This window comes from Chaetodon trifascialis, chromosome 17, assembly GCF_039877785.1.
Source record: "Chaetodon trifascialis isolate fChaTrf1 chromosome 17, fChaTrf1.hap1, whole genome shotgun sequence".
Classification (NCBI taxonomy): domain Eukaryota; kingdom Metazoa; phylum Chordata; class Actinopteri; order Chaetodontiformes; family Chaetodontidae; genus Chaetodon; species Chaetodon trifascialis.
Window position 1 is genome coordinate 17,820,512 of NC_092072.1, and position 71,580 is coordinate 17,892,091.

The following is a 71,580-nucleotide window of genomic DNA, read 5'->3' on the forward strand; positions in this document are numbered from 1 at the left end:
AAGACGTGCAACGCCAGCGTGGGGGAGATAACTTCATTTCCAAGCTTTGAGCACAGATGAGGGAGAGACAGTTAGTCCGTGTTCAGTATATGAGCACCTTTCACGGGACAAATGGAATGCCAATCAAGCGCCGGTACACAGATGCCGCCTCCCCGCTGGGGCCAGAGATGCGTTCTGGTGATGCAGCTCTGTTGTTCCAGCCCTACTCTGGGTGCACTGGGAATATTTTGTCCTTTTACCTCTCCACATCCCCTCGCTCCATTTCAGATCCCCTGACTATTAAGGATTTCTTCTGCTCCCCAAGTTTACCTCTTCAGGCTTTCCCCCTTTTCCACATCCATGCGAGATTTCTTCAAGTTTCTGACCTGACTTTTCCTTCTGTTGCTTGTTGGGGGGGGCGGGGGGGGGGGAGGGATTCTTATATTTAATTTTATAAAAAACAAAAGGCCTTTCCTTACATTGTCCTCCCTTGACCTAGAAAAGAAACAAATTACCCCCCCCCAAAAAAAACAAAGACACAAACAAACAAACAAAAGAGGTGCTAATCAAACTTAGTGAACAAGGAAAAGCGTCTGCGTATATCATATAGAACTGCAATATTTTCCACATAATCTGCAACCATGTCTCATAGGAACTGCATTTATTTTACAAACTAGAAACTTAATAATGACTGGATTGTTATCTCTTAACATAATGAGGAAATGTTCTAAATTATCTAATTAACCATTTCTGATGGTGAAGGTATCAGTAAAAAGCTCACTGACAACATATTTAATTTGTTTTCTGCCAAAATAGCCAGTCTTGCAATATTGACATTTACGACCTTTTACGTTATTTCCATTAGGGAAATGGTGTTAACTTAAGTGTTTTTACAGTCTAAACCAAGCCACATATCATAGTTTGCAGTTTTGATTGTCATCACAATGCAACTGGGAAAACAATTTTGTGCTGTATAAATGTAATTGTTGCAACAAGCGGATCACTGTGCACATGCTCTGCAGGTTGGAGGTTGGAGGCTCTTCCGGACAGTTTAAAAAAGTGCACAGTCAAATATCTATGAAAGCCAGGTGGATTAAAAGTTAGTTACACTACATTCAGACTACATTATGTGCACCAAAAATAAAAACCTCTCCCTTCCTCGACCCCTCTCCCTGCTGATAATTTTCACACAGTCCCTTTCTCCTTTCTCTGCCTCTTTTCATTCTACCCCAAAAATTCTTTACTGCTGCCATTTTTGCACAAATGTATCCGATTTTTTACCACCACAAACTCTTCTAACATTTCCCCCGTCCTCCCCTGTCCTCCCCTTGCCCCTCCCTGTAAAAATCAATGACCTAAGAGTGCATTGAGAAGAAATTAGAGAAATGTTTCCACTTCACCAGGACGGCTTAAGACTTGGTTATTAAAAACACGACAAGCCATTCAGTTGGTAAAGGTGCTTACTCAAGGGAATGCGGGGAGTGTTTATTCGTTGATTAATTTGCTTGGAGGAGACCTGAAATTTCCCCACTCATGAATATGTGGATGACAGGGAGATTTCTCCGTGGTGACAAGTTATCTAAACTACAGGGCAAAACGATTATGCTAATATCAGGTTGTAGTCATCAATCATCCCGTGTCAATGTGGTGTCAAGGCATCACGTTCCTGATCCTCCCTCTGGCCATAGCACAGTGTGTGTGTGTGTGTGTGTGTGTGTGTGTGTGTGTGTGTGTGTGTGTGTGTGTGTGTGTGTGTGTGTGTGTGTGTGTGTGTGTGTGTGTGTGTGTGCATGTATGCAGCTGCATGTTTGTGTATCTGGAAAGGAGAATTGATCACACTCTCTTTCTGCCTCGGGACTGTTGGTGGTGGTGGGAGCGAGCTGTTCTCCTGGATAGGAGCTGATAGAAAACTGGGAGGGAATTAATTAGGGGAGTTTCTCCATCTTGATATGAACACCGGGTTACACACGCACACACAGTCCGTGTTGACGTCAGAGAGACGCGCCTTAAAATCAAAGAGCGCATCACGGGGAGATGCATGGTTTCATCACGCGCACTGGCTCGCTTTGGACTGTAAGGTAGCAGGAATCCTGTAGAGGCTGTAGCAGCTGGGTGAATGTGGCGGGACTGCGAGGGAAGCCAAGAAGTTACTTTGTGACTGTTTTCGAGGTGCGTAAAATGAAAGTGCTGCGTAAACGTCTCCGTGCCCCTGCTTGGATACGGTGGTAGACGGTATCAACATTTTTAAACCTGAAAAGTTGACTGGCAAACTAGCTCTGAACTAGTGTCCGAGGCAAAAGTCTCCCCTTGGCACGGATGCTGTTGGATGTCGCCCCGGGTCTGCGCTCCAGCTTCTGTCTCTCTGATCTTCTTTGAGCCATGGCTTACTCTCCGCTGGGATACTCCTACTCAACCACACCGCAGGTACAGTCAGATGTGTTTTGTTTTTTGTTTTCTTTTTTTCTTTATTGTTTTTGTGCTTCAGGTTAATGAAAATAATAAAATGTAGGCTTCTACACATTCAAAATATCCACGAATATGTTACTTGTTTTCTTCGCAAAATGCCACAAAATCAGAAAAGCGCAGGAATAAAAGAAGCATTGCAGGACTTTAAGATGACTTGTGCTGTAGACTGTGGACTTTTTGCGGTGCATTTAAAACCTAATTTTATTTATTGGTTTTCGGGTGTGTGAAAAAACACCTTTCAATATATTTCTTATATCATTGTTATGGGACAAATGAGATTCATTTTGCATTTTTTCGTGCCAAAGTTTCTGATGACCTCCAGCTCTCTGGCCGGTTGTCTGGAACCGGGAACGCCTCCGTCGCACCCGGTGCTGCGCTCCCCGAGCCACCAGCTCACCTCAGGCACCGGCATTGGAGTCTACAGCGGCCCTTATCCAAAAAGCCAAGGTTATTATAGCAGCTGCACCAGCGACACCACCGCTCTCTATTCCAGAGTAAGTTTCACATTTCACTTATTTGTTATTGCCGTTATTTAAAAACGCGTAATTCTACTCATTTTGTAAGAAAACGGAGGGAAGAAAGATTGAAAAATAAGTGACCCTGTAGTTTTTGAAGACTGCACAGGAATGATATGTGAATATTATACCCATATGACAAGAAAGTCAACAAAAGTAATTTCAGGTTGAAGCCACTCTTTGATGCTTTCCTGTGAAAATGTGATGGAATATTTAAGAATTCTGATTCAATATTTCATATCAGCTATTTGCCAATATTTTCAGGGGCCGCTAGATCCCAAAGACGGAGCTGCATCTTTGCATGTGGGGACATCTCAGACTCCTGCCTACTATCCCTATGAATATACATTTGGACAGTATCCCTACGATAGATATGGGTAAGTCAAAGTCCGCAGACTGAGTGAACGCTTTTATTCCCTTCAAATTAAACTTTTTCAATTCAAAACTGTAATATCGTCTTTGGCATCCTTTGTTTGTAGTGACCTCATATTCTTTTATGTCTTGGCTTCATTACAGAAGTATTACACTAAGTATAATATCCTTACTGGGATTTAGAGTCTGGAACTGGCACAGGGTTATATGTGTGGGGTTTTGTACTTTATGCTGTAGTCTGTCTCCTAAGGCATCATTAATGTGTGATTTAAAGTCAATAGTGAAGGAGGCCTTTCTTTATAGCAGATGTCATGCATTTGTTTTTGGTAGGACATAGCATAATGTTGTTTCATTTATCACGATTTGGCTCAGGTATTCCTGCTCTGACGGTGCCTCCCGTCGTAAAAATGCCACCCGGGAGACCACCAGCACCTTGAAGGCTTGGCTGCAGGAACATCAGAAGAACCCCTACCCCACAAAGGGAGAGAAGATAATGCTTGCTATCATTACCAGGATGACCCTGACACAGGTAGGATTTAGCAAAACAAGTTTTAAGGGCACTCTAGATGGCTGCGTCTTGAAGTTTAGTTTTCCCTCAGTACATTTCTGGTGGCATCGATTTGTCGTTCTTTGTGTTTGCTTTACTTCTTTCACATTTTCTATTACACCTATATACTTTTTTCCTTCTTTCCTTCTTTCTATTCTTGGCTTTGCCTTTTCCGTCCCTCCCGTCACGAACATATAATGCCATTGTTTGATTTTCTGTTCCTTTCTAACCTCCATTCCTCCCCTCCCTCAGGTGTCTACTTGGTTTGCAAATGCACGCCGGAGGCTGAAGAAGGAGAACAAGGTGACGTGGTCGCCACGGGCTTGTAAAAGCTCTGATGACCGAGGCTGTGATGATGACAGTGACGAAGCTGAGAAGCCACTTAAAGATGACAAAGACCTTCCTGGTAAGCAGGAACTAAATCAATCTGTCAGCACATTTTGCATGTTTCAAGGTTTGCTCAAAGGCTGATTAGCATGCACAGACTTTGTTATCTGTATCATTCATTATTTCAGATCAACACTGTGCAGACCTGCAGAGTGACCTTGAGGACTTTGACCTGCTTGAGTCAGATGGTTCTGACTGTGAACCGAAGCCACAGTTTCTTTCTGAGGACAATGGCACAAACAAAAACACAGACCTCCCACATGGGCATCTCACACACAACCCAGACCCACTGCACAGAAAAGAGAGGTTGTCTCCAGAATGCCCCAAACTCACACCTGCCCAGCAGCAAAACAGCAGCTTCTATCCAAACCCAGACCTTCGAAGTACAGATACCAAGCCGAAAATCTGGTCCATCGCTCACACTGCTGTATCTTTGGATGCCAGCTTGCAGCCAGAATACCCTGCCTGTATGCTGTCATCAACCGGGTCCTCCTCTCCTGGGTATCCATCAAATATGGCGTTAACCAAGCAAGACAGACAACAGGAATCACCGGTGGCCACTCTCAGAGAATGGGTGGATGGAGTTTTCCATGGTCCTCCTTTCCAACAGCCCAAACCAGCTGAGGTGTGGAAAGGCTTAAATGATGGCGTAATAGATAACAGAACACCGGGACAATCCTTTGAACATGTTAGGTCTACGTCATCTTTGTAGTCCAACCAACACATTGTCAACGGAATATTTCAAAGACTGCTGGACTGCAAAAAGTCGATATTTTGTTGTTGTGACATGACCAATTGACCGCTCGCTAATCACCAACCCCCTTAGTTACTGTTGCTTCACCTGTCAAACTTTCCATTTTCGCTCAGCACATGTGCAGTTTATAATGATAGCGGTGGCAGATTTACCATCAAAATTCATATAAACCTTTGAGACGGGAGGTCCTTGATTCCAGGCATAGGCAGCCAAAAGCAGGCTTCTTATTTCTAGTCAACAACTGTGGATTTTGCTGACTGAAATGACAACTGTTGGTGGCAGATTTTATTAGCTCTAGCCATTTTGCTAATTAAGCTAATAATATCTCAACTTTATTAGAAAACCTGGCTGGCTGACTTTTTAGTGTTTCCTGCTGAATATTGTAAAAGGGTCTTAAACAGGCATTTGCTGGCTAGGCTACATACGTGATATTGTGCAGACGGAGGCTAAAGCATCATGTCCCAGGCAAAAAGTCAGCATATCCTCACCAGCTGATGATCCATGTATCAAACGTGCTGGTTTTTATGACTAATGGGTGCATCTGGCAAATGTATTGTAATCTAAGGTAACGCTGGCTTGGGTTGCTGAAGCGTAAACTTTCTCAAATTCAGTAAAGAGCATGACAGAGCTGCTAACGTCAGCCAATAGAACTAAGCACCCAAGACTGGCCATCACACAATGAGAAAACATGATGCTCCAGTGGATATGCTTGTCATGTAATGTAACACAGGAACCCCACAAATTATGTAGTCAAGTAAACACTAGTTCATGATGTGCTCCTTGGCTTTGGAGGTCATTTCTTGGTAACTGTAGGTACGCTTGGTAGCCAGATATGCCAATGATTGCAGCTTATGATGGGAAAAAGGCACCACCTTCTAAATGCTGTCAATGCAGAGTATTGCTCCTACTGTAGTCCTGTGTACCTCTGGAGAAATCCAAAGTTTGACAGACCTGGTGTGCCCTGTTACGGCGGTGTATGGGTTTAGTGAACGGTCAATTAACAACATTTGGAAAGGCCATAGCCCTCTCATGGGCGCCATTAATGGTCAAATGTCTTAGAGCAAACAAATGTCACCACACACGTTTCTGCAGCTAGGTTGTACGGTTCACACACATGAAGAATATACAATATTGTACACTTGCACTAAAGCCTGCACATGCACTGAGTCACAAAAATAAAAGGTGTATTCCGGAGCATGGCAAAGTTCTCTGAGTGTGCCCTTACGTTAGCTGTCCACTGTGCTGCAACCACTGGTATCAGTTTAGATGATGTAAATTCTGTACAGGGATAGTGGAAAATACCTCCGCAGCTTCGGCTATGTGTGTGTGCGTGAGTGTTTGTGTGTGTCTGTGTGTGTGTTTTGAGGGAGTGAAAGGGGGGAAGTGGATGGTATTCAGCCGTGACTAATGGAAACACACAGAGGAGGGTGCTGCTAAATTGTTAAATCGATGCCACTTCCACCCCGGCTCCAGATATAGCTGCAATCAGCGATGCGTCCCTTTTCATTAGGTGGCTTTTGACTTTGTCATCCTGGGACTGCAAGAAAACCCACCGCACACAAAATGCTTCATAAAACCTCTTAAGTAATTTTAAGTAAGTGTCACATCTTTATCCACTTCGGTGACTTTTTCATACAACCAAAACAAGAAACATCACCAAAATAATCAGAGAAATAAGGCTGGCTTCATTAGGCCTAAACGTTTCATGAAAAATACATTTCAATCAACTTCAATTACTGACGGAAACATCACAAATTTAGCACCGAAAACAGTGAAACCAACGTTTTCTGAAACAAAGCACAACAAGAAACAGTAAGAAGTTATTTTTTTTTACCCCCCACCTTTCTCCTCCTCCTGTTTTCGATTTAGGAAGAGTGATAAAGTATTTATCAGAACAGAGGAGGGATCTGCCTGGGCTTTGTATGGAATTAACCATTTCAGATTAAATAATTCAGGATGAATTCAACCGAGAATTTCATTCTGTTTCTGCCTCATAAATAAGTTAGGTTTAAGATGATAAATAATGACATCTGACTTCTTATTTCTGTAAAGTTTTCTTTCTTCCACTTGCTGTCCGACAGGATCTCATTGTGGTTGGCTGCAAATATATTTTTTATATTACTGCTCAAAACTTCTTTTTCTATCTAACTTTGATGTACTAGAAATGATACAATTTTGTTTCCCTTTGAAAAATCTTGAGGTGGATTTGACTTCAAAAGAAGAGGCGGTAGTGTCGTGAAGAATATAGGACGGCAGTGAGATAAGAGGTTGACCCTGCGCTGAGTGGGGATAAGAGATATGAGGTTATACTTGTTCTCACTCTGAGCTGTTTGAGACATGACTCGTCTCAGAGCACGGGGAAAACTGTAAAAGTACATATATACTGCAAACTGGCGTTGAGCATTAAATCTGCTCCAACTTTGATACAAACACTAAAAAAAAAGGTCTCACTTTGTTCAGAGTATTAAAAATTTTCTGGAATCCAGTGTTCTACTCTTTTCTGTTTTTTCAAAATAATTTGTTCTGAGAGAATCCCTCAAATCAATAAGGGTGTTCCGTACAATCATTATGTCACTCAGTTTAACTAGTTATTTAAAATTACCCTCCAGGCATAGACTGAATGCAAAAAAAACCCATCTCTGTTCATCAAAAAGACATGTTTGGGAGTTTTTTCATGACTTAAATGTAACTCTACACCTTTGCCTTCATGTAGTATCCACTGATCTAAGCAGTCCCCAACTCAGCTCAGCTATCTGACAAACTGTTATGAGGAACGTTTGCTGTAACTGTCTCAGTCAACACCTCCTGTCCTGTCAGGATTTGACACGAATGGAACCTGGTGGGTTAATGTTGGCTAACATTATCTCACACACATTTGTTTGGACACAGTCAACGGATAAAACCTGGGAAAAAATAAATTTACCAACACGGATTAATGGATGGAACAGCGTTAGGCCTCAATAAAAGTTAAAGGCTACAGCAGGCTACAGTTAGCTCTCAGATTTTCAGATACTTTGGTAACACATGGAACCTCACCATTTCCCCTTTTGCAACCGAAAACAGAACACGTCTCTGCCAGCATTATCAAAATAGTGAAGCTTAGCTTGCAAAATACCGATATGTAACTACACCTGGCTTCACCTCTGATACCCCTCGTTTCACTGTAGGCCCACCCCACAACATGATGGGATTGATTCATTAGGTGTGTTATGCATGTTACCCTGACTGTGAGTGGATGTAGCCTCTTGGTTGAATTGAAGGCAATGCAAAGTGCTTTAAACCTGCATTCTACTAACGGCCAACAGGGGGCGACTCCACTGATTGCTAAAAGAAGTCCAACTGTATGTATGCCTCTGAGGAAATGACCCTACTTCTCACTTGATTTATTACCTAAATTAAATTAACATTTGAGGTAAAAACTTGTAGAGTACAATAGATGATAAAGCAGGTTATGCTTTAGGGTGTGACCACCTTGTGATTGACAAATCACTACCACAGCATGTCCTTGGATTCTCAGTCAGATCCAGTCAGGATAAAGAAGCAGCAGCGCGTATCCTCCCAAGCTCCACCCTCTCGTCCAAATATGGTCAACCAAGATGGTGACGGCGTAATGCCAAACTCAAGGCTTCAAAATGGTAGTCTACAAACCAAGAGGTGACATCAAGGTGGGTTTACACTTGAATCTGAGTTTTTGGCCCACTGCAGTTCCAAGGAGAAAAGGCTCAGCCAAGGCACTGACTGCAAGTCAGTCACTCATACTGTTTAGTTTTACATTGTAAAGTGACACCAGGACTTCAAAACTTAAATAACTGGTCTTTTGGCCACTTGGGGGCGGCAGAAATAAGGTGTGACCACAACACAAACGTCACCTTTTAAGATGTTGTGGAGTCACCTTCTCTCCTGCTAAATGTGCATCTGTGTTCCTCAATTTTTCTGTCTACTGTTTAGTAAAATACCATTTTTGGAGCTTTTTTCTCTAAAAACGGCTACCTATCTACCCACAGCCAAAACAACAAGCTGAAAGACACTAGAAATCTTTGTTTACATAGCTGATGGGAAGGGCAGATGATAATTGTCTAATTTGATCCGTTGCAATTATAAAAAATATTGAAAATAGGCCCTTGAGTATTCCTGAACTTTGTCAAAGTGTTCTTCATACAGTGATTTTTCACTCTGTCTTAGAAGTTTTCATTTCTTTATCAGTAACTGACTAAACACTACATTTTTAAAGTGGGTGTTTTAAAATTCGAGCACAGTTAATATAAAACTTCAGAAAACTTGTTTTGACTAGTTTGACAAAGTTTTCCAAATGATTCCACTTAGAGAAGGTGGTGTGCACCTTAAAATTAGCTGTTTACCAAGTAAAATTATGATGCAAAATACCATCAAAACTGGGAATATGACAGATTTTTTGCCGTTAATTTACATTTCCTCTTGTGAGAGTGCCCCTCCATCGTCTCTCTCACCTCCCGTTTTCACACTCTCCATCTTACTCCACTGACCTCTCACATTTCCCCCCCTTACTCCTCCAGCCACCACCCATCTTATCTTCTTCCTCATTTCCTTCCCTAACTCCACATCTCATTCTCATTCCCCGTCCTCCACACTCTCCCTCTGTCTCTCCTCCTCCTCCTCCTTCCCTCCACTCGTCTCACCTCACCTCTGTCTGCTCTCGACACACAAGCGAGCCACTCAACAGCCAGTCTGACACGAAGGCCTGCTCCCTGGGCCATATAATGTGATTAAGCCTCAGTGTGTTGCTGCAGGCCGGGGAATGTTAGAGCCACTGTTTACTTGTCTGGCTCACATCACCAGGAGTTATTTGGCCTTTTATGTCTTATGGGAAAACTGACACAAGCTTGATAGGCAAAGGAGGACTTTTATCCGCTCAGAAAAGTAACCTAGGAATGCTTTCTTAAATGAATCGGTCATATTATTCATTCTGCAACCTGAGACCCTTTTTCTAAATCGCTTCTACTTTTAAAATTTCCAGTGGAATGTCTGCACGGGAAGTATTGACAACTTCAAATTACTCCTCTCTGCACCCTCCGTCTGACACCTATTTCCTTTCAACACTGTCTGTGTCTCTGTCACATACTCAAACACACACACACACACACACACACACACACACACACACACACACACACACACACACACACACACACACACACACACACACACACAGGCATACATATACACAGTTCTAAGTCTCTTGTGTCTTGTCACACACACTTTGGTTTCCGGGGCTATCAAAGTGCTGAGTGCAAACTCTCTCCTCCAAAAACTGTCACATGTCGCCAGAGGTGTCTCGCTCCCTGCGGTAACCCTCTGAGCTCCTGGCACAAGAACAAGTCATTATTTCCATGGTAAAGGTCAGAAGCTCTGTCACCTGACTCTAAAGTGGAGCTGAGTGGAGTCGCCCCGAGACATTGACCAAAGGTCAGTTTTCTGTTTTGCCTCTCATACAGTAAGTATAGATGTGAAGAGGATGGGCTGCTCCCAGATCTGCCTATGAGCTCCTTTTGGTCACAGTGGCTTCCAGACATGGAGGTTCAGATAATTGGCTGCAGGGAGCTCCATAATGAGCCTGAGGGTCTGTAATATGACACATCTTCAAGGAGAAATATTTTAATAGGGCAATTACAGGGAAGAGGAGGATGTTTTGTGTAGAGTGAGTGATTGTTGTCGTGGGGCGCTGTGTTAAGGAATTCAATGGCATTTAACTCCATTATCTATTGTGTGGCTCAGCAGCGAGGAGATGTTCAATATGATTACAGTCTCATTTGAGCTTATTTTTGTCTGAACGCTCTGACCCAGCAGTGCATGCTTTGGAACTGCATTTGAAATTATTATCTAACATTATGCAGAAAGAAAGTGGATAACTGGATGTAGCCAAAGACGCCTCTGGTGATATGACAGTTTAAGACTGAACCCATGAATGAGTACGTCTGCAAATTGGTTGAACCCAACTTTATAATCTGCAGTTACTTGACATATGTGATGTTAAAGAATTCCATTATGCTGGCTGATGCATTTAAGAGCAGTGAATAATTAAACAGTGCGGTTAAACCCGGCACAAAAACACTGCACTGTTTAATTCAGGACAATTCATATGCTCAGTTTCATCTGAAGATTTTGCCCCCGGCAATGCCTCCAACTCAACCAACCACCACCTCTGAACCACTCAGACTTACCAACCGCAAGACCCACCAGTCAGCTCTCTGACACTGACCCGGCTCGCCTGCCTCATTTTAACAATACACCTCTCTCCCCTTCAATCATCCAAAGTGGTCTGACTATAGATGAGGTTAACTACAGCATAAGCCTCACTTCCAGGAGTCACCGGGGCCAATTATATCAGCCTGACTACTCTTCCCAACCTGAGCTCTATGGTGTGGAAAATGCAGTTCCACTGGCTGCATCACTGGGGACAGAACAGGCTAGTGCTGTCTGGAGCCTGAGCCAAGCACGGGCCAATTTGGCATGCAGAGGTCTTTGGAGAATAAGCCTGATGAAATATATATATGATCTTCTTCAAACATGTATTGTTCCGCGCTAGTGTGTCTTATCAGGCTGGCTCCCTCCTGATGTCTTCCAGGCTTGGCAGAGCGAGACTCTACAGCGCAGATTGTGTGGGACCAATGCACAAGGAATGCTAAGATTCCCCTTACAATAAACAGTAGAGACGAGCCATATCTCACCTGCTTATTGATGAAAGCAGGTTCAAAGCCCTGCAATCGCAAGGAATCAGTTATTCATGTATTCCAAGATGCAGGATAGAAAAAAGTCCCACCCATGCAGATAACAATGGAGCAGATGACATTTTTAAGGTGCAGCGCGCCTTCCATCAGCCTTCTTCTTGTAGTTCAGACCAATTAAAGCTTTATCATATACAAAACCTTTTAGTGTCTGTTCTAAAAATGAATAGTTGTGGCTGGTGCGATAGAAAATCATGTCTAAAAACTTGCTTTTTATTGCTGTTCGTAGCAGTCTGTCACTGCCTTTGTAGTGCCAGACTGAACACATCTGCTGGACACTGCTGACCTCTGGCTGTCATAGGAGGGAACTGCATCCACAAATTCAAAGTACTGGTACCACGGCACTGGTACTCCAATAAAACAGGGACATGAAATGTGTCATGAAAAGAACCCTTGACGGAGCTGTGCACAGACAGCACTACGTGGTCATAGACAGACAGTCAGACAGACAGACAGGCTGACATGATATAATTTATTAACCAATATGGCAGTTTATACAGAGAAGCAAAGACAGAGGAAATGTTTTAGTGATGATGCTTCTGCTTGAACTGTAATCCACAGTAGCCACATGTGCCCACTTTTGTGTCTTTATCCTGGAGGGAGAGGCAGAGAAAGATCAGAGGTCAGAGATATCTTTAAAAACAGAACAGGATCTCAACAGATAATCCATAATTCATATTCACATGTTCAATGTTGCGTATTTATAGAAGAAACAGTAATGGGTAGGTGACTGTGCAGCTATGTAAAGTCTGATATCACTGAGAATAATACTGCTTTGCATCAACACTGATGAACACTTTTAATCTGATTCACAGTAATCAAAGCGTTGGCTGCTCTTTAACAAACAGTAAACAACCACCACGACACAGAGTGACTGATGAGGCTTTGCCAAAATGGGCATACGGACCACTTCAAATCACTTTATTATCATAATGTGTGCAGGTTCTTACCAGGTTGATGTACACTTTGGGGTGGCCCAGGGCTCCTCCACCTCCGTCACAGGACACCACTCTGGCCTCAATGTCAGTCACTGGCTCCTCTGCCACCAATTTGATGGCAAAGTTCTTATTCACCTTCAGACAAACAATGATTTCTGTCACCATCGGCTCAGTAAAATGAGTTTTACATGAGTAAGAGGTACAAATCTCTCTGGAAAAAACTGGACAAGCTGTCTTTTAAAGGCTTCAGACCGATCTGTTCTCTTAGGCCTATGGCTCGCTCTCTGTTTAGCCCTCTACATGTGTGGAAGGTATGTTTAAATATGTATTAGACACACTGTAGACACAGTGAGACTGTGTTGGTGTGAAAAATGGCTGCTTCAATGATGAAGGCTATCCTGTATGTGTACCATCTATTTACCCTGCCAGCATACATCCAGTTCTTAAATAGGTTTAGTTATTATCTTAGTTTCTATTTAGTTTAGACACGTTTGTTTATTGTTTTTGTGTAATATGTGTGGCAATGTGTACTGGTTTGAATGTATGCTGAAATGTAGAACAGAAATGGATCTGAGAACAAGATGCTGATGTTTGGCCAAGCATAAATCTTTGTATGACACCATCCATCACCTCTGATGCTGCACACTGACGGCCTCATAAAGTTATTATACCCCCAACAACATCGGTTATCTGGTAACGTTTTAAGTGGCTTCTGTGGCAGGTACGTCTTACCTCTTTCTGTCTGCCAACGAATCTGACTCTCCTGTGATCGTTTTCATCAAAGACCTGTGAGGGGAAATAAAGTTATGTTCCAACTCATTATGCTGTTTTGCTGCTGATTTGGTGGTCACTTTTGAGGCACAATTTTTAGCCAGGTAAAGCAAGTACATCAGACTTTATCTGTACTTCAAAACGAAAAAGCTGTTGACACTCTCTGTGTGTGTTACAATAAACTACCAAAATTCAAATGTTAAAGGAAAACGATAACAGCCACGTCTGTCCGATGATGGATCTAAGTTAATTGACCCAATAGCTAAACTGACACAAGGCTAAGCTAATGTTGAGCTACGCAGTAATACCAACACGAGAAAATTAAAAAATGATCACTTACTTGGCCCGTGTGAGTAATGGGCTCGCCGGTACTGGAAACTTCTATGCTGTAGCGATGAACAGGTACGGCAGCCAGTCGCAAAGGTGTAACAAGCGCCTTAGCATTTTTACTGAAGGACAGAACTCTACCCACTGCGGCCGCCATGTTTACAACAGCCTAATGTCCCAAGGTGCCGTGCGGATAACACAGAACGTAGGAATATTATCACCCTGACGTTCATCTTCCAGGTTCAAAGTAGTTATATACGGTGTACCAACCGCAGCGAACTTTCCAGTTAAGTCTTTGCACTTAGGTATATGTTATGAAAGACAACAAACACGGTCATTTTGGAGTTAGACTCTACCAATGGCGGGGGAGGCAATATTTGTCCAAAGTCAGAGAGGGAAACTGCCTTACAGGCTGAACTGAGGGCTGCAAAAACAAATATCTTCTCGCAAACCGGAAGCAGTTATATCCTCTCGAATAAGAGCACCATAGCGTCCGTGTTGTGGTGATTAAAACGCAGCATTCAGGGACATATCACCTGTTGTAGTTACCCAAGGAATTTCTAAAAGGTTCGTTTTCGTTCTTTGACTTTGTGGTACGACTGTGTTGTGTTGGAGACGAAAAGGTCGGCCGTTTTTATATCTGTCTGTGGCGCTAGCAGGTCAACTCATGACATGCTCGTCTCCTTGGCACGTAGCCCCGCTATGCTACAGTGGCACCGTACTGTGGAATTTACATGTGTAACATGTCACTTACGAAAACACCCATGCAAGGCTCCATATGACTTTGCATTACGCTGCTTAGTTTTGCTCAGTTTTTTAGGAAGCTGGCTGTACAGGGGTACAATAGTTGATACATGTTAATGGTTCATAGAGTAAGTATTAACTCTACAGCATATTGCCACCGAGGATATGTATGTTGATAATGTAGCTACGTGCAGGGTGTTATTGCTAGTCTTTGATGCAATAGTTAATCTTGGGATGGGTTATGTAACGTGATTGAGATTATATAAATAATACTTTGAATGTGATGGGCAAACAAGTAAGGGCATTTCTTGTTAATTTCTCAAATAATTTGGGAAATCATTTCTTTACATTAACATGACAATAACCCAATCTCACACTAGAAATATAGTCTTATGTTATAGAATTGTGATATCCATTTTTCAACTGCAGTTACATATGATCTCTCGCTGACCCCCCTCTGCAGCCTTTGCCACCATGGCGGCCCTCCTTTTGAAGCACCTGGCTTCCTCCCTGACGCGTCAAGTGGCCCAGACGAGCCGGTTACATCTGACCTCGCCAGCAGCTTGTGCTTACAGATGTCTCTGCACCCTCACCACGGCTCCCCGCACACTGCTCCTGTCATCACCCAGAGTCAGCTCCGTCCAGCCCCCCTCATCCGGTTCCTCTGCCCAGTGTGGGCAGTCTCTGCTGGGCCAGTGTCAGCATCTTCCCTGCAACCAGTCTTCTGCAGGCATGAAAACCAAGTCTGCCCTGAAGAGACGCTGCAAAGACTGTTTCTTTGTTCGACGCAGGGGGCATTTGTTTGTGTTTTGCAAGACTAATCCGAGGCACAAGCAGAGGCAGGGCTGAAATGTCAGAGTATGGAGAAGATTGTTTGGAGATTGTGGATATACAGAAGAACTGTGCTACCAAAATAAATTGTTTGACTGAAAAATGTTCATCGCTCTTTTCATACATCTGTTTTCCTCTCAACAGCAATGGGCCAAAGTTCAACAGATTTTCACAGTGAACAAACTGAATTCTAACATTTTGTTAGCAATCTCTTTCTTAAAATTCCACAACATTTTATATGGTCAATATAGCTAATATGAGATTATTCTGAATAAAGTTTAGCTTCCAAAAAATATATACCTATACTGTACATTACAGATGCATGCACAATATAAAGAGCCATTCTCTGTGGACCATTGCATGGTTCAAGTAATTTTTGAATCTTTTTATACTAAGCAACAAGCTACGAAGCAAGAACTTGATTGTAGCCAAATCTAAGATAAGTAGAGTAATTCTTTTTTTCACCCCACGTTTTCAAAATGTTACCTTACATCTAATATTTATTAGCCTGTGTCATATCAGATTCCTTTCCATCATTCTTCCACAAGAGGGAGCCAAAGTCTATGCTTCTTGAATACAGGATCCAGCCTGCACGTCACGCTCTTATTCACGGCCTACATATTGTGAATTGTCCCTATCACCACGTGGTTTGTATAGATCAGTATTATTTATCAGTGCCTTTACAATAGTGACTCACAAAAACTGTACAGAGCCTCTTGTTGAAAAGTTAGCAGGCTTGCACACTTCTGAGGCCGTCTCAGGAACAAGCTGCTCATCTTAAATTCTATGGCTGACTTTTGCATTATTGGATCATTTCTGAAAGACAAAACCCAATGCACCCAACAGTATGGACAGTCTTTGACATGCAAGCTGTGCAGCCATGGGAACCTGACTGGTTTGAAAGATGTTTGACAACAAACACTGAGCCTACAAGTGCCACCCAGCATGAAAAGATTTCCTACATGGTTAATATTTACTGATGGAGCAACAAAACACCTGCGTATGTGCGCTTATGTAATTCAACGTTAATATTTGTATAAATAACTTCAAGAGAGCCCAGCAGGATAACATTAATCCAATATTTGCCACTACTCAAAGGCGTTTCACTAAAATGCAAGAGGTTTCCTGTTTGGCTAAAAACATGTTACCCTACATGCAGAATCCCATCATACAGAGAACAGGAAACAATGTCGGCCTGGCATCTGTGGCTTTGAGACACAACAGAGTGTGTTTATTAAATGGGAAGCTGCTGTCATCTGGAAATAAAAGACACACAGAAATTGATGGGTGGATCAAATGCAGGAGGAAACTGGACTTCAAATGCATACTGAGTCCCACTGAGAGCAAATCACCCCAAACATCTCCAACACACATTCCACAGACAGTCGCACCATATCATCTTCATCTTCTCCTGGTTGTGTGTTATATGAGTCTGTGTGATAGTCACTTGGTTGTGTGACTTAAGTGTTTCTGCATTTAATTAAATCACATTACTCTATTTTCAGGGCTCTGGGACGCTGCTGGTAGTCTGCTATTAATTTGCTAGTTTCTACAGAACGTTTTTCCAGAGATTTATTGTTGTATTTGTAGTGACTTAAAGCTGATTTTATTTTACTGGATTAGGCACTTTTATATGGAAACATTATGACACGAGCGCGTGTGTGCATGTGCCACCAAGTTTCAGATTTGCTTGTCGCTTTCAAAATAAAAGCACGAACATGGCGTTCAGCACAGTATGCGCCAATGTTTGAGTGTAAAATAAACGTGTATTACAGAATATAACACGAACTTCCCGATGACACATTGAAGATGAAGCAAAGTAGCGATGTATGACAATGCTGGCGATATTTTAGACCGCTGGTATTTTAACACTAAACAGGCTGCTCCGTCCTAACGCTCGCCACAGTCACAGGAACTATTTTGAACTTTACAACCGGAAGTCACATCTCTCCATCTGGCTCGCTTGCTCTAAGCGATCCCTCCTCTCCGCCCAGCATGACTCTCCCCTCCACTCACAGCAAGGTGGACTGACTGCTGAGCAAGACGTGCAAAAACTCCTCCATAAAACAACGAGCTCAGTAAACATTACGGGACATTTTGGTCTCGACTCTTCTCTTTCTTTTTAGGGCGTCAAGTCGTCAGCAATGAAGTCATCACACTGTCGCCCCGCCAGAGTGGGTAAAAACCCCTTCGTCCACAAGCTGAAATTCACCATGGCAGAAAAAATAAAGGTAAGACAAGGAGATAAGGCTTGATAAATTATCTTTTGTTGAGCCCCATCTTTTTGTAGTGTTTATATTGAATGTACTGCACTGTAACCGCACTTGTGTTACGGCCTGTGTTGTGGGTTAGTTTACACTCTGGTGATAGAATTTGTAAACTTTATATATATAAAAAAAGAAAACATTGGAAAACAGTGAAGCAGCCATCTGACTATCGAGGAAATGTTCCTCAATGTTTTCCTGGTTGTGGTCAGTGACAACAGAGAGCATCTTTAAGTGGTCCTCAATGGATGCTCAACAAATAATTGAAAGAATAAAACAGTTCATGCTGAGCCAATACAGATCTGCTGAGCCCTCATTATGATCAGTGATGTCTATAGAGTTAAGATCAACACGCTGAGCTCAGATTTGGGAGGGAATCAAATGGGAAACAAGAGTTTTAGGTTTCACGTGTATCATTTTTGGGTCATCAGTCACCTGTAACCGCCGTGCTGCCCCATATGCTCCATTGTAGGTGTTATCTGAGACCTGTGGCGTCATGATGGGACCAGCCACTACCCCACATTGTACTGGATGGATCCAGCAGGGTTGAATCTTGATCGACCCAATTTGCATGCGAGACATTTGCATGAGATTTTTAACTGCGCACCTGAAGACAGCTGGAAGCTCAGTCCAAAACAACTGCAAGCAGTGCATTTTTTGACATGTGCTAACATACTGTACACTTGATTTCCTCCCAAATGCTCTTTCTGCCAGTCTACACTTAACTGTTTCTGGCTGTGTCCTTCAGCTCATCCAGTGTGCACACACAAACACACATGCAGGCACACAGTGTTTACACTGTTAGCACAGGGGTAAACAAGCTGACAGCTAGCCAAGTTTCATGCGTGCTCAGATAGTCCTAATTAGAAAGGATCAGTTTCCAGAAGGGTGTTGGAAGAGTGGCTGATGGCGTGGGTCAGGTTAAAGTCAAGTCAGTGTTAGGGTCTGTCCAGTTCGGCCTCCTTCAGGTGGGAACGCCGACCTGCAGACTGATACTCAAATACAGTGCGGGTACAAATACGGCTGTTTAAGTGCTTGTTGAAGCAAGGTGTGTGCTCCAGGCCAAACATGAACACAGAGGTGCTGGGTGTGTTATTCCGCTTCAGCTCTGGCTACATCCTAAATCAACCACTGAAATCAATGTTTTTCTCGCTGCCTGAGAACGGCAGTCTGTCAGAAATGCATCCTAATCAATCAACCAATGGATCAATAGGCTCTCATGCCTAGTGAGTGGTGTGGTCTGCTAACTGTCCGCTGCTCATGTGCTTCAATGGACCAACTAAATGACTAATTTCATCTAGTTTTATACAAATCTAATACTGTTTTTTAAATTCAGAGTTTGTAATGAAGGTGGCATGAAGTCCATAGAACAAGTTGCGCTGAAAGCAAGTCACACAATCAGACAAGAGGAGGAAGTACACTGTGCTTCCTCTGCTCTGCCCCACTAGGTTTATCTGTTTCTCCAAAGCTCCAGAGCCAAGAGGTGCCTGCTTTTCATTCAAGGCGAAACGTGCAATGCTCAAATGTCAGGAAATTGGCCTTTATGTTGGCACTGTCTGTCCCCAACAATCACATTCCACTGAAAAAATGGTTAACCCCGGCCTTTATTCCTTTCTGGATTTTCATGCTTTGACTGCAGTACACCCTGCTTTATAAACATGCCTCTGTAAAGACCTTCTAACCCGTTCAGTTTGGCTTCCACGAAGCTGTAACTACACTTGCTGGAAGAGTGGGTTTACTGGGACGTGTCTGAGTTTGCGGCGGATTGTAAACAGTTGTGTGTCTGCGATGACAGCAGCAGCCCAACGAATGTAACCTGGACCATGTGTGTCTGTGTCTGCTTCACACCTCCCTCTGCCTGCTTGTAATGTGGCAGTGAGGTGTGTTTTTCCACCTCACAAACATCTAGGCGCATACACACAGTCCCATGCAGTCAAAAATTTCACTTTTTTTCCTGTTGCTCTCTCCATATGTCCTGTTTCAGTGTTTCAAAATAAAAAAAAGTGGGGAAAAACTACACTTATTAAGTGCCATAGACTTTAGATCTAAATGACTGCAGGGTGTGTGTTTTTCATGGTATGCATATGTTTTTGAACCTCTGGGTTTGTCATATATAGAAAACAAGTCCTGCTTGATACAAACGCACATTCGTCCCCGTGGCTCTTGGTCATCCTGGACCCTTTTTTTTTTTTAACTTCCAGCAAACGTGATCAGCAGGACTGTAGACCAACTAGGTCAGCAAGTGAACGGGACAGAAAGACAGCGGCGCTCAGTCCAGCTGAGTCACACACATTGCTGAACAGTGAACATCATACAGACGTGGCTGCCAACTCACCAGCTTGCAGACAAAATACCTGTGACACTGGGTAGGGCTGCAATGTCCAGAGACTGGATTGGGACCCCTCTGCAATCTCGATGAATATCTCAAATAATTCTAGAGAAATGGTATATGTAATGAGATTTCTGGCTATTTCACTATTTCAGCCTAATCTACTGGTGCACCGATCACAGTTTCTGTGCTGGTCCACTTGTCCTAGAAGGTTTTAATGGGACAACGGCTGAATTTCGGTCAAATATTATCTGTGTTTATTGAACACATTTTCCCATGTTTAGTATCTAAGTGACTAATGGGGTCAACAGTTTTTTAAAATTGGTCCAGTATTGAACGAGAGTGCTGCAGCCTGCAGCCTCAAAACGGGTTGCAGTGTAATCCCTCTGGGCTTTTGCACACCATCAATGTACATCCGCTAAACGTGTTTGTTTTTTGCTGCTGACAGGCTCGGAGTGTTATTCTTAGCGTCTGACAACATTATGGAAAAGATTCCCTCCAGAAATACCTTTTTGCTAAAGAGTAAGATCCCTTCGCGGAAGCCACCAGACTCCATTCACAGAAACTGTAATTTCATCATCGTAAAGCTCACTTCATTCAAACTCTGCAGAAACAAATGCAACTCTTGTTTGGTCGAAATAAAGCCTTTATTCATCAAATTGGGAGAGGAGTGAAAGTGAGGGTGGACAGCAGAGAATCAGTTGGCAGAATCTATTCACATGAAGCAGGGAAATTATTTTCATCAAACATTGTGACCACTGAGATTTAAAAATGTAGAATTTTCAGCAGATCTTCCTGATGGAAAAAAGCAAATTAGCACATATATGGTGGCTGTTTGAAAATAGGGGCCTTACATATATTAGATATTTAATTTAGATATTAAATATTAAAATAATGTCTTAATAGTGTGTATCTTTCTCTTGGACTAGCTGCACTGCTTGTCCTTACTTCAAACAAGTAGCTTGTCCCCTGCCTAACACACAGACTGAACCTGTACACCAGCAACATGACAAACAGAAGGAGCGGTGGACTGCTTTCAGGGCTCCCATGTGGAAATCAGAGCACACTCCCTTTGGCTCATTGAAAACAATTTAACTCAGGGCAATTAGCCTTCACCACAGGGCATACGGAGCAGTTAAAAGTGTGCTGGGTCACGTTGCACAGGGGAGCTGGGTGTTCTGTGGCACGGCTGTGGAAACGTGTGTGTCAGTGCAGGGCTGAAAACAACTTTTCAGATGTGTTCGTCTGAATCAAGATGAAGCATGCTTCAGCCTGGAAAAGACAGAGCGCTGTGCTGCCGTTCTCCTCCCAAAAGCAAGTGACATCGTCCTCTGTTGTACTGCGTTTCCATCTGTTGACTTCTCTAATTTCTCCTCTAGCGCCACCAACAGGTCTGCTTGACATGTTGTGGTGGGTTGGTGGTCCAAATTTTATATAGTTGCTCCCAGATGATGTATTCTAATGACTCTGGTGATCTTCTGACTTTTTCTCCAGTGCCATCAGAAGGCTGACCTTGTTGTTTCTTTATTTAAGCATCTCAATAACTATTGAGTGGATTGCAGTCATATTCTGCGAAGACAGTCTTGGTCCCCAGAGTATGAACTGTAAAGGCTTTGCCATCATCATGTCAAAATTTCAGTTGGTCCAATTCTTTGTGTAGCAGGAGGACAGAAGAAGAATGAACTTGTTTCATCATGTTTATATCTCTGTGTTGTATCGAGTCAACAGTTTCCTAATTTCAAAGAAAACACTTCAGATGATTCAGTCAGGTATTTCAAATAAGGTTTATTTATTAAAACTAATAGATTTGATAAAATAATGTTGCCATACTTAGGCTGTGCGTATGTGTGTGTGTTAAGAAAGCAGATGTACCCAGCTGCAGGATGGGCTGAGTGACTCACTGTGTTAATGGTCCGTGACAGATTTAATGTTGCCATATGCACGTGCAGAAGGTGTGTTTGTTTGTGTATTTGGAGACAGTTGGACCATCGTGCCTTCCCAGCCTCCTGAATATTTAACAGACAACAGAATGGGCTGACAAAGCACTGAACTTTCCCCTCAAGCCAAAAGACATTTGCTGCTATTTGGTCATCTGGAGTAGACAATGGGACGTTTTCTTTGTGCCTTTGTACCTTTTATGATGTCACTTACGTATAATACCACACTTACAACTCATAAGGTATTAAGGTAAATCAGATTAAAGTGAAATAGTCCCCAAAAATCATGTGATTTTTCATCATAATTAGCCTTAAACTGCTTTAACCCTGTGGAGACTGAAAATATTCAATATTGACTCGATACAGAAAATATGAATGAGACCAAGCTAAGCATATTTCAGACAAAAGTCTTTGTCTGGTGGACAAAGACTTTGTGACCAAGTGGAATTATAAAAGAAAAAGTCAGAGCGGAAAGAGGCATTGAAAAATAAAAAGTGACCTCAGAAAATTGAGGTAAGAATAACCTGTGATGAAAAGAAGTAGGATGAAAGAACATTTAATAGGAATCCTGAGCTGAGTCTTAAAAATTTAAAGTCTTGAAATCTGATAAATTCCTTCCAGCAATGTCGTTATTAGCATAACACACCTGCATCTCCGACTGAGCAGTCGGCTTTTTATGCACTCCGAGCATAAAAGTTTAAGCTACTTTTATATTAGAGAGAAGATCTGTGGTGCAAGTAAGCCCAGCAGTGCAGAGCCGTATTTTCATAGCAAATTTCAAACCGTCAGCTGTGGATGAACCAGTACTCCCATAAAACACTAGAAATGGCTTCCCTCTACCCCGCCCCAGCTCATTCTCATGCCACCTCCTGAGAAAATGTCAGCGGATCCTCCCAGATGGATTCGTTAAGCTCTGATGATGAGTGCACTGTGTGTCAGCCGTGGGGGTGGTGAGGCAGGGAGAGGGGTTAGAGCATCATAAATCACCCCCATTACTGTTTATTTATTAATACTGCCCTGCAGTGTGCACCTGGGCTCCTCCGGGGGGAGAGACGCACGCAGGAAAAGAAAGGAAAGGCGGGAGAGGATGGGAAGGGGTGAGATACGATTCCCAAGAGTGGTCACAGAAAGCACATCAATGCAAAGTAGGAGGAAAACAGTTGAAGGGAGAGCAGCATGATAAATGAAGGTGCAGCTGAGCAAATAAACACGGGGAGGGATGGATGGATGGATGGATGGATGGATGGATGGATGGATGGATGGATGGATGGATGGATGGATGCATGGATGCATGGATGCATGGATGGTTACAGAGAGCAAATTCCTCTGGGACTGCAGATTACTGTGAGGCAGGCCGGGAGGTTGATGAGAAGGGGAAAGAGGGAGCACGATGAAAGTGCGGGATGAAGAGATCAACCCGAGGTTGGGCAAAGGGGAGGAAGGGGCTTAAAATGTCACACAGTCTGAATTTACACTGAAGGCCATGACTTTGTGACCCTGCTAACACTCACACACACTCACCACATCTCTCTCATTACACAGTAAGAGAAAAGGCATGACAGGTCAGTCAGCTGACTTCTGATCTGCGCTGTGCCACTCATGGCCTCAGTGCACTTCATTTCAGTCACAGCGCTGTACTGTATGATCTGAGGTTGAACTCAGCCTCGTACACTGTTTGCAGAGTGATCATATTTCCTATCTTACTGTTTATTTAGTAAAATCTCACTGGTTTTATGCAAAAGCGAAAGCCCTTGTTTGATAACATCAAACGGCCAGAAAACCCCTACGTTTCCGAACAAGTGGATTGTTTACATACGTTTGAGCATCATTCTTATCAAAAGCATGTACAGAAAAAAAAGACAAATGGCAAAGATAAGAAGCAAGATTTCAAATAATCCAAATACAGTAAATAAGAACCAAATGTCCTTCTGGCATTTAAAGTCCACAGAGGAAGGATACATTTCACAATGATGGTTATGAAACAGGCAATTCAAATATTCAAAATTCAAATAAACTATTGTAAACTGGCACAGTTATTCACATGGGTTGGGATTGCCCAGAGGTTAAGCATTCCTGGCTAAGTGTTTCTGCTGCTCGCTCCGATCCCGGTATCACGAGCAGTACTACTTCTCAATGATATGTCAGCTCTGGAGTTGATCAGAAGCTACTGATGTGATCCTCCAGCTGCAATCTGTTTTTTTTTGTTTTTGTTTTTTTCTGAATATGACCTTCCGCCCCTGGCTCCGTGTTTTGTTTCTACATAAAATGGCCCTGATAGGCGATCGAAGTACAGTATACACATGCACACACACATACATGTATATTTGTACACATACATAATTATATATACATTTTATATGCAGTCAAGTTATATGTGAAGTATGTTAATTTAAAGGCTCACCTTGATGTTTGATTGATTTCTTATGGCATTAGCTTGATGAGCAAGAAGTGGAGCCGTTTACTTCGAAAAGTATTTAATGTGTCACTTTTATATGCAGTAAAGTAATGATGCTGCTGAAGTCACCCTCAGAAAGACTGACTGGCATGTGATGTGAGTTGTTTTAGGAAATATGAGTCATGATATCCAGTCCCTAGAAGTGTATGATTCAACTTCTTCCCATGGTCAAGAGTTACAAAAGAAAACAAAAATTCTAATAAATTGTGCTTCAGATCGAATCAGCAATCAAGTATCTAGATAGTATTGAGTCGGGAAATTCAGCGTTATCAAGAACTGGAACTGGGTAACTAGGGTTGTAATAATAATAACAATTAACTTTACGAAGAGTTTCACTGCTGGTTCCTCCATACATACATACATACATACATACATACATACATACACACACACACACATTCATACATACATACATACATACACACACACATTCATACATACATACATACACACATACATACATACAGAATGGGATAGGGTGATATTGGAGAGCAGTGATGTGTTCGTGTCCAAGAGTTGATCAGAAAACGAGCCCCTGAAACTATTGTGAGTAGCATTAAAGGTAAAAATTTGCACCTAGAAGTATTAAGATAAACAGTATTCAGCGTAAACGGTGTGTGGACTTGTAAAAGAATGCAAAGATCTTGGTTTATTCCTTTTGTAGGTAACACAAGGCAACTAGTACTGATGTATAGACATGCATATATTCTACATACAGTAAAGGCCTGTGAACCCACAGGGCTCCTGAGCAGGAAAGAGCACGACTCTTACTGTGACTGATACTGTACATTGTTTGTTCCTTCCTGAAGGCGCAGATGGAATGTGTTGCCCCCCCCCCCCCCCAACCCCCAACCCTACAGGACGTGCCGGCATATTATTTTGATGCATAGGAATGTACAGTATGCTCAAGTAATGACTGTTTGACAGCTGCTAAAAACCCAGCAGAATGTAAGCTGACGGTACAGTCAATGACAGTGGAGGTGCAGAGGAATGGTGACAGTGTCTCTGTTCTCTGTGTCGTCAGATCGGACTGATGTCTGTCACAGTGTTTCCGGTGCGGCTGCTGCTGATGTCCTTCTTCTTGCTGCTTGCGTGGCCCTTCGCCTTCATAGCCTGCCTGGGACGCTCAGACTCTGTCGTTGAGCCACAGTCGTGGTGGAGGAGGTGTGTGTGTGGTGGATATTTGTTGTGATTGAATTTCATGAATATACAGCAACGATAGGAGATACAGTTTAAAGCAAAGATCAGATTAAAGCAGGATGTTATTTTTGGGGATAATGTGTATAAACCAGAATTCACCATGTTACAGTAATATGTAAGCACAGAGGGAGAGTAGCAGTGGTGGAAGATGTATTCAGACCCTTTATGAAGCAGAAGTAGCAACACCACTCTGTGAAAATACTCCACTACAAGTAAAAGACCTGTTTTCCAAACCTTACTTAAGTAAAAGTATGTAAGTATTCTTTGCAAAATGTACTAACAGTACAAAAGTAAAAGTACTCATTGTGCAGGAAAGTGGGACAGTTTTCTGTCATATCTCAGGTATATAAGTGCCTAAGATTTGTGCCATTGCACTTTGTTACATTCCACCACTGGACAGTAGTTGCACAAGCATTTGTGAAGGACGTGTAAGACGGACAAGTCTTTGTCTTTCAACTGCCCGTGTGTGTCCTTCATCAGGTTTGTGGACGTGTGTCTGCGAGTGGCCTTGCGAGCCATGTGGTTTTGCGGAGGTTTCCATTCGATCAAGGTGAAAGGGGAGCGGGCGGCGTCCTCTGAAGTTCCCATCCTCACCATGGCACCTCACTCCTCCTACTTTGATGCCATCCCAGGCAGCCTGACGATGTCCTCCATCGTCACCAAAGTGGAGAGCAGGAGCATTCCCATCTGGGGCAGTGAGTCATACAGATTTCCATTAAGTGTAGTATTTTCTCTCTTGTTCCTGGTTACATTTCAAATCTTTCTTTTCACCTCCGTCCTCGCAGCTCTCATCAACTACCTCAGGCCGGTGTTTGTGTTTCGTTCGGATCGGGACTCCAGAAGAAAGACTGTTGAGGAAATCAAGCGGAGAGCCCAGTCTGGAGGGGAGTGGCCACAGGTGACATACACGAGAATGCATATAAAGCCATTCAGAACATGCACAGAGAAACAGTGATCTCACCTTAGCTCACACTGTTTGGGAATTGAAAGGTGATAGCATAAATGCAGTTAGTCAGTGAGTGGCCTCATTTCACAGCGAAAGATGACAGCAGTGCTGACTTTCAGGTCTGGAAATGATCATTTCGAATCAGGCTGGAAACACCAACACTATGCTGAAACATCTTCCTGTGAGTGCAAATTCCAGGGATGCCATGTATTTGACACTCAAATGCATGACTGCCACTGCACAGCATATGCATTACTGTGGGTATATACCCTATGTTGTACTAACAGGTCTAGGCAGGTTTTTTCTTTGACTAAGAAAACCAAGATGAAAAAGAGCGCTGTACAGGTATTCTCTCATGTCATCCATTTTAGATGGACCCAGCTCGTCTACAGTTGATCAGGGAGCTGATGAAGAATCTAACCAATAAGCAGAATTGATCATGGCATAAATCTGATGCGTTCACATCCCTAATGAGAACCTTAATGTGTGTTTGTTCCAGATAATGATATTTCCAGAGGGGACGTGCACCAACAGGTCAGGTCTCATCTCATTCAAGGCTGGTATGTGTTCAGTCCCCTTCCTGCTTTAGGCCTCATGAAACCAGGTGGAAGGTAGCTGTGTGTGCGTGTATGTATTACTCTCACTGTGGGGACATAAATTTGTTTACTTACGACTCGTCTTAATTGTGGGGACAAAATGCATGTCCCCTTAATGTAAATTATTCAATTTTAGGTTGAAGACTTGGGTTAAGGTTGAGGTTAAGGCTAGCCAAGCATTGGTTATGGTTATGGTATGGGTAAGTCTCTAAGAAATGAATGTAAGTCTGTGTAATGTCCCCAAAAGTGATGAAAACCTAACGTGTGTGTGTGTGTGTGTGTGTGTGTGTGTGTGTGTGTGTGTGTACCCTTTCATATTTTGAATGACCCTATTGTGGTGAAATTGTGGTGAAAACACACATGTATTATTCCATACTTGCAAAAATGACATTTCCTCTTAACTAAAGACATTCCCATCAGCCTCAGCTGTAGTTTGCTTTAAATGATAGTTAACGAAAGTTAGCGTACTAAACACAGGTGGTGACCAAGGTAATTATGCTTCTGCTAAACATCAGCGTATTAGCACGGTCAGTGTGAGCGTGTCAGCATGCTGATGTTAGCCTTGAGCTAAAAGCACTGCTGTATAGACTCACACAGAGATCAAGGCTTCCAGCCTTATTTGCTGTCTTAGTTGTATGACTCCTCTCGGCTCCTCAATGTCACCTCATTGTAATTGTAATACTGTATGCGTCATCCCGCTTACTTGTTCCTGCCAACCTTCTGTGCTCAACTGACCCATTTGCAGTATCTGTCTTTGTGTGAGAGACGGGATGTCCTTATTAATCAAGCGTGCAGTAGTGAGGTCTGATATTGGCACAATACATCACACAGGTAGGCACTTGCAGCTGCTCGCATATACTGCAGGTGTGGGTAGTCTTGCTCACCTTCTCAACTGCAAAAAAAACCAACAAAAAACCCCCCAGCTTTTTTGTCCACTGGCGGAAGTTTTTAGTGTATAATCCAAAAATGTGAGCCACCTGCAGTCCATGTGGATGGTATTCTCCGGAGAAGCTCATCCAGTATTTGTCCAAACCACAGCTCAGATCAATATTTGGCTGAGGTTCTTGGTCATTTCCAGCCAGCAGGGTGTTAACAGAGAGAGCGCGTGTGAGCACTTTGTTCAGTATTCATTTCATTTAGTTTGCCTGGACTTGTAAATGATTATTTATGCATGAAGCTGACTGCACGGCTGCCAGCTCCAGGCATAGATGTCTGGGCAAATTCATTTTACGTTGGCCCAGCAGGTTTGTGTTCGGTGTCCTGCTCAGGGACACCTCAACACGACACACAACTGTTGCACCCGATCTTTTTTCAGCATGTTTTTCTGCTCACATGCGTGTGTCTGTCTGTGTGTGTGTGTGTTACGCTGTCAGCCATTGTTCTCTGCCTGCTCTGTCTAATCCCCTTTCTTCCAGTCTGTAAATCTGTCATTCCCAGTAAGCCCTGTTTGTCGCACTGTGTGTGTGTGTGTACTTGTACAGCTATCCTTGTGAGAACCAATTTGGGTTTTAGGGAGTGACCACATTTTATGGAAAGCGAGGACTTTTTGGCCAGCCCTCGCCTTCGGACAGTCCTTCGATGAGCTGCTTGAGGGTTCAGACTTAGTTTTGAGAGTTAGGTTTGGTTTAGGCATTTTGTCGTGATGGTTAAGGTTAGGCTAAGGTGTCCTCACAAGGACAGAAGTATCAATGTGTGTGCGTGTGTGTGTTTGTCCAACTTGATCTGTCTGTGTGGTACGAGTCCTCTCTGGATGTGTCTCCTCTAATTATGTCTCTTCACTGGCTCCCGGCCCAACAAAGCAGCAGTGTGTGTGTGTGTGTGTATATATGTGTGTGTGTATTTGTGTTTTTAACGTGCAGGGTGCCACCTGTGCATGACGTGTTCAGCAGATACCTCCAGTCTTCAAAAGGCCTTTTAATAGAGCTGTCATTTTGGCGTTCACCCGTCTCTCCCTGTCCATACTCTCTCTATGCTCACGTTATTATTCAGAAGATGTAGTCACTGCTCCCTCTCATGCTCCTTCATGTTCTGTCACCGTCTCATGTCCAGCTAGACCAGTATGTCGGCCAGTATGGTTCTGTTAAAAATCAGATGTTAGCTCGTCATCCGTGTTTAAAGGTGGAGGTTCCTTGTTGATTACAGCTGCGCAGAGTTGTAAGTTAAATTTTCCATCATGGGGTTTTCTTTCATTCAGCACAAGGATGTCCTCTACTGTGGGAACTTTTTAACTTCACCAGCCTCACAGGTGTCGTGTTAAAGCAGAAGTGATACCAGCCTCTCCCTTCCTTCAGGACCTATTGGCCTATTGTATTGTATAGTGCACATAAATACATGTGTAAGTTTTAAGTATTTAGCTTTCTGGGTGTCCATTCAAAGATTCTATATGAATAATATACATGTTTTTTGTTTTATTTTGCTTAATTTGGGATTTTACTTTTTAATATAACTTAAATTCTAGAGAACACTGAACAGATTATATCTTGATTGCATTTTATCTCATTTTATACCATATAAGTATTAAAGAATAGTTTTGGGAAAAGAAAAAGTTGAGTAATGAGAAAGGAATCACTAGTGGTAAAACCACAGAGAATTATTCTGTGTCTCTGCCCTTCCCTCGGGCGTATTTAGCATTTTAGCATCTTTCAGCTCATTGTTTTGGTTTTGTGGTCCACATCTTTACTGTTTTATCTCACTGCTTTCATCAACCTCGTTTCCACATACATTTCAGGTAAAAGCCTGTGATAAGCACAGAAACAGACAAAGTTAGCGACTAGCTAGTACAGTGGAGCATTTAGCAGCTAACGAGCGAAATGTTTCCCTCAGGAGTTGGTGGAGACCAAAACAAAGCTAAAATCAGGTTGGCCATGAACATAACTCCCAATGAATACTAATGTTGCTCTGTACCTTCAGCTTTATTCTCATTAGTAATACTCTTATCCCATTCTCATCTATTCAGAGCCCAGACTGTAGCTTGAATGGGGCTTTGCTCAGTAATAAATACTGTATGTAGCTTCTATCAGCTCGTCTGTCATCAGCAGGACATTATAGAATCTCCACAGAGAGCTTGTCTGCCAGGACTGGAGGTTATCCTGCGGTTATGAGCTCATCCAAACCAGTATACAACTTAGACCAGTATGTTCTTCTATCCATCCATCCATTGTCTATACCCGACCATCCCTTTCGGGGTTGCGGGGGGGCTGGAAGCCTATCCCAGCTGTCATTGGGCAGAAGGCAGGGTACACCCTGAACCGGTCGCCAGTCAATTGCAGGGCACAGTACGTTCTTCTGTCTCACAAATATTGCTTTTAATATATACATGTAGGTGGTATAGGTGGTGTAGGTATATATACATTTAGGTGGCACGGTGACAACACTGTTGCCTCACAGCTAGAAGGTCCTGGGTTCGATTCCCGCTGTGGGCGGCGGGGGCGTGTCCTCCACCATGCCTTCGGTGCCTGCTGCTCGAGGAAAGGGGCCTTTCTGTGTGGAGTTTGCATGTTCTCCCCGTGTTCACCTGGGGTAACGTCCATAAAATAGAACCCCACTAAAAACATGCAAGAAGATCACCACCTGACCAAAAAGAACTGGGTGCCCAGGCGCCGCTGTCGGCTGGCAGCCCACTGCTCCTAGTCTGCCGCGGAGGAAGGATGGACAATGGATGGGTCAAATGCGGAGAAATAATTTCACGAAGCATGGCGTGTGCATGTAGTGTGTGTGATAAAATAAAATACGTTTCTTCTTCTTTCTTTCTTCTTCTTCTAGTACCCGACTAAATCTCAAATACTGGGTCGGTACAGTTTCATCTCACCACCTCCCTCCTCTCTTGTGTGTCTCAGGTGCTTTCATACCAGGACTCCCAGTGCAGCCTGTGGTGCTTCGCTACCCAAACGAACTGGTAAACACGCTCTCTTTTAATCCTTTCCATACCTCTAACTGAGACAGTTCAAACTTTGTCCGACTCCACCTGTGAATACACCATGTGCACAGACCTACACACACCTGTGATGTAATGGTTTCTTTCCCTCACGTTAGCATGCGTCCTTCCTGTGTTGAGTGACTTCATGTTCGAGTTGGATGATATTTCATCCCCCTCTTTCTCTCTCAGTCTCTCGCTCTCACACTCAGACACACACATGCGCACACACATACAGACACACACGGGTATCATGTCTCTCTCTGCACCTCTCCTCACTCTCTCATGAATTATACACTTCTTATTACCTAGTTTTTCTTGTCCATTTCCCCAGAGAGCTTTTGAAACTGTTTCCCTTTGGGCTGAGCTTAGTCACTGTGCTTTAGTGACAACGTGGCAGCAAAGGGCAGTTAACCACACACACACACACACACACACACACACACACACACACACACACACACACACACACACACACACACACACACACACACACACACACAAACACAAACAGCTTAGCTTGTCCACATTTGGTATAATCCTGTCCAGACCACCACCAGAACTATTTCCATTCCATCTGTTTCCATCTGTTCATTTAACTGGAAATGGAAACAACAATAAACAAATCTACCCCCAGCCAAGAACATTGGAAACAATTTACACAAAACTCTGATTGTTGGCGAGCCAAATCAATACATATTCAACTTTCTGGATCTTTAATGCAAAAGTGCAACACCAGCAAACAGGAAGAGAAGCCGATAGCAGCAGTTGAAAGTGCCCAGATGTCCTGCTGTAAATGTGATTTTCATCAGAATGGTCCTGGGTTTATCTATATGCTGTTTTATCGCTCTCAAGATGTGTTCACACAGGTTGTTTGGTTTCCTCACTCCAGATCAGAGCAGAAAATAATGCATTGTTGCATTTAACCTTTAGGCGGTTTACTGTTCTGTTGACTTTCCCTTTTACACATGAACAAATGAATGTGGGTCAGGGCTGCCCAAAACAAGGCTCGCGGGCCAAAGTGGTTTGATGTGGTTTGCCAGAGGTTTTTATAAAAAATATATATATATATATATATGTGTGTGTGTGTGTGTGTGTGTGTGTGTGTATATGTATGTATGTATGTATGTATGTATGTATGTATGTATGTGGAAGCAGATCAGTTAAGGGAACTTGGGATCCTAATTTACATCTTAACAGTACAATAGGTGTTGTACATTTAATAGAAGTTCTAGTTGATCATTAATTTCAAACTCTTTTTAAACTCTTTTAGTATTGCACTCCAATGACATTGATGGGCAGTTTGAAAAAAAGTTGCAAAATTAACACAGCTTCCTTGTCATATACTGGTGCCTACATGGCCCACAATGCAATTGCTGACGATTGGAGATTCAGGTGTGTTATGATAGCAGCAGCTAACGTGGCCTCGATCTGCTGCACAAGCAGAAATGAGGAGCAGGTTGCGAAGGTCTGTTGACCTCACTTCTTTATAACTACACAACCCCAGACTTTTAAAATGTTCAAATTTTGTAGCCTCCAGATCGAACCAGTTTAATCTATCACACTTCACATAGCTCCCCCTGGAGCCACAGGACCTTAGACAAGTTTCTCCACACAGAGAGTGGTACTTCCCAGGACCTGTAAACGGACTTTTGTTGAGTTCCCCTTTCAAAGAAAATTGCATTATTGTGTAACAGAACTGCAGCATTAACCGTGGAGGTGTCATTTGAAATCTTGGCGATAAAGTGTTGCAATACTGTCAGTTCACACCAGTAGGACAGTGTTTAGGCATCAATCAGCTGTAATGAATAATATGTATAAGGTGAGTGGGTCTTCAGCCATCCTCAGAACCCACAGACACACACAAAAGAGAAAAATAACGAACTGCCCTTTAGTAAGTCGCTGTAGGGATTTGACTTCTCGACATTTGTGTTTGTGTTTGTCCTGAGCCGTTTCCTCTTACTCCTTCCTCCCCACAGGATACTGTTACATGGACGTGGCAAGGTCCCGGAGCGTGAGTGTTTCTGTCTTTCTCTCACACACGCACACTCTTAGATACACCACACGCACGTACACACACAAACACACGCACACACACACACACACACACACACACACGCACACACACACACACACACACACACACACACACACACGCACACACACACACACATGCACACACACACAGCTCTTACTGCCCTCTGATAAGTATGTAGTTCAAACAGCGGTGACCTGTTTAACCTCAACAATGAACATGGTAGAATGCTGTTGGGAAATCTCCATTATCTCCAGTGGTATTTGTCCACTCTTGTCATTGCCATGTCCATTTCTCTCTTCCTGACACTGTCTCACCATGTACTTACAAGGCCAACTCTTCTGTCTTCCAGATTCAAGATCCTGTGGCTCACTCTGTGCCAACCTCATAACCGTATGGAGATAGAGGTGAGTGCTTTAGTCAGCCAGAGGTCAGTAAAACTGACTATACTCCCCATCTAATGCAATAAATGTGATATATGTAATTCCATATTTGTTATGCAACGGACAGCACAGTTAAGCTGACATTCTCTGTCTTTCCTTAGTATTTGCCTATTTACACTCCATCAGATGAGGAGAAAGAAAACCCTGCCCTGTTTGCCAATAATGTCAGGAAGCTCATGGCAAAGTAAGCGTGTGTTATCGTGTATGTATGAGCGTCAGACTGTACGCACATGCTCGTTGTGGATGTTCATAACACACAGACACATGTGAAAGGTCTTCATATACTTTCCCTCTGACTTGATAGGGCGCTAGAGCTGCCGCTCACAGACCTGTCCTTTGATGACTGTGAGATCAGCCTATCGCAGGGCCCGCTAGGCATATATGACTACAGCAGCCTGCTTGAGTTCAACCTGCTGGTGTGCCGCCTGGGGTGAGTTGAGGGAGACTGGATTGACTGGTTGGACTGGGTGAGCACTGGGTGTGATACAAGACTTTGGGGCCCCAAAGGTGTAGAAGCACTGACATCTATGGTTGGCAGGTCAGAAAGACACACTGGAAGATGCGTCCCCATCCAGAATAATATGAACCAGTTAATTAACGTCAAATGAGGAAAGTTTTGGTGTTGTAGCAGAAATGTTCTGCCAAGACTGAATATTTTTAAAGAATGCCACAGTTTTTCACAAACCGGTTTCATATGCAGGTGATACATTAGCATAAGAAAACTGTCAGATATCTGTGAGCATATCATGTGACTATTTGGTTAATTACAGAAGATTTGACTCACATGCAAAGGTAATTCTTTTTTTTTATCTCTTCCCCACATTTATGTATTGTAATGTAATTCTAGCAATTTAATGTAGAAAGGTTGAGTTTTATTCAGCTATGTGTCTAAAAAATCAGCTATAATGTCATAGTAGTCATAATTTTAGTCATGGTTTGTGGTTTAATCTGTGTGGATTTCTTAAACTGTGTCATAATGATGTCAAAGCAAACAGCCAATCAAGGAATCTGTCAAGGTTTAATGAAGAGCACATCTTGATGGGACGAAAGTAAAGTGTTGCAGATAAATCTTTGATTGTTTGTACATTTTTTTTACAAATAGAAAGAAGTCGTCGGCCAAAATTCAAGCCAAACTACTTTAGGTGTCGACAATAGAATATGAACACATTACTCACATTTTTTTCCTCCAGACATTTATCTGCTTTACTGTTTAAGATGTTGTAGATAGGTATGTGGTGTGTTTACAGGCCAACCAAAGTGAAGGCGACAAACAGTGTTTCTATATATGTCACAGTTTAACAGTATCTGGAACTAATACTGTATTGTATGATGTGACTTCTTTGTGTTTTCTCTGGTGCGCTGTGCATGATCAGGCTGAGAGCAGCGACTACAGAGGAGGTTCTGGAGGAGCAGGCCAGGAGAGCCAGAAAGATGCAGGGAGAGCGGCTGGCTTTGGAGGACTTCGCCCAGTTCGTCAACCGGCCAGTTACAGACGCACTCACACAAGTCCACAGCCTCTTTGACCAGGTAAACGCACAACACAACAGATTACCAATAGGTAAAAGAGCACATATGGTGCAGGATAAAAGTAGGTATTTAAAGTGTACAGCAAGATGACTTTTAGAGAGAGCTGTATATGAAGCTCAGAGACAGACCTGGCTGTGTTGGACAATTTAGCAATAAAATCTTTAAATTAATGACTGAGATCCTAAAATTGAGCTCTGCAGAAATTCAAAGTTTAGGTCAAATATAGAGAAAGAAAATTACCAGGCAACATGGATCATACAGAAACAAAGAAACCCCCAAACTTTTAAACGCTTAAGAACACCTACATTTAATCAGTATAATGCATTTACAATTTTGTTAATTGGATTAATTTGACTAAAAACTGTATTTTCATATTATTATAGACAATTATCATTGCAATATTTCTAAAATAAATAAATGAATTATCAGTAAGTGTCCAGATTGTAATTTATTCATTTTCAGTTGTTGTTTTGGCCTTCCGGACTCGAGTTTGAGTTCTCTTGTGTGATCATTTAGAAAGGCAAGGCTATAGACGATGTCTTCCCACACAGTATCACTGATTCAAAGCCTTTCCAGCCTGATAGGTGTCATACTGTGGGTGTCACGCGTCAAACTGCTTGGATAAACTTGATTTCAAACTAGAGTTTACACTAATAAGCATCAAGTGATATTTTCATATGGGAACATATTTTTTTTCTTTGCCACTTTTACTCACTAAGTTGATTTTGTTCCCAGCATGGAGACAGACACATAGACATCAGACACTATGTTATTGCTCTGTCTACCATTCATCGACCCTCTGATTCGATGAAGACCCTCAAACTGGCCTTCAAGGTGAGCGCTTTTACCGTTGGATCTGCTTTGGCATTGGTGTAAAGCTATAGCACTGAGAATATGTGCTGTTGTGCAGATGTATGAGAGCGAGGAGGATGGGGAAATCCAAGAAGAAGAGCTCGCCACCATCTTGGAAATCATGTTAGGAGTGGAAGAGGTGGAACTGTCGGGTTTCTTTTTATCTCTTGACAGACCTGACAGAGAAAAGATCACATATGGTAAGACCCAGTGTTTGTCATTAAGCATTTTTCAGCTTCAGCACAAAATGATGTGACATCTTTGTACACATGAGACCATTATGGAGATGATTGACAGCGTCTATCAGCGCGTCCCCGCTTCCTCCATGCTGTCAGCATCACATTTGATTTCTTCTTGGCTTCACTGAAGAGGATAAGTACCGTCTGTCGTTGATTTTCCAGGGTCCTTTACATCCACCATCTGCCTTTTCTAGAAACTGTCAAAGCCTTTCTGTACACTAGTTGTTTCTCCGTTGTCCTATAAAGCAATTTCTGCTTTTAACATGAATCCCGCTGATTTCCCATCTGCACACAGTGTAAAACGAAGCTGTTCATTTTCTCTGTAATGGTATGAAATCAGCATAGTAATTCTACTGATGTCTCTAAATGAAGAAACGAATAACACTGATGTTACAATGCTTCACATCACACCTTGAAAAAAAAGCTTGATTCCAGTACTGTAAACCAAAAGATGAAAGAGATGCATTATAATTTAATCATGCTTACAACACAATTTCCTATGTTTTCCCCTCTTTTCCAGATGAACTTCATCATTTTATAGAGCAGCACCCGCGCTTCGTCCAGCATTACCTCGATTTTAAAGACCATCCGCGCAGATTCTGCCTCGGCCGACCGAAGAGCTGTAACGGCCAGAACGACAAGAAAGATGACTGAAGGCTGGACATAAACCCAACTACCCTGTTGACCTTCTCTATCTGATGCAACAGCATCTCCATATGCTGCAACTTGCTCACCACCTCTGTGCCTTTAAGTGCAGGTAGACGAGGAGGAGTAGACGGAGAGTAACACCGTAGATCTGTGTGGATGGATCGGTGCAGCACAGGTGATGGAGTCAGAATCTCTGCACCATCATTTATCTCAGTTCTCCTCTGATTTTTTTATTTGCCTTTGTCCCCATTATGATAGAAAGAAACATGTCTGCTCTGGAAATATTTATTTTAAGTTTATTTACTGATGTATGGAATACAGATATTTAAGAAATTAGCTGATAAAAGGAGGGGTGTTTTTAGCCCTTTTACAGACTTTGTGATGAAGGTTAGCACTGTTGTTGGTCTCAGGCACTGTGCAAACATGCTGCTCATCATCAGTGTACATAGAAAACCTAATTCCAGGTGAAAAGGATCAGGATGCACACTATGCTGGGATATTATCACACCAAACTATTGAAGAAGTGCTGGGTAAGAACACCAAAAACAAAAGACCTGCCACGTAATCCAGAGAAATCACTCCACACTTCCAGCAGCTGTGTCACTGCCATCGATATACAAACCAAAAACCTTTGCAAAAACGTATTTTGATTATTGTTTGAATACCAATCAAATCATCCGACCATGCGTTTGTTTTTATTTTCTAAAATGATGAGTAATGTTATATTTTCTAAATTTGAATGCCCTTACTGTTTTCCAAAAGTAGTTTTTCTGCATCTTCGAGGAAGATTATTTTAAGAAAAACATGGAAGAGGTTCCTTTAAACCTCTGACAGGCAGATATTCCACATACTGTTACTTCAGTTTCCTGAGCTTGTGCATATCTCTGCTGCTTTAAATATTGATCACAGGTTTACGCAGGACTGACACCTTGAATAACTTATGACTGCGATGTTCCTCTTATGTTTCATTTCTCAGTGAAATGCGAAAGTCAAAGCTTCTTGGTTTTATTTTTCAAATAAAATGCCATCAGTTTTGTGTCGTTGTCACCTACTGTCTATGTCCACCAGGTGGAGCTCTGCTTTCACACATTGACTTGAAGGTATTCTGACTTTTTGACTCCCTCAAGTTGAATTGCAGTACTTCTTTGAAGAAAGTCCATGATTCTTAAGTTTCATGAACAGGCCATTGTTAAAATGTTGTCTGTAGCTTTATTTACTCAGCTGTAGAGTGTTCATACGATCTATGTTTCCCTTTGATCACTTGGTAATCATGCAGTAAATTTCTCCAGGCTGTGCCTCCCTGCTATTGCTTTCATAATGCTTCATCTTTTCTGAATCCACATGGTGGTGCTAGCTCCCTAAGCTATATCCACTAGAGAGCCCATGCACCACTGCCCACCTGATGGACAGGAAAAGCATTACCTCATCCCATCCTTTCATTCCTTCAGGTAAAAATAGACAGATTAAGCCTGGGCTTTGATGAGAGAAACCTACAGAGGAGGTGTGGAAGTAGGGAGAGAGGGATAGAGATGGAGGAGAGAGACTAAATGGATCGTTCTGCTCCAAATCCAATTCCTAATAGCTGGAGGGAGGGTGGGTGGGAGGAGGGAGAAGAAAACAGTCAAAGAAAGAGGAGAGGGAGAGGGGGAGTGGAGATATCACGTCTAACAATTAAGACCTGCCTTCAGGGTCTCAAGAAGAAGCTTTGTTGAGAACATATAAATTGCTCATTGAGCAGTGCCTCTCTGCAGTCTCTCTCAGATACTCCTGCCTCTGAGGAATCTGCCATAAAAGACAGCAGCTGCAGCCTGCAGTCCAGCACATAGGAAGGCTGGAATCTGTTCACAGTATCCATCTCCAGCCGCCATTCTGGCCAAGCGAAATCTCCCCTACAGTAAACACAAACCTGGATCAAATCCCAGTGACTGTAGTTGAGGAAACATTACAGTACATCCACTGGAGATCCCTTGTGGTTACTGTACTTTGCGGGGTCAAAGTTCCAGCTCGGCGAACAATTTATTTTTGTTGTACAGGCCAAATGGATGAACCTCTTGATACTCTATGCCTGGAAATTAACCTGTTTGCTCCTCAGAGCCAGGTTGTGTAGGTTTGCACTAGCAGTTAAAATATTTCAAATCAAAGTTTTAGCTTATGTGTTTAATATAGGATAACGTGATATGACAGCAAACCTGCAGTCTGAAACATCTACTGCAGTTTTCCCCAAAGGGTAGCCTACTTGTAGCCTACCCCAGGGGCTGCGTGGAGGAGTAGCCTAATTACTTTGAAAAGATATAGATTATGATTTCATGAAAAAAAAAAAAAAAAGAACATTAAGTGAGTGCATGGCAAATCTAGTTAGCTGAAGGAAGTGGATAAATAGTTAAAATAAGCAGCTAAAATGAATGCATAGACAGTTGAATTTGCAATCTAAAAGTGTCGATAAATAGTTTGAATAATGGTCTAAAAGTAGTGGGTAAATAGATAGCTGTGGATGAATGATTCAAACTGTTATCTACAAGCAATGGATCAGTGGCTTAAATGATGGTCTAAAAGTAATGAATAAGTGGTTCATAGAGCGAAAAGCCATGCATCAGGGGTGCAAGTAGCTAGTGGATGGTTGAAATAGCTAAAAGTGATGGATAAACGTTTGATGTCTGCTAAAAGCAATGAGTGACTGTTTCTAGCTGGAATTAATGGATAAATGGGAAGCCTGCATGGATTCATCTGACACAGTTGTGGGTTTACATCTGATAAAAAAGGCCGGGATCCACTGATCTGAGAGACCTTGAAAAATGATGGGCACTCTTGTCCTAAATTAGGAAAATCTCCCCTTTGATTGACTGTGTTTCACTGTTTAATTCCTGTTCAGCTGGCATTATTCAATTAAACTGCATTTCAGTTGGTATTCACTGTGACCTGATTCTGCCTAAATATTCACTGCTGGTGTGAAATGTACTTTGGCACCTTGGAGTGATTGATGACACATCTAAGCAAACATGTCTCCTGTCACTCAGCTTCATGTTGTGCTTTCATCATGCTCATCAGCTCACTGACTTCATTGACAATAAAGTACAAAATCATCACCAGAGAAATATGTTTTTTTTCTGTTTTTTTTTTCTTTTTACAACGGCAGTGCTCCACTCCTGTTTTGTCGTCAACCAGCTGGACAGATGTGGTATCGCACTGGTGAGGCTGTGGTGCAGCTGTAAGACAAAATGCTAGTTAACATACTCATAGTGACAATGCTAACATGCTGTTCAGCAAATTAAACACGAAATCTGAGCAAAATAAACCAATGTATTGAACAAAAATGCCATCTAGGCATGACAGTAAAACATTTGTCTCTTTCAGTTAAAACTTAGACCTCAGGAAAGTGCTAGATGAAAATTCAGGAGAGCAGCAAAGTCATTCAGGTTCATCCTCGGGGGACAATGAATGGTTCTGCAAAATTTCATGAAATCTGTCTTATGGCTGTTGAAATATTTCAGTCTGAACCAAAGCGGTTCAGCCTACTGACTCTACTCAGGAAGCAGGATGCCACTCCTCCTCTCTTCACCTCCATCACCTCTTTTGTCAATGGTGTACTCTGCATTTAATAGAAGTAGTCAACACTGTGGGTTTCATGCGATTGGCTGTTGGTTCAAACACGCTCTGTTCTGGTTGGCTGTAAAGAGCATCCGTGGGCTGCCTGTGGAGGTTTTACACTCTTACTTGTTTGGGCTATTGGCCTCACACACAGACTGCACTCCTCTTTTCCCTCATGTGGGTTTTTCATGAACTGCCTGCTCCAAAATCAGAGTGATGTAGGTGTTGAAGAAGGGATGCGTGCGTACAACGAATTCTTCTGAGTCACTTTCCATGTTTTCAGAATCCAGCCTGCTCACTTTTGAACATCCCTCAACTGTGTTATATGTTGTTTTTAATTCCTGTTTACATTATGATATGATGTGGAGCACACTTGGCTCGTGGTATTAACATGCTCAACGAGTGGATTTGGAGCTTAAAGAAATGGCCCTTACAACTCAAATCTATTTAAAAAGGTATCAAAGGAAAAAGCTGTTGAAAATAGAAGTGCATGTATCTGCGCTCTGAGTGCTGCATATTGATTGTAGATGAGTTGAACCCAAGGAATATTGCCACACAAGTATAATTCATCCTTTCGCTCTATGTTGCATATATATGGCACTGAAATATGCATTTGATCAAGAAGCCCTCACAATAAAATACTCTCAGCACTCTATAGAGTCCATTAGCTATTGAGACAAGCAGGGAGGCATCGCTTGTGTTCAAAGATGGAGAGATGTAAGGAGAGCGAGATTGTGGCTGAAAGGTTCAAGGCGAGTACCAAGAAGATAAATCACAACTTGGCTGATGCGTTTGTCAGCGTGCAAACAGGATGTAGAGCCTATCAGGTAGAACAGCCTGTGAGCAACATCAGAGAGCAGCTTTCTGTAGAGGAGAAACACTTGAGCAAGGACAATTACCATGATGACAAATGTTAGAAATCTAGTTGGGACACTTCAGGCCTGGATACAAACACTCTGTGAGGTTGTTTAAGTAGCGCACCTTCTTTATGCTTTCATCCGTTTACTACAAATCATGACACCGATACATTACTGCTGACTGTTTTTGCAAACGATGCTATTTTGGATTTTTGAATAAGCATTTCCAACCTTCAGGGAAGCCTTTGACTTCCATTCATTTCTGCGCAGAATTAAAAGGAAATGACAGTAATGAGCTTGACTTGTAAAGAGCTTGGTCTGTACCAGCTCTATATGGAAAGTGTCCTGAGACAACTTCTGTTGTGATTTGGCACTATACAAATAAAATTGAATTGAATTGAATTGAACTTGTGTAACCCAACCCATTTAACGTTAAGTCCAGATCAATTAAATGCACCATCATTTTGACGTAAGGCTTAATGCACTTAAACTGCTTGAACAACAACAGAACTTTGTAAAAAAAAACAAAAAAAAACAGCACATTTAATGTTCACTGTGTTCAGTGGTCAGATGTTCATTCTTGACCTTGAAAACGGTAGTTTGACAAAAACAAACAAGCACAAAAAAACACTCTTAACTCAAGGTCGACTAACTGTTTTTTCCCCTGTGCTTTCAATTCCATCTTATGCTCCTCCTCAGCAGCTGAAGCCTTAATTTACTGAGCAAATTAAAGCTGAGAAGTGATGTCTATCGGACTAAGCTGCATGTTGAAGAATGATGCTCAAAAAGTGATGCCAAGCGATCCTGACCAAGTGTCCATATGTGACGATTTGGGAGTTTAAACGAATCGTTAACGGAGCTACACATCAAAATTTTTGTTTAAAATACATAAAAAAGAACTAAACTTTCCAGAGATATCTGCTAAAGTTTGCATGCTAAGGAGCTAGTCACAATAAGGTCCAGCCTGTCCTATCTCGTAATACCACTTTGAACCTCAAGAGGCAATAGTGAGTCACTGTAGCATCCAGTCTGCTCTCAGTATTCAAAGCACTTGCTCCAGGCAAGAAACGAAGCTCAGCAGCAAAGACGAGAAGTGATAGAAACAGAAGAAAGAGCAATAACATAGCATTATGTATAAGGGAGACAAAAACACTGACTTAAAGGGTAAAGCTGGTGATAGTTGATATCTTCAACAACAAATATCAGACTATAACCAACAGAGTGTTTGTGTTTGTGTTGTTGGGGACTACTTTCAGCTGCGAAGTGATACACATTTGGTGTTTTAGTAAGTGTTTACAGCAGCAGCATGCTGTCTGTGGTATTGACTCAAAATAAACTAGAGCTCATATGTTCATGGTAATGAAGAAACGTGTCACTGACAGTATAGCTCATTGATGTGGTTTTAAGATGACGGTGGAGCTCAATGACACAGAGGAATAAGGTGTATCAGGCTGTGGCAAAACAGAAAATACTTCGATTGTCTTTGATGGGCTTTGCTGATAGCATAGAACAGTAGCACACTTATCCTTTAAATGAATTTTTATCTATAGAATAAAATGCCATGTTTACACAGAAACCTTGATATAAATTAACCTGAGAATTTCAAGAAGGAGATGTGATGTTTGATTCTACTTACCGGGAAGCATTGAGCGCTAACTGAATGAGTTACATGCAATGAAAAGCCTTTGTTTTTCATATTTCTTGTGTTTATTTGTAGCTCTTTGTATCGCGCTGTCTTAATGAGGTTCTTTATTAGGTTTTTATTGACTTGACATCACTGTGAATACCTTGTATCTTCCTGGTATTGAATATTATAGCAGGTATGCAGGCTTTGAAAAGCTGATTAGAAAGCGGATGCAGGTCTAATTTATCATTTCCAGTTAGCGGCATCATATTCCCATCCCGGTGCCAACTGGACAGGTCGTCATTTTGCCTGCAGCAGGCTGTCAGTGGGACTGAGGCCCGTGTGTGGTTGAATATGTAGTGTGTGAATGTCCGTCCTGCCTTCAGCATCAGTCCTTTTCACTTCAGCCATAATTACCACTGTCTGAGGGTAACCAACAGTGGCGGATCTCATTATGCCATGATATGGGTCGCGTCTGCATATACAGGCGCACATACACTGCCTATTTACATATGAATGTATCCCGTTTTCCACACACACCCACAAGCAGGCACACACTCGTCTATCGACCCACCCACACACGCACACACACAAACACAGCATTTACATATAAAAGCGTTAATGTGTGACACACACATTACACAGTACACACACACAGCAGCCTATTCATACATGCACCTCACACATATGGGCTACTCATAAATTTAGACACTTCCGTCAGAAGGCCCTCGCCAGCCGACAGGGATATGAACCCAATATAGCATCCCAGAGATAAGCCAGTGACTCTGGAAGCAGAACTAATATTATTTGCACGGTGTCGAACGTTTATCTGGCGCCGCCTGCAAAGTGATGGTTCGGTGTCACTTTTGTTTAATAATGATGTGCCAATAGTAATATGCCTGCTGGCTGGAAACCTATTACAGTTCAAAAGATTATCCAAATACAATCTAATTTGGAATATTGCATTTTGACAGCCTGTGACTGGAGGAGGTGGGATGGTAATGCGATATTTTCTTTCCTTTTTAAAAATTCCAATTAACATTTTTAATGCTCAACAAACCAATGGTGACTGCAAATATGCAGAGGTGTTTGACAGTGCCAAATCTCCTGATGGGTTTCAGACAAAGGAGAGGGGAAAATAACTTTTACACAATGCAAACTTTTGATTAGGTGAGTGCCATGTTTGGGCTCTCCTGTCAGTTGACTTTAAATTGACATTGTGAGGAAGAGATAATCTTTAAATATACTGTAAGAGAGGAAACACTGTCAAATTGTTATACCCTATAAACACAAATCCTTATTTTACATTCATTATTCTTATCAGGGATGACAGAGTTGCCTACTGTTGTCACACTAAGAGGAGCAATCTTACATGCTACCTACTTTAATATCACATATTTGCATTAGCCTGTAAATTACCACTGGACAAATACTGCTTATCGACTGTTTTAACTCTTAGAAGTGTAAATAAAAAGGAGGAAATTAGTTTAAAGTAACTGAACTCCACATTTCCTGAAATATCCACTTATTACACAGCTCACAATAATGATCCAGAATGCTACCTACCACCAATATCACTTTATTAAGAGCTGTCTGTGCATACCTGCAGCCTTGAATTTAGCTACCTTATTATCACCTTCCTCTCATAAATACTTAACCAAGATAGATCAACACAGTAGATGAAATTATGAGAAAAAAGAGGAAGATTTTTGCTAGTTATTAAAATTAAGCTATTAAAATTGAAATTAAGATCCACCTCAGATCATCTGACATTCTTATATATCATCAATATCTAATGTTTAATGGACTCCGGGAATTATTTTGTGATAAAGTGTTTTAATTTACTTTTTTTGTTCGTACCCACTTCCCCTCAACTCCAATCAACAGTACTTCCTCTGTTAGTGATTTCCTGCTTTTCAATGAATGACTTTTGACAACCACCAGAGAGGCAGTGAGTTGTTGCTTCAATCACTGTGGGTATATGGGCAAATTAATGTCACGCCAGTAGAATTATGAGGCCTCATCTGACTCTTGAGCTTTGAATTTTTAATCTTCAGTACCCATAACTTTGTCCCACAGTGTATCTGTCATTTTTCTTGTTACATCATGTACCTGTGGCTGTGTCTTAGAAAATGAAGGTGCACGGGTAAACACCTGGTGACAATGTAAGAAGTTAATATATACACAGATTGCATAATAACAGGTTTGTTCTTCAGCTTATGGTTCTATACCTAACAGGTTATGACATGTGCATGAAACAAACAAATGAATGAAAACCAAGGGATAAATAATGGATTGACTGAATTTTAATTGCACACAAATATTCAAATAAGTGAAACTAGTATGAAAAAACAAAATATTTTCATTGAAACATTTAAATTCTCTTTATTCTATTTTCATCTTATTTTTATTGTTATGATCAAGTGGGTTTTATTCTTCATTTTATTTTCCACTAATTTTCTAGCCCTGTTGTCACTGTGGTGATGATGGTCCCTTAACTGTAAGTAGTAATTTTAGCCCAAACCATGTTTTTCCTGACCTTTTTTTTTTTGGATCTAAACTCAACCAAACTATTACCATGGTGATAAAATATCAGAAAACAGTTATACAGAGATTTGTAATTTTAGAAAGCATAGACGAGCAATGTTGTCCTGCCGATGGATGCATCAGAAGAGAGAATGTGTCGTCCTAGAAGGCACGGACAAATTGTTTTTGGAGGACTTGTTGCACAATGACAACACTGGCATGCTGATGTTTAGCAGTCATAATTACTTTATCATGTTAGCATGCTAACACTTGGTAATTAGTGCTCAGCACAAGTCAAGCTAAGGCTAATGGGAATATTGGGCTACTTAAAATTTTGACCTGATGAGTCAAAAAAACTAAACGTGAACGTGTAAATGTATTCATGGTAATCCCTCAAATAGTTGTTTGGAGGAAAAGTCATCAAAATCAGTAGGATACATCCTCTGGGCACCATGGATATCCACACCAAATTTCACGCCAATCCATCCAGTGGTTGTTCAGATATTTCAGTGCGGAACAAAGCAATGGCCTGACAGACAGATGTTGCCTCAAGAAAAGCTGAAAGTAGAAGTAATCAGCAGAAATGGAATATAGTGTTTATTATTCTGTTTTCATTAGTGTGCAATCACCTGAGAAGAATGGTTACCTTAGAATGAACTCTTTATGTCTACAGAGTCCACCATGTTCCTTCAGTAGCACAGACTGAACAAACCAAACACTGACACTAGTTTGCACCTTTCATGTCACATGGTTGGAATCTTCAGCCTCACCGCTAGCTACCACTAAATACAACACACCGGCCCTTTAAGACAAGTTAATTCTACATTCTAAATATTACACATTCAAAACACTGTCTCGTTCATTTTCATTGAATATCGTTTAATTGCCTTACAACTGCAGCAACATCCCTTGATACAACCACAGCGATAATTAGGGTTTAACCTCAGTCTGCTCAGTGTAACAGAACATAGGCTGATAATTCATCAACATTCATTTGCTCTAAATTATGTCTGTTTTTTCACTGAAATTGTTCAGGTTTCTCAATGAGGATCAGCCTTAATGTTTACTTTCTCTGTCAACAAGTTCAATAATCAGTAATTTTATGGTTGACATTTTGCACTCAATTTTCTTTGAAATGAGCCTTTCACTCTACATTTGTAAATAAACAGATTGAAGAGCAGCTATAAATATCTTCACTTCTTTTTCTTCTTAGCAGATTTTCTTTTTTCTTTTTGATGTGGGAGGATGTGCTCTTGCAATAAAGCTTTTGGCTGATGAAACAGGGTGTTGGTCTGCCCACCAGATCTCGTTTCATCTTCAGAGCCTCGAACATCAACTAAGCAAAGGTTGATTGCTGGTGGGATGTAGAAAACTTCATCTTGAATGTACAGAGAGTACATCTGAGGGCTGATACTGACTAAAATAGTTGTACTGGTAGGCTAGAGTGCAAAACTGGAAGGACTCTTACAGTAAAATGATACTGGAGAGATACATTCAGTAACAGATATGTCTTCTTCCATATTACTATGCATACTGTCAACTTCCTGCACACGTACAGTATGTGACCTGCAATTGAGTATTTCATGGTGATGGACCGTATACTGCGCTGCCCGGATAAGAATTCGCCCATTGCAAATGCTTAGATTGAGTTGTGGTCGCGGAGGGAAATAACATCTCTTCATGTCGTGATGTGTGAGACATCAGCATGGTCAACCATAACCATTTCTGGAATTCTGATGAGTTCATTGGTAATGTGATTGCCTGCTGTTGCTTCACTTGTAATGGAGCTGTGGGCATGTTTAGTTCTTTTAAAAGAAAATGCTAATTTCAGCCAGAAGGCACGTAATGACAAATGAGAATGATAATAAGACTCCATTTGCTATCTGTGTCTACTTCCCTCTCTTCTCTTATGGCATTTTTTCTCTAGCACATGACTCATATCCTCTGTCCAGCTCTGATGTTCTTCACAATGTTCACGTCTGTCTGACAATAAATTAATTTCTATCTTAATAAAATTCACTAACATTTCAATATTCTGCTTTTGTGTTTTTTGCTCTGTCGCTAAATTGCACCAAATGTGGGTGGTTACTCCTTGGTTGCTCCCTGAATGAATCCAAGCTGCATAAGATTTTGAGGCAAGCACATAAAATCCCCTTATGAGGTACACAGAGCACACATGAGCAGATACAGATCACTGAGATATCAAGAGACACATAAATGCACAAGGCAACAGATGCCATTGTAAGTATGGTAATATGAACCTAGAGGGGAGGAGGCGGGAGAGGGGAACAGCAGCGTGTTTCAGGTAGGAGCAGGCAGCATAAATAGAAACAGCAGCAGCAGTATGAAGGGCTGTCAGATGATAAACACCAGCTCATCAACTTGTGAGAATGTGATTGGTGATTGTCACATCTGGCTGAATTAACTTTAGGCTCCATAAGTGTTCCACAGCAACAGGAAATTCATAAAATCTAATCTAATGAATGATTTCTGCAAGCTGAAATGAAAGCAGAGCATGAGAGTGAGCATAGAGAGTTTTTGATTGGTTGATAATAACAGTCTAAGGTGTAAACAAGCTTAAGCTTGTTTTGTACCTTTGTACGTTTGAACAGTGTTTCTGTGAGGACATCACACATATTTTAGGCCCTGGACTGCATATTTATAACATGAGCTGTGGCTGCACTGGATTGAAGGTTGCCATGCTGGTGTAAAAATAATTATTTCTACCTTTTCCAGGATGAGAAGAATAACATTTCTCCATTTTTTGATGACCACACCTGCTGATTTGTAGCCATAGTGGCAGCATGGCTCGAGGGATGTTAATGTCTGTCAGGTTAGAATTTCTCAAAGCTACTAGACAGATTGGCATGGAAATTAATGCAAACATTCATGTCCCCTTCAGGATGAATTGTAATAACTTTGATGATCCCTTAACTTTTTATGTAGTGCCATCATCAGGTCAAAATTTCAATTTGTACTAATACTTCAGTTTATAACCACATGCCTGACAAACTAACTGTACAATGTGTTTATGCAAATTAGCAAATATGTTAGCACGCTAACCTGCTAATCTAAGATGATGAGCATGGGAAACATACCTGGTAAATATCAGGATGTTAGCATTGTTATTATGAGTTAGCGTGTGTTAGAGTGCTTACATTAGAATGTTAGCTCATATTTAGCTCGGTCAGCGCTGTGCAGTAGTCTTGCAGAGCCGCTAGCTTAGACTCTAGTCTTGTGTTACACTTGAACGGCATCTCTGTCGTAAGACATTGCACAAATTTTAGGCCTTGTAAGCAAAATATTTATAAAATTACCTAATTTTTATCATAAGCTTGGTCATCTTTGGGCATATCTATAATGATAAACATTACTGGAATCACATGTACCTGGACTGCACTGTATTATTATATGCAAAACAGTAGCTTTTTTTCTTTCTACCTGCTGTTTTTTTCTCTGCTCCTGACCTCCGTTGATGCTCTGCTGTAAATATGTCAACATGGTGTCAAGTCATCTGCATTGTCATCTGTGGGAATAGGAATAATGCATCACCAAACAACACGTTAAGCCAACACAGCTGTTATTTACACAGGGTTTACATTCTGTTTTCCCTAAAAATTGGTTGGCAGCACATTTGGACTTTCATCAGAAATGCACATTGGCCCTCACAGCTCCTAGCTTGATGTTTGTGTTTTTATGTCCTATACTGCTTAATAGTGATTTTTCTTTCTTTCTACTGGGTACATTTAAAAAAGATTTTGGATCTCAGTCAAGCTTTCCTGGTCAAATAATGATTACATTAAATGATACAGAAATATAGACTGATTTAATTTTTGCACATGACTGGCAACAGACCTGTTTTCATCCGGAGAGTACCCATCCCTACTCACTGGTTGAGAGACATTCCAGCTTCCTGTCTGTATTCCACAGCAGATGAGATGTTACAGTATCATATCAGTTCGGCAGAGTCCCCAGCACCCAGAGATATAGCACCCACACACACGAACACACTCACTGGGGTGGATGGGTCTGCCAATCAGCCGAGCAGACTGCAGCCCAATCCTCGGCTGTTTGGCTCTCTCCCACAACAGTGTGACTCACTCTCGCAAGCTTTGCAGTCAGCGGAGCGTATCAGCCTCCATCTTCACAGGAAACACTGCCACAGCTTCCACTTTTCTATCTCATTATATACTTACACTTGCTAATAAACCCGCATGCTCAAATCAGCCATGCAAACATGAGCTCAAAGTGTGCTGGGAGCATGTCGGCAACAAGGACAGAAAATAGTCCCTGTGATGGCACTGACGCTGTTTGCAGGCATGATGTGTTAATGATTTTGCCACAGGAAGGAAAAATGCAAGCATACAAGCATAGTGCAGACATACATACCCTTCATTTCTGTCAGTTATAGGGTGACTTTTAAATGAGTCATAAAGAATTGGGTACTCCAAAGATTGCAGGAACAGTATAACAGAGTTTCAACCCAAATGCAATATTTCATAAAAAGCCACCAGCCATCAGTCTACAAATAGCATACTGTACATCAAAGGTTTTGGCACAAACGGGAGCTGGGCTTTAAGGCGCAGTATAAAGCTAAAAGTGCTGCAAAACAAAGCTGTGACTTCGAGTAAGTGTGTGTGTGTGTGTGTGTGTGTGTGTGTGTGTGTGTGTATGAATGATCTCCTGCTAGTGTGTGACTTGGGAGACAAGATGAGTCACACTCACAGCTGTGTCTCATGTACTCAAAGTAACACGATGTGCTCATATAGACATGAACACACACACACATGCACGCATGGACACATACACACACTCCTGAATACATCCACAGATTACATGCCACATCTCACAGGCAAATTATAAGAATACATCTTATACTGAACATGTAGTACTCTCTTTTGCAAACTCTTTTTCATTTATTCATGCACTGCTCTTGGTTGACTCTAACGCTTGTAGTCATTCTTTGCTGGCAAAACATTGGCAATTATTGTTCAATGTTTAACATGCTGTGTATCACTCAAAGTTCTGCACCTTTTGAGTATGCAGTTTAAAAAGTTATAGCTCTGAAATGTCACCTTTTCCAGACTTCAGGACTTGAAAACATACAGTATACTAATATCCATATCTAGTAAATGGATTGGCACAAGATTTTGCACAGACATTCATAAAAGCAATGACTTCCTCTGACTTTCTTGGGTTTGAGTGAAATGTCTCAAACAGTGTGGAGGGAGAGGGTTTCTGAAGCTATTCGACTGTCTGTCATTCTCTCAGCCTAATGACATCCACACTTTGTGTTTGGGGCTAATTAATTAGCATGCTAACGTGCTACACTAAACCATAGTGAATATGGTAAACATCATACCAGCTAAACATCCATATGCTAAAATTGCCATTGTGAGCATATCAACATGCTGATGTTTGCATTTAGCTCAAAGGACTGCTATCCTCCAGAGCCCAACAGAGCTGCAAGCATCAGCTCGCTGACTGTAGACTCTCAGTCTGATTTAACAGCACTGAAGCTACATTATGCAGTGAGATTTGATCATTAGCATAATCAACGCCCCAAAGTGCTATATGTTCTGGTTCAATTTGTTCAGGATTCATCAAATTTAGTCACGTCAGTGGTGGTATTAGTAGACCTGAAATCGTGAAAACATCACTATGGTCGTCAATGCTGTGTCATCACTCAGTGGCAGAACTGAAAAGAGAGTGGTTTGACATGAACTTAGATGCCAACACTCATCTTGCTTAAAAAAAGCCATCATTCAAATGGGTACATGATATGCACTGTCCCTGAGAAATAAGTGGAATACATAAATAAAATAAATTGTTGGAGAGCTAAAAGCAGCTAATAGCTAAATAAATTAAATCATTCCTCAGTGACTTCAGCACTCCATACAACCATTTCAGTCTTTCATTACAATGAACTATTTGACTGAACAAAAACATCAATAATACCACTTACTGTAGATTTAAAATAGCTTTATATTCTTTCTACAATATATTGATAAAATAGAACCAAACATGAACAAAGCTGAACACATTTAGGTATGCTGATCACAACTTTATTTTGGTCATTCATTTTACTCGGGTGACACTTGATTCGCCTTTTATTCCATTATCTTCATCAAAAATAATATCACAATAAAACAATGAAACACCAATAATAACATCCGGGGGACAGTGCAATGAACCAATCAGGACATCATGATTATTTTATTTTTACTTTTTTGTCTAACTTGAACTCTATTACTCAAACTAATTTAACTAAACTAGAGGACCTGATCAAACAAGTGGCCTCTAAGGTGCCAGTGCAAATTTCTCACTTCAGCGTGTCACCACTTACTCGCTGCTGCTGTGTACGCCTGCAAATAAAAACTCTGATTGGTGTAAAAATAAAGAGAGGGGAAGAGCTGGGCCAATCAGAAAAGGGTCTTTGTTCTGAGTTGAAAATAGAGCACTTGAAGCCCAACTGTTGCCTGGAGACATGGACTGCAGGCAATTAAGGAGCCAGATTACAGTGGGGAGAAAATAGGTGATATTGTCAATGGAGCACGAATTTGTGCATGCGTGTGGGTGTGAGGGTGAGCGGGTGAGTGCAGGTGCATCTGACTGTACATGCGTTGAACACAGCGGGCTGAGCATTAGTGCAGAAATGTGAAAATGTAGATATAGAATTGTTAATCATTCTTTATATCCTTGACATCTTCCGCATGTGAGCACCTTTCTGAATGTCCTGTGATCCTACACTGTGACTTAAAAAAAACAATTTATAAAAATATTGAGCAAAACCAAACGCTACCAAGTGGGAGGTAAAAACATATAATTTTCTACCAGCTGATAGTAGGATTCAGCTCTCTTTGAGGTTTGAGGTGGACATTACTCACTGTATTTTTAAAATACAACACTAGTGCACTGCACAAACACAGTCTATGGTCAACACCTACATCCCTATCCTGCACTGCAAGATGTTTAAGAGAACCACAAAGTCTCTAAATGAAGTCTTGTCTTACATTTTAATTTAGTATTTTAGATCAATTTGTGCTTTTAAATCCTGAGAAGTACCTTTTCTAAGTCTTAAACGACAGGGCCACCATGAACGGACATTAGCTTGGCTGCATGAAAAAGATGTGACCAGAAGCTTGGTGACGTAGTGTCTACTTGCAAGGCTAGTTGGTGAACTGCTGTAGCTGTCAAGCTTCTCCCCAGTTTCTCTCGAGTGTTGTGCTTGCTCTGAAGAGAAACTGAAGAGAAAAAATAGTTCCAGTCTAATGGTCAGTTAGAAAATTGGGAGTTCATCCTCATTTTATTTTGGACTCTCTGGCTCTCCATACCCTGAAATGTCAGCAATGTCAAGACAGCTTTCTAGTGGTCAGCAGCATAAATTTGCATGTCAAAGTTCACCAAAGTCAAACTGAAGAGTGGATCCCCCGATCGTAGTCATTCCAGGGGAATCAATTGATTTTGCCATGAAATTTTGCAGCTTTAAATCCTGGTGCGTCCAAAACTTTGCGTCTACTGTAACACCCAGGTCACAAAACAACCTTGACTTGAACAACTGATCAAAACCAATAATAAGACGAGGTAAATGAGGCCCCGGGACTAGAACAAAAGCCTGTACACCATGTAGCTCAGCAGGGATCTTTTTTAAGAAGTGAGCTGCACATTTTCCACTTTCGACAGTGTGATGGGTATCTTCCTCTCCTCTATACCTGGTGGCTTAGTGACCACATCCCCTGGAACCCTCCACTTTGGCCCCAACTCTCCTCTCTGTTCTCCTTCCCCTGGTCTGTGGAATAGCCTCTCTTTCAAGTTGGCCTTGGGGAGGATCCAAACGACAACCCCCATCGCCACCAAGGCCGAGCCGAGACAGGAGAGCCCTATCCCCGCTGCAGTGCTGAGGTGCAGACCCCTGTTGAAGCTTACAGCCTGGGTGTCCACGAAGAACAGGTCTCCCTCTCCGAACGACTCGATTTTATGTGGAGTGGAGTAACCGACTGACAGGCTGGTAATACCTGCAGTCAGGATCAGGAGACCCAGGGCCAAGGACACCTAGTGGAAGACAGAGATAGAAACCTAAAGTGGTAATTTGTGCAGCCCTGTCCTTTTTTTCTGCAGCTGGTAATCTTTCCTCAGCACACTGCACTTGTTAGGAAAGGTCATTTTGTTGTTTGTGATGTGAAAAAAAATCCAAATTGCCAAATGGGCAGGGGGCTTACATGAAATCCCTCACCTTTACAAATACCACTACACCAGCGCTTGCAGTTCATCATCGAGGCAACAGTCTGAAATGCACTGTGTGCACTATGTGGCATGATTATATCAGAGAGCGTTTTTCCACTGGGGGAGCTCATCACTGGCAGGTGAAAACAATCGACAGGCGACACCATGTGTCACAGAGGTGGTACGTCTGTCTGCAGCCTTACCCAGACCGACAGTGAGGCTGGCAGAGAGAAGGTAAGAGGTGCATGGGCAATTTGGCAGTCTAATATTGGAGAACTTTTGGTGAAAAACTGTCATAAAGGTAGAATAAAAAGTACACCTTTTCCATGACTGAATCTTAATGTATTGTTAATAAGGTAGAGCACTGATGAGGACTGCTCATTGCTCTGACAACCTGGGAAAAATATTCACCCAGTGTCCCTGTTTAATGGAAAATAGTGCAATGTTATGTTCCATGAAGTAGACATTTTATTCATCCACCACATTATTAGACACTGCCAGATGACAAAACGTGCATGCACTTTGGGAAAAAATAAAACGGAACCTGGAGAAAATGAAAACAGATTTTATTGGGCCTTCGCCTTGGTCAACACTGGTGTTTGGTCTGCTGCAACAGGATATGAAATGCTTAGATTCATTTAGCAGTTCAGGGTCGACAGGATAAAAAGCTGGTTTTCAAAAATTTGTAAGGGTAGTGGGAAACAAGGGCTGGACTGAGAGACAGAATGCCATGAAGAAATACACTTACAAGACTCTACTACATGATTGAATTTACTTTCTATGAGGATATGTGACCTGCCGTCTCTCAGGGGGATTCTGCTTACATTTCAAACAAACCTGGGACATAAAAGACAACAGTGGTGGATTTAATCTCTATTGTGTTTAATCAGTCACTAACAGATATTTATGTATACCAAATATCAGAGAAGGACTGATTAAAGGAAATACTCAATATGTCTAGCGACTAAACAATGCAAGAAACGCCAGAGAGGCTGAGCACTGAAGACGCCGACAGACACATTTCCGACACTGTCTGATGTGTATTTCGTGGAATGGTTTACTGTTTGTTTACTGATGGTGAGTAGTTGGTTCCTCTACCTTCCACACAGCTGAGCTCCACCACGGGGCTGACCTCTGGCTCTGGACGAACCCCTGATCCTCTGGGTCCCTCTCCCACATGGAGGACGAGCACTCCTCATAGAAGTGGTGCAGATAGGAACGAACCCCAAACTGAAGACAGCTAGAACCTGCCTGGAAGGATGATGTGCACAAAGGGGCCAATTTACACGGGAAGATAAACGTCCTCAGTGGTTTCATTTGCCTGCATCTCTCTTTCACATTTGGCGGAAGCACAGGCTCGATAACACCTCGGATTACAGCCTGCCTATAGGAATGGACGCTGTGTGATTCGACTGCACATGCGAAATATTTGCACTGAATTCGTGGGCTGTAATCTAAAGTCTTAACAAAGTGTAAGCCGATGTTCTCTGCACACCTGACTAATGTTGATCATGACTCTTTTAGCTGCAATAAAATCCAATAAAACTCGAAGATCACCCAGGCAAACTGAAGCTCACCTCACTCCCGGAGGACTCTCCTCCTGAGCCCGAGACACAGGCGTCAGAGCACAGCGCCATCGCACCTCACGCACCTTGTACACCTGCGGAAGAAGACACAGATAGATGCTGTGGGTGGCGCACAGATTGATATGTGTAATTCTCTGCGGCGAGGCTGGTGTGACACAAACACTGTTTATCTGCTGAATATGGATTTCCTTCAATAAGAGCCTCCCTCCCCTCAGAGACTGGTTATAAATCGTGGCCCGTGTCGTCAGGTTGCCCCAGTTATTGTTGCCGCATGCGAACGATTGACGGCTACCATGGCCCTGAGGTAGCTCTATTACCACCCACGGATGAGTCACACATATGCAAGTGCGTGCACACTCTATTCTTCCTCGTACGCATAAGCACACACGTCCCTCTGTTGTTATTCTCCTGAGGTGGTTTGATTGATTTCTTTCATTCTCTGCCTTCCAACTGTTCCTCTCAGCAGCCACACATGCCTTATCTCAGTCTGTACTAAACAGTGACTTTAACCCGACTGCAATTTGAAACATAACCCTGAAAAGCAAATCAGTAATCACCAGAGGAGAACATCCTGCTCGGGTAATGTGATGTTTTCACCCTCCTCCAAGGCCAAAATCTCGAGCCTGACAGGGTGAGTTGTTACCAACCTCTGTCCAATTAAACATGCTTTTTGCGATTCCGTGTGATTCATGTTTGTTTAGAAGCTCTGGTCTTGTTTTAACTGGAAATTGTGGGGTATAAACAAAAGTAATACAAAGCAATGCAAGAAAGTAAACTTCTCACGCTGAAGAAAAACATTAAAACAGATAAACAGAATATCAAAAAAATTTTATTTCAATGGACTGTCATGAATTAACCCTAAATTACCTGTTGCAGTTCGTGCTGTCACCTTATTGAGTAAAGCTTTTAGAAAAAAGTATCATATTATCTTCTGAAAAGAGCGCTGAATGTCGCCGCTGACTTCATCAACTTAAAATCTCATTTTCATAGCATTGAACATCCCAGTAATTTTTGTTGGGCTCAGTTTTTCCATTGAAAGAAAAAAGATCTGACCTCTCTGGTTTAATTCAAGCTGAATGTCAACACAATTAGAAGAATGAATTAACGAAAAAGCGAGGCGGGGAAGTCCATAATTAACACGATTTCAATGGAAAACTTCAACTTTGCATGACCTCACTTTTGATGATGCTTTTAAATGAATGTGTGAAGCACTGCTGAGTGACTCCAGTACATTATTTCCAGTATCTCCATTTTATACTAATTTATACTTCTACTTCATTACATTTCAGAGGAAAATGTTGTGGCCTACATTTATATGACTGCTTCAGTTACTGGTTCCTGAAGTATTCTGCAGTATAACAGACTAACATGTTAACATTAGCTCTGTTTTGATTTGCTAAATACTTCTTCCATCTAACTGACTCACACTATGATATTTGACCCTTATGATGAATTTGGTAGTATGTGCATCTTTGAACTGGTCATGATATGAATGCTAATGTCACTTCTTTGATATGGCTTCCAACATTCTTTCTGAATTTCATTTTCATGACCGTATAACACATCCTGAGATTCAAAGCAACTAAATACATGTACGCAAGTACTATACTTAAGTGCTATTTTGAGGTATTTGTACTTTACTTTAGTATTTCTATTTTATGCTACTTTGGAGCCCAAAGATGTAAAATTTGGTCAATATTCTAGAAATGCTGTGACCCTTTGCAGGAGGCTGACCCCTCAGTTACGACCACTGAACTAACTTTATGTTAAAACTCCACCAGCCAAATGCTGCTTAATGCGCTGATGCATCAGTGTTAACAGTGTAACCATTCCATAGATCATGACACCCAGTTTATGCAAAACCAACGCTTTTACTTAAATAATTGTAAGAATGTTTTGCTGATGATACTTTGCTCTACTTGGGAGTAGGATTTTTTGTAACGGAGTAGTTTTAGACTTGAGTAAAGGATCTGAGTACTTGTTCCACCAAAGCTCTTTAATATGCAAATACGCTTGAATTAATATGTGGAGCTCTGAGGCTGACTCACAGTATATTATGATGGATTACGCTCTAAAGTGTGGTACCAAACCCACTGCTTTAGAATACTAACGGGATTTACTTATTTATTTTTCACACAGATGTATTTCAGATTTTTTTTCCTCCCACGGTCATAAAACATGTTGAACCTGGTCTAGGTTTTGGCCGGGTGTCCAATCCAACACACAGCTCTACACTGAAGCACAGCGCTGTCCATGGTGCTGATAAGTTTGCCCCAACTTTCCTCCAGACTCTCACGCGAGTTAAATCCACATTGAGCCCATTAAAAAACACCAAATTCAGCATTTTATTTGTCTTGCTGGATCTTAAAGCTCCCCGAATACGCAACAGGGTTTCTTCACGCCCCGCACTCATGTGGGATGCATTTGCGTTCCCATGCCAATAACCAACTGATGAGACAAAATATGTCGCATTTTGATATGACTGGTCGCATCGTTTGGAAACAGAAAGATGGAGCTTATTCCTTTTCAGCGCAGACACAAACTAACCGCCAGCGCTGGACATCAGTGAGTCATCGCGGCCATGCAGCCTCAGTCCATTTCACACTTTTCTCCAACGCACTTTTTTTTTCTTTTTTTTTTGTCCCTGCCTCCACCACCACTGCAGCCTCCTCTTTTCACCCAAATCGAGTTCACAACCACTGACGGACTCTGTCTTACCCCCTGGCCGGAGTGCTGGCTCCTCTCACTGGGGATCCATGCGCTGTCGGAGCCGTTGATCTCCAGCGCTGCTGCTGATGTGAATCAGCTGAACGGAGACACTGAGCATGCGCGCACGGAGAGAGAAACGTGTGAACTGATGATGATCCTTATGAGGTAAACGATTCAAGTCAAGTCTGTCACAAGTTAGGTTCATGGTAGCATCTACACTATCCATCAATCAGTAATGTTTCTCAAACAACACACAATTTACTCTTTCAAAATAAAGATCTTTTCATTTGGATTAAGCAGAAGAATTCACAGCCTTTCTTGGTATGAAGCTGGATTTTATTATTATATTTGACCTTCTTCCTCATCATCTCTTTCCACTACACAGTATCCCAGCAAAACTTTAAAATACTATAGGAAAAGAGCATAAAACAGAAATATGTGTCCATATACCACAGGAGATTAAAGCATAAACCACTCAACTCTTCATGGGGTACCATGGATCCACTACTTGCCTGAAGGAATATTTAGTGGTATTATATGAAAGCCAGATTAAGACTGCCTATATATTTATCGGCGTTCTTATATTCTCGCACTGTTGTCAGTTATTCAGCTGGGATGAGCCGTTTGAAATCCCCCCGGCGCATTCTGCACCTGTCGAGATATTATCCCTTTGAAGCTTGTTTAGTCTGATGTTGGGCCACAGGGGCTTTTGAATTGGTTCAAACTTTTCTTGAGTGACCTCATCTTGACCCATACTAGGGGCCATAAGTCCGGGCATTTAGGCCTCTGATGCTTTGATTTTGACCTTTCTTTTTCATGATCAGTCTCCTGTGTGTCCCCTAACTTTGTGGTGGTGCAGTGCTAAATCACTGCTGTATTAATGGCTGTGGGTTTAGATTTTCAAAAATCATATAGGGGTGTAATCTTCAAAATGTTCCCAAATTGTACTACGTTTGGCTATAAAGTGGAAGTTTAGTGAAAAGCTTATGATTATGATTTTTAGAGCAAGTTTTGGGACATTAAATCCTACATGATTAGCAGACATTACCTGTGGGGTCCCACAGGGTTCACATCTTTGGTCCAAATATATTCAGATTTTTTTTTTTATACCTTGGCCTTTTCTGTTCTTTATTGTGCTTTTCTGTACAATTTCACTTCATTCATGAATTCATTCATTCATCAGTGAAGATTGCACTTTTACCAGCACAACCTTAGTATTGAGCATTATAAAATAAGTACAACATTCTTCAGGAATATCAAAGAAATACATAATGATTTTTTATTCAAATAAGTAAGGTTTCCTCCAAAAAACAAACAACAAAAAACATTAACATTTGCACACATAAATCAATCAAGTTGAGAACTCTTCGTGGTTGCATCCTTTTAACATTTCACTGCCAGTGAGATAAATATTCTAATGTAAAGCAAGTTTTTACACAACTCAAGAGTCTCTGAACTACCCGTCAAATGCCAGTCTGACAGAATAGTCTGCTTAAATTGAGAGTGGCATTCATCAGCTGTCAGTCACTGATAATGCCTCCAGGGAAGAAAACTAAAGAAGCATTTCTACCTCTGTAAGCAGAAGCTCTCAATAAAGGCAGGCTCGCTTGAAGGCAGGGTCCGCAGCGGAGATAATGTTAAAAGAGGCTCTCTCTCTCTCTCTCTCTCTCTCTCTCTCTCTCTCATACACACACACACACACACACACACAGTCCACATTCAGATATGTGCCAATATGTGGTCTGTAAATTTTTCAGTGTTTTGTGAAGATGCATTATTTATGCAGACTGTCATAATAGATCCCAAATGAAAAGAAAACAAATACTGTCATTTTCACATATGCCTACCAGGGAGAATACATGTGTGTGTGTGTGTGTGTGTGCGTGTGTGTGTGTGCACTCATGGGGGCAGTGGTTCATCATCTCTGTATATTTGTTATTTGGACACAGTAGGATAAGCCATAAAAGGCAGAACGAGACTGTTTCCAAGGTGCCCTGTTGAGAGAGAGACAGAAAACTGTTCTTGTTTGTTGTTCACACACACACACACACACACACACACACACACACACACACACACACACACACACACACACACACACACACACACACACACACACACACGTGTTTTTGTATGACCAAGCTGTGCTCTAGAGGAAAAAAAAATTTCCATGGTTACGAGTCCAACGAGGTCAGACACAGGAAGTGAGTGCTAGGTGTTGATTGGCTGATAGATAATTACACTTCCCTTTAAGATGATGTGCAAACAAGACCTCTTATTTTTACATCTACTCTCTTTAGAAGCTGCTGTAAAGTGCTATCAGTCATTTGAATCCATGCCTCGCTTCCCTTACGCAACTTCAACCTCGGTTTAGTGAACATCACCCGGAGAGCCTCTTTACACTTTATAAATCAGTAAAAAACCCACCATATTACATGAAAGGTGCACACAGTCATACACACATGCACAGGTAATAGTATTAATATGAAAGCAAGGTTGAGGTTAGCTTTTTAAATGATCACACAGTGGAAGTGTAACAGGTTTGGGGGCGCTAGCCTACTTGTAGTGCCTAACCTACTTATTACTTCCTTTATTCCTTCAGCTTGGGAGGGTGATCCTTTGGTGTGGTAAATTATGCATTGTGCTTGTCTGGTATCTTAAAAATAACCTGTGCATCAACCCACACCAGCCCATAAAGGAGCTGTCAATATTCTGGAACATCCAAGCCATCATGTTAATTAGCTGTGAAAAGCCTTTCATTTGTTGGCTCATCAAATAGAAAGAGTAAAACATTTTCCAAAACCACAATATTTAGGTTTGATGACTGAGAAGACAGTTTCAGTCTTTTCATTTTCTACACTTGTCTAATCCTTGTCAGGGTAGGGAGCGTGCCCGCTATCCTGGAAGATGCTTTTTGACATGTCGGTAGCTCAGTACGTGCCATTGAGATATAGACATTCACAAAGGTTCCAGTCTCTGTACTTCATTTTGAAACACCTTTTATACTTCTGGAACCCATAAATTGTTAGAACTTAAAGGAATAACTTTGCCTTTTTAGGAAATACACCTTTCTTACAGACTTGAATGAGAAGACTGATATAACTGTCATGTACAGTGCTGTGAGAAAGTATTTGCCCCCTTCCTGATTTCTTACTATTTTGCATATTTGTCACACTTAAATGTTTCAGATCATCACACAAATTTTAATACTAGACAAACATAACCTGAGTAAATACAAAATGCAGTTTTTAAATGATGATTTTATTTATTAAGGGAAAAAAGCTATCCAAATCTACATGAGCCTATGTGAAAAAGCACTTGCCCCCCTTGTTGAATCATGAGTCAACTGTGATTAACCACATTTTTGGAAAGTTGAGTTCAATTTCACTGACCGCACCCAGGCCTGATTACTGCCAGACCTGTTCAAGTAAGAAATCACTTGTCAACCTGTCTGAGAAAGTGAAGTACAGTAGGATGCAAGATCTCGAACAGAAACACATCATGCCGCAATCTAAAGAAATTCAAGAACAAATGAGAAACAAAGTAATTGAAATCTATCAGTCTGGAAAGGGTTACAAAGCCATTTCTAACGCTTTAAGACTATAGCAAACCACGGTCAGAGCCATTATCCACAAATGGAGAAAACTGGGAACAGTGGTGAACCTTCCCAGGAGTGGTCGGCCTACCAAAATTACTGCAACGACGACTCATCCAGGTCACAACAGAACAACATCTAATGAAGTGCAGGCCTCACTTGCCTCTGTTAAGGTCAGTGTTCATGATTCAACAATAAGAAAGAGACTGGGCAAAAATGGCATCCATGGGAGAGTTCCAAGGCGAAAACCACTGCTGACCAAAAAGAACTCCAAGGCTCGTCTCACATCACAAGAAACATCTTGATGATCCCCAAGACTTTTGGAAAAATATTCTGTGGACTGACGAGACAAAAGTTGAACTCTTTGTAAGGTGTGCGTCCCGTTACATCTGGCTTAAAAAGAACAAAGCATTTGATAAAGAGAACATCGTACCAACCGTCAAACATGGTGGCGGTAGTGTGATGGTCTGGGGCTGCTTTGCTGCTTCAGGACCTAGACGACTTGCTGTGATTGATGGAACCATGAATTCTGCTGTCCACCAGAAAATCCTGAAGGAGAACGTTCGGCCATCAGTTCGTGACCTCAAGCTCAAGCGCACTTGGGTTATGCAACAGGACACGACCTGACACACACCAGCAAGTCCACCTCTGAATGGCTTAAAAAAAAAAAAAAATTAAGGTTTTGGAGTGGCCGAGTGAAAGTCCGGACTTGAATCCAATTGAAATGCTGTGGTGTGACCTTAAACAGGCAGTTCCTGCTCGAAAACCCTCCAATGTGGCTGAGATAAAACAATTCTGTGAAGAAGAGCGGGCCAAAATTCCTCCACAGCGAAGCGAAAGACTCATTGCCAGTTATCGCAAACGCTTGATTGCAGTTATTGCTGCTGCGGATGGCACAACCACTTATTAGGTTCAGGGGGCAATTACTTGTTCACATAGGGTCATGTAGATTTGGATAGCTTTTTTTCCTTAATAAATAAAATCATTACTTAAAAACTGCATTTTGTATTTACTCAGGTTATGTTTGTGTAATATTAAAATTTGTGTGATGATCTGACACATTTAAGTGTGACAAATATGCAAAAAAAAAAAAAAAGAAAAATAGAAGGGGGCAAATATTTTTTCACAGCACTGTATGTACACTGAATATGAAGCTACAGCCAGCAGGCAGTTAGCTTAGCTTAGCACACAGACTAGAAACAGCTAGCCTCGCTCAGCTCATAGGCAGGCCAGTGTTGGCAGACTTTAGGCTGTGAGTCAGGGTAAGTTAAGCAAGGCTAACCAGCAGCTGGCTTCAGCTATGTATTTACCATATAGACAAGGGAGTGGCACCAGTTTCCTTGTCTAACACTTGACAAGAAAACAAATATGCGTATTTCCCAAAATCTCAAACAAATTCTAACAAAGACAAACACATTCCTTCTATTCTCCCTCTGCGCCTCTTTCTTTTTCTCTCTCCACATCTCAGACACATGTTTTGTAAGCTTACCTTTCTACAGCATGATAAAGTCTATTTTCCTTTTCTTCTCTCTATCTCAAACCCAGGCATACCTTATGGATTCACAAAAGGCATATTAAAACTCAAAAATCATTCTGCAGGCTTTGACTTATCTTTTAATTGCACCAAGGGCTTGTTAACTCAAATTCCCTCTCTTTTCTCCCTTGTGCCATATCTCTTGTAAATTCAAGCATATGGTCAGGATACATCGGTCTATCTCAAATACAGGCATACCTTTTTAATTGCGTAATTAAATGCTGGTTAAATTCACTCTGCTGCTCTCTATCTCTTTCTTAAAAGCAGGTATTACAGGCGCACAGTTACGGATGCACCCAAGCTGCGTTAAAACCTCAAATCTTTTGTTATCTTCAATGTAGCTCTGCTTTTAGTAAGCACACATTTTAATTGCACAATAAAGCCTCTGTAAAGCACAAATTCCCTCTACCCCTGTGTATTATATGAAGCGGAGCTGCTGCATCGCTGCAGGCAGGGTGATGGCAGAGCACAGTTCAGAAGGTCACTGGATGTGGATGTGGGTGCAGGGCCAGGGAATGGCTGCGTTACATCACGCAGAGCGTCAGATAATGGCACATTAACATGAATAATGCATCCAGTGTTGACAAGCGGAGGGAAACACACAGAGTCTAAATATTCTATAAGGAGAGGAATTCATAGAATAGAATAGCACTTTGGGAACTAATGGGCCGTCAGGTGTCACATCCTATGATGAACAGGCAGAGGAGTGTGTGCATGTGTCTGTGTGTTGATGTGCGCCTGCATGGCCATACCGCTCGTTATTGTTTGACGTGGGCTATAAAACCTTCTCTCAAAAAACCTTTTTAAATGTATTCCCATTTTGGGCTTCATGCTTGCTTCACTTGTGCTTGTCAGGAGGGAAAAGTCTGTAAGCAGTGCGTGTGCACTATTCACTGTAATTTGATTTCCAGACAGTGGAAGTCTGGGGGAGACATAAGGCAAAAATAAAGCTGTCACAATATGTCTGTACTTTTACAAGACTTAGACAGTTACGTCTATTGAAAAATGTCTCTTCTGGGTCTCTGATTGATGTGCTTTCTGCAGTCAGTGGCGATATTAAGATTTCTTACTCCATTATAAGTAAAAGTCTTACATTCAGTGCAACTTAAGTAAGAGCATGTAATCAGCAAATGTTCTTAAAGTATCAAAAAGTTTTCATTCAGACTTTGTAATGGGTTATTATTACTTATATCATTGTGTTAACAGCATTTTGAAGACCTATATTTTTCTTATCCCACTTGAAACCTAAACCAACAGTGAATAGGATGATGGGTAAAAAAAAAAGGAGTAAAAACTGCCTTTCTCAGGACTATTTTAAGCTGCAGGATGACACGCATTTGGTCCTCTAGTGATTACTAGTGGCAGCAGGATGGTGTGTGTGGGATTCAGTCAAATAAGAACAGTGGTTGTGTTCATGGTAATGAAGGAACATGTCACCCAGAGCAACGGCGTGACTCATTGATGAATGAATCTCTGTGGCACTGAGGAATGATAAATCAGGCTGTGGATACACAGACAGTACTTGTTAATAGGATCAATTCATTGTTGCTTCTGGTCTTTTTATGTGATGTTGACCATTAAAAATTTAGTATTTTATCACGTGAGAGAGACATGGAGCTAACTTAACCACACTACAGTATTAATTTTGTATGTGAAATCTTAATCTGCAAAGTGGGCAATAACTATAGCTGTCAAATAAATGTTGTAAAGGTAAAGGTATAATATTTGCCTCTGAAATGGAGTAAGAGTATAAAGTAACAGAAAGTAGAAATGCTCAGTTTAAGTAACTAAAAACTGTACTTGCAGGGGTAGCTTGAATAAGAGGGGTTGCATGAGGTTCTTATCAATAGTCAGTATGTTACCGACTGTAAATGGTGATCCTCACTTGTCTGGAGTTTGGAGAAGCAGCAGGAGTAGCGGTGTAGGAAGATAAGCAATGCACTGCTGTGGACGGGGTCAACAAGTGTATGCTATATTAGAATATTTCCAAAGCTTTACCTTGACATCAGACAGTCCTTTCACTTGGAAGCTTCTGAAGCTCCTGTATTCCTCTGCAGGCCATGCACTGTATTGGGCAGCAGATCAGCTGTTTGGGTCAGAGTCTCAGCGTATTATGGAAGAGGCGATAAACACCAGAAAATGAAAATGAGTGATTATAACAGCAACAACAAAATGCAATTTACTGTGGAGATGAGAGAATTCCTTTCTGAACCAGAGCATACAGAGGAAGAACGTCTGCAGATGGAAAGTGAAGGGGCCGAAAGAGAGACAGGAGGGAAACGGCATTTCTTTACTGGCTGTTTGGTAAGTCGTTCATGTGTTTGTAGATATTCAGTGTTTTCTTACCTGATGGTTGGGTGCAGCAAGTGTCTTTCTGGTTTATTTAGCAGGAATATGTAAGTTCTATGGTTGAGAAAATGTATTTCCACATGAAAGGGCTGTCTGATGGAAAGGTAAAGAGTTGAAAATATTTTAGATATATATAATGTACATTTAAAGTGATAATGATTTTTTAGGTACGCCTCCTTTTACAACATTTCACTGTTGACCCCGTCCACAGCAGCACATTGCTTAGCTTCCTACATGGCTACTCCTGCTGCTTCTCCAAACTGGTGATGTGTCATCCTCCATCTACTGGAGCGAATACACTGACTATGGAGAAGTACCTCATACAACCCCACTTCAAAAAATCTGAAATCTCCCTCTGAACACAACACCCGAGTAAACGTATTTACAGCAGTTCTATATTTCAGCAATGTCTACTGTAAGTATGAAGTATCTGTAATTAAGAGAGGCCTCGACCAGCATATCCCCCTCCAAATCTTTACATCATGGATAAAAAGTCACAGGGCTTGACATTTACATGCATACCGATTTCAGCAGCCATCAAAGTGATTTGAAATCGGAATAAAATCATCATTATTAACTGTTCATGTCATGTTTCAGCTGCAGGCAAAAATGTTTTACATATCCTGTTAGATTCTACATGTTAGAGGATGAAAAACACCCAACTAAAACCCTCTTCCATAAGGCCCTGGAGCATGGTTCCTCTTCATCTTTCGGCCCAAGAGGGTAAATTTCATCATTCATCTACTGATTATCATTTTAATACACTATATTCTGTATTCAGATACAGGGCTATCCTGGGAACAAATCCACTTACATAATCCAGCTAAGGATTGAGCTCTATCTATCTATCTATCTATCTATCTATCTATCTATCTATCTATCTATCTATCTATCTATCTATCTATCTATCTATCTATCTATCTATCTATCTATCTATCTATCTATCTATTACCCAGCTCACGTCTCATCTCTTGCATCTCAGACAGACTGACCCACTTCTCTTCCGCTACCCGGAACAGACTGTGCCTGGAGGGGAGGCTGGCCACGACATACGGCCGCTGCAGAGCTGACTGGTTCAGGGGTCCATCTCAATGGGCTCCTTTTGCTCCCCGTCTTCCCTCAAGTCATTACAGCGGCAGATAGCAGACAGAGGGAATGGATGGGTTTCATTGCAAGGCGGCGCTTCCACTTGTCTGATCATTCAAGGTCATATCGAGCAGATCAATAAGACTACAGTGATGTATGGGGAAGTGGTTTGTGTGTGTGTGTGTGTGTGTGTGTGTGTGTGTGTGTGTGTGTGTGTGTGTGTGTGTGTGTGTGTGTGTGTTTGTGGGGGGGTGGGATGGGGGGGATTACACAGACAGACACCTGCACAGGGTCAGACACAGTGTGTTATCTCAGTTCCCAGATCTGTCACTAGATGTCAGTGGAATGCAGCACAGGGCTTTGTGGAAGCTTGAGTTTATCAATGCAAGTTCCTTTGTTTCTTCAGTCTTCACACAGCGGAATAACAGCATACATATTTGAGGCCGTGTAGTGTGTTTATCTACTAAAAGCCTCCTGCAGCTGCTTCAGTTAGAGCTTGAGTACATTAATGATATCTATGAAGAAACACCGCCAGTGGGATGTGTTTACACTTTGCCTGATGAGTAAAATTCACAAGTTTATTTTTACCCTTTTCTCCAGTAGAATAAAAACATACAAACATAAAACTCATTTCCTATGAAGCCAGTTATCAAACGGTTTAAGCACCGATTTCTAAAATATCAAATGTGTTTACAGAAGAAATATTTGTCACTGGAAGCATCTTTGCCCTTCCAGTGCGATGGAACAACTACATAAATATTTCAAAGTCATATAATGTCTTTATGCATTAAATACCATCCACACAGCTGCTTCAAAGATACCCTGAACGCACCAGTGGTTTCCATGAGGCTAAGTGTGTCATCAATATGAAACTTTCATTTAAGATGGTGTCTGCTGTCACATTGTGAGACATCAAAGTCTCACAATATAGATCCACAAATCCCGGCGTAATCACATTACAACAGTAGAATATCACCGCGTTGGAGTAAGGAATCATTATCATATCAGTAACACCATTTATCATTGATATAATTAGATAACTGGCTGTATGTCATTCTAAACTGGCACATATAAATTCTATCCTACACCCCCACCCATCCCCAAGAAGTCATTAATGTATCCCAATGTAATATTATCACATGGCTACATTCCTCTTCTCTATCTAATCTAATTCATCAGTCTAATAGGTCATAATTAATTGCTCCATTATTAATCGAATGATGTCATACCTACATGCCTGGGGGTGAAATGATCTGTCTGTCATCAGGAGTGCTACTTGCGAGCGCTGGGTGTGTGTGCTGGATGTGGTGATCATAGTTTGAGCTTGTGTCTGATGCACGGTACTCAGCGGTGTCAAAAGCTCATCAGACTCCACCATCAAGTGATCAAACTTATCACTGTCCTGCGTGGCCGTGTGATTACTGCTGATTACCTTGGGTCAAAAGGTTCAAACATCATGGAGGAGGATATTACACCGCAGTGGGACATGAATATTTAACTGTCTCATTCTGGTGATGCTCTCTCTTTGGCTAACTTGAGCCAGAGGAGATGATGATTAGCCTTGCAGACAAGGCTAACGACCCAGGATGGATTAGAGTGGATGGCCATTGAATATGCCAATGACATGGAGTGGACAGTCTCATTCAGGAGTCAGGTGTGGAAGCTGGAGGAGAGGGCTTCGGATAGCAAATTAAATCTTTGCAGTTATAATCCCCGAGATTTTCATGAAATACAACTCAATTTTTGAGAATTTCCACTCTGTACTGTATTTCATTGTGAGTGGAGGGGTCCGCCATTCCCACCGTGGATCCAAACTGCCTACTGATGCAAGAGGAATTCACAGGAAATGATGTAGCATGAATTTTAGAGTTAATTTTAATACATTTCTATCTCTCACTGTTTACCCTTCACTCTTCTGATGCCATATCAGGGCTGCATTACGTTACTGCTAATGCTAACCCAAGATTTCCTACTTGTGCTGTTTGACATTAAAGGCATTTAACTGGTAAAACGTGTTAAGGCTTTTATTGTGACTTCTGCTGTTTGCTCAGACAGGGTTTGTCCACAGAATTCTGGGACTTGTAGTATTAAACCTGCCACAGATGTCAGCAAATCAACCAGGACTGAAATTGTAAGGGTTATGAATTAAATGTGTGTAGCCCAAAAAATATGTCAATGGGAAGTTATTACAGAAAAAAACCCCCAAAAAACAAAAAACAAAAAAACAGTAGATAAGCTCCCTTCTAAGCATTTTTATTAGCTTTTACTATTTCTATGCAAATTAGCCTTATTTCCTGAAATGATGATTCACCACCAGCAGTGGTTGAGTTTATGGCACATTGTAAAATTTCAAAGTATATTACAGCAACTTCTGGCAAAGCATGTTGCTTAGAGGTGGGACTGGAGGGACACGCTAACTGGCCAAAACAAATACACAGATCTGCATCATAAAAACATACTGCTGGGAGAAGTACGTACATTATCCCAGTAAAAACTCTGAGACATGTATAGGGACATATTCAGGCATACACACAAATGGAAATGCATATTTTAACCACCTTGCCAGTACTGGCACTGTATCACTGTCAACCATCTGCCCCTTTGTTTCAAGCACCATTGTAACCTTTCCCAGAGTGTGCGCGTGTGCCTGTGTATTTCTGCGAGTTGGTGTGTGTTATCTCTGGCGTACGCACACGCTTGTGTATCCAGTGTATGTTCTTGCTGCCAAATGTCCATTTGGTTGAGGAGCCTTGCCAAGGTGAGGTGGAGGTCAATTCTACACAGCTGAATCATTGAACAGCACTGAGCTGAGTCGCTGCCAAGGCTGGCAAAGCAGAGCATAACACAATGTCATCATCTGGGTACAAAACATCTAAGTGAGGACCGTGCTTCTAAATGTTAGGGGTGAGTAAAGATTCACACTGTGACGCGTCCATTTTACATAAATTCAGCTTATTTACTTTGGTTTTCCAGACAGTGTGGTTCTCTGGCTGAGTTCAATGTGAATTACTAAAAAAGATATTTCCTTGTCTCTTTACACACAGAGTTGGCGGTCAAGGCAGTTTTTTTTTTTCCTCCTGTGTGGGGCCAAAGATGCACAGTCCCCACTGAGTGTTCCTGCTTTCATCCTTGAATCTGATCAATAATGGATGGAACTCCCACAGCCTCGCAGGCAGGGATTGCTTGGAAAAAACTTGGAAAACCAGCCCCAATTCTGCCAGCCCCAGAGAGTCACGCCGGAGACAGGGCCACGCTTGGCCGCCAATTAGCACCAACATTTTACAGTCACTTGCTGGGTGTGACTGTTTGGAGGCACGCTCAAAGACACACTCGCACACATAAGCACACACACACGCACGCACACACTGACAGACACCTCTGGAGAGCTGCTGACCTACTCCCCTAACCACTTTATTGATCTGTGGGCCAAAGATGTGAAAGCCTATTGAGGTCATCATTAATGATTCATCATATCCAGAAAATGTCAAATGTGGCTTGGGAGCGAAAACATGAATGCGTCAGATGTTATGGACTAATAAACATGTGAGAGCTTTGAAGAAATCCTCCATGCATCTATATGAATCATACATGTGAGAAGAGAGGATACCGAGTATAGAGACGGCTATCAGATGGGGTGATGCAACCATTTCATCACAATTTGTTCTGATGCTGTCACTCACTTTTCTCAGGACTCCCACAGAGGCCTATATGTTATTCTGAATAATCTTCCACTTGGTCCTGTCTCTGTCTTGTTTGTTGGCCTTCAGCATTGTGCAGAGGATGGGAATCAATGTGACCAAAAATATGAACATGCGTGTGAAAAGTATGGGTTCTTTGCTTATTTGATGCTTTTAGTTCGTGCAGTTGTCCTCTGATAAATATTCTAGCACGCACACAAACACACACAGAGACGTGTATATATACAATGCATTAGCTATTCCACCGAGACCCACACACATGCATGCTATTCCACAGGGACAGATTGAGTGAAGCAGCCATGCACTCTGAGACATGCGATCGCTGTGGATTTTGAGGCCTTTTATAAAGCCATATGTACACCGAATACACTTACAGATGAAATAAACTGAGATGCCTCTCCTCTATGGCCCTGTGCGGTGAGAGTTCCCTGCAGTTCTTGGAATGATGTGATAAAAGTCACAGTTGTTTTCTTACTGGACTGCTTGTGGAGGTTCTGTAATTTGGGGCCCTCCCTCCTAGGCCTTGCAGACAGGGTCCAGCACAGAGGTCCATTCAAAAGTTCTAGGGTTAGGATTTATAGATTGGGCCAAGCACAAGCTGGCCTTGTGTGGGAGCCCCAGACAACAGCCGAGCAGGGGACATAAATTTAACTTTATGAGGGGAACTCGCTGAGCTCTAAAAAACTGAATTTCCATTTAAGGGAGAACATCGTTTCATCCGTTTTATTTTTATTCGCTGTTTTCCTCAGTGCTCTCACACCATCTCTTTCTTTAAGCACATCAAAATCACAATTCTAACATTGTGTTGGTTTCACCAGAGCACAGACAACCAATGAGCTTTGAGACATGAAGCTGTATTAGACTGCAGATCTGACATATTGCGCATCAAATATGTGATGCAGCAGCAGACAAAGCAGTTACAGCGAGGTTTAAATCAAAAAAATGAAAGCTAAGTCAATTTTAAAATTTGCAAATAAATGAGATTCTTGGGATACATAAAAATACTCTGCTTTGTTTGGTGCTCTGGTTTTTCGAATAAAATGTAAAATTATCTCATTTGAAACCCTTAGAATTATTTTATACTGGACAATTCTAAATATTTTTCATGACAAACGTTCAGAGGTTGACAGGGACAGCTTCACCTGGAGGTGGTGGTTATGTGCAAGAAGCTCAGCAGTGCACCAAAAATGCAGCAAAGGACAAGACCGCAAGCTAGCAAACATGGATGTAAACAATGCACAGTTTAAATGTTAAAAAAAATCATCTCCATATGTTTTACGAGGAAATAAATCCATTCACAGTGCTTGTTACCTCCCAAGGATGCACATAATGTGTCAAGGTGAGAAATGCTGAATGTAAACAGAATGTTTGTTTGTTTACAAGAAAACTCCACAGAGCAGCTTTAACTGCTTGACGCGAGACGTCTCCTGCT

At 41.7% G+C, this 71,580-nt stretch overlaps 4 protein-coding genes and 1 long non-coding RNA gene across 5 annotated transcripts; 3 read left to right on the top strand and 2 right to left on the bottom strand.

Moving 5' to 3' along the window:
• Positions 1-2,094: 2,094 nt before the first annotated feature.
• On the top strand, positions 2,095-5,564 carry irx4b (iroquois homeobox 4b). The gene is made up of 6 exons (XM_070985187.1): positions 2,095-2,403; positions 2,751-2,939; positions 3,225-3,337; positions 3,705-3,861; positions 4,132-4,285; positions 4,395-5,564. Exons 1-6 carry the CDS (start codon positions 2,359-2,361, stop codon positions 4,976-4,978), a joined length of 1,242 nt encoding a protein of 413 aa, XP_070841288.1. The 5' UTR covers positions 2,095-2,358; the 3' UTR covers positions 4,979-5,564.
• A 6,675-nt stretch (positions 5,565-12,239) lies between these two features.
• Positions 12,240-13,989, bottom strand: ndufs6 (NADH:ubiquinone oxidoreductase subunit S6). Its single transcript, XM_070984947.1, has 4 exons — positions 13,831-13,989; positions 13,452-13,505; positions 12,732-12,854; positions 12,240-12,374 (listed from the first exon to the last, which is right to left on the bottom strand). Exons 1-4 carry the CDS (start codon positions 13,972-13,974, stop codon positions 12,306-12,308), a joined length of 390 nt encoding a protein of 129 aa, XP_070841048.1. The 5' UTR covers positions 13,975-13,989; the 3' UTR covers positions 12,240-12,305.
• A 291-nt stretch (positions 13,990-14,280) lies between these two features.
• LOC139346010 (uncharacterized) lies at positions 14,281-15,495 on the top strand. Its single transcript, XR_011603230.1, has 2 exons — positions 14,281-14,384; positions 15,025-15,495. It is a non-coding gene; the product is annotated as an uncharacterized lncRNA (long non-coding RNA).
• A 1,892-nt stretch (positions 15,496-17,387) lies between these two features.
• lpcat1 (lysophosphatidylcholine acyltransferase 1) lies at positions 17,388-37,719 on the top strand. The gene is made up of 14 exons (XM_070984850.1): positions 17,388-17,623; positions 25,402-25,541; positions 26,058-26,272; positions 26,363-26,475; positions 27,023-27,083; positions 30,956-31,014; positions 33,012-33,046; positions 33,420-33,474; positions 33,612-33,694; positions 33,815-33,940; positions 34,884-35,037; positions 35,773-35,871; positions 35,948-36,089; positions 36,649-37,719. Exons 1-14 carry the CDS (start codon positions 17,537-17,539, stop codon positions 36,780-36,782), a joined length of 1,503 nt encoding a protein of 500 aa, XP_070840951.1. The 5' UTR covers positions 17,388-17,536; the 3' UTR covers positions 36,783-37,719.
• Positions 37,720-51,336: 13,617 nt separating this feature from the next.
• Positions 51,337-57,984, bottom strand: nrsn1l (neurensin 1-like). The gene is made up of 4 exons (XM_070984717.1): positions 57,896-57,984; positions 55,169-55,251; positions 54,690-54,842; positions 51,337-53,420 (listed from the first exon to the last, which is right to left on the bottom strand). Exons 2-4 carry the CDS (start codon positions 55,226-55,228, stop codon positions 53,016-53,018), a joined length of 618 nt encoding a protein of 205 aa, XP_070840818.1. The 5' UTR covers positions 55,229-55,251; positions 57,896-57,984; the 3' UTR covers positions 51,337-53,015.
• Between the last annotated feature and the right edge of the window lie 13,596 nt (positions 57,985-71,580).

What these genes read in the sequence shown, in the direction of transcription:
- irx4b (XM_070985187.1), top strand. Translation starts at nt 2,359, where the DNA reads ATGGCTTACTCTCCGCTGGGATACTCCTACTCAACCACACCGCAG. An exon ending in CCACCGCTCTCTATTCCAGA is followed by an intron (nt 2,940 to 3,224) that starts GTAAGTTTCACA and finishes CAATATTTTCAG; the next exon opens with GGGCCGCTAGATCCCAAAGA. An exon ending in TATCCCTACGATAGATATGG is followed by an intron (nt 3,338 to 3,704) that starts GTAAGTCAAAGT and finishes GATTTGGCTCAG; the next exon opens with GTATTCCTGCTCTGACGGTG.
- ndufs6 (XM_070984947.1), bottom strand. Translation starts at nt 13,974, where the DNA reads ATGGCGGCCGCAGTGGGTAGAGTTCTGTCCTTCAGTAAAAATGCTAAG. An exon ending in TCGTTGGCAGACAGAAAGAG is followed by an intron (nt 12,855 to 13,451) that starts GTAAGACGTACC and finishes GTTTGTCTGAAG; the next exon opens with GTGAATAAGAACTTTGCCAT. An exon ending in CCAAAGTGTACATCAACCTG is followed by an intron (nt 12,375 to 12,731) that starts GTAAGAACCTGC and finishes CTCTCCCTCCAG; the next exon opens with GATAAAGACACAAAAGTGGG.
- lpcat1 (XM_070984850.1), top strand. Translation starts at nt 17,537, where the DNA reads ATGAAGTCATCACACTGTCGCCCCGCCAGAGTGGGTAAAAACCCCTTC. An exon ending in CCACAGTCGTGGTGGAGGAG is followed by an intron (nt 25,542 to 26,057) that starts GTGTGTGTGTGG and finishes GTCCTTCATCAG; the next exon opens with GTTTGTGGACGTGTGTCTGC. An exon ending in TTCGCTACCCAAACGAACTG is followed by an intron (nt 31,015 to 33,011) that starts GTAAACACGCTC and finishes TCCTCCCCACAG; the next exon opens with GATACTGTTACATGGACGTG.
- nrsn1l (XM_070984717.1), bottom strand. Translation starts at nt 55,228, where the DNA reads ATGGCGCTGTGCTCTGACGCCTGTGTCTCGGGCTCAGGAGGAGAGTCC. An exon ending in GAGAGTCCTCCGGGAGTGAG is followed by an intron (nt 54,843 to 55,168) that starts GTGAGCTTCAGT and finishes TCATCCTTCCAG; the next exon opens with GCAGGTTCTAGCTGTCTTCA. An exon ending in GGAGCTCAGCTGTGTGGAAG is followed by an intron (nt 53,421 to 54,689) that starts GTAGAGGAACCA and finishes GTCTTCCACTAG; the next exon opens with GTGTCCTTGGCCCTGGGTCT.